Raw genomic sequence first — 68,770 nt, 5'->3', positions numbered from 1 at the left:
TTTCTGTTTGTCTGTGATTTAACTGTCATTATTGACAGCAATAAAGATGAACAAAGATGAACAAAGATTATGAGCGAGCCTTTCGTCCTGTAGTCAAAGTAAATATTGGAGCCATTCTTCAACAAGCCACGTATCTCCAGAACATTCTGACACTAATTCAATTATTCAAATATAACTTTTCATCCATCCACACGACGTTCACTACACGTTAAAACGAGGCCACGCCCCTTTAGGAGACAGGAAGTGTGTCTTTAGTTTAGACGATCTTTGCTTTTACATCTTTAATTACAATTATCAAAGTGTTGTCAATCTTTCGTTTCTCAATATGCAACCACACAACCCTGCAGCAGAAAACACCGTAAAAACATTTGCCGATCAATCAATCGATAAAGCTACTATTCCATCATTTCCTTAATGAAATAATATATCAATGTATTCATTCTGTTACTGATATTTTAATTAGATATCTGATTCTAGCAGTGTTACAGCTGTAACTGTATTTATTCAAACACAGAATAGCTTAAATGTTATTTAAGTGTAAGGTATTTTAATGTGTTACCTCTCAGCTGAAGGTTAACCCTTGTGTTGTCCTCCTTCTGTTTGGTCTGTAAAGTATAAATGATCACCCCATTCTGTGTTACATCTTCTTAGCCAACTTCATTCCAACCTATTACCACTAGTGTTACACTTATTTCTGGAATTCATGGTCAATAAACCTCATTAATATTAACTTATACCTACTTTCTGAGTTAAAAAAGCACAAATTATGAATTATTTTGACTAACAATTAAAATCAGAGGATGTGGAGTGGATCACAGACTGGTATATGTCAACATTTTAGTTTTGAAACCATTTCAATTTCTTTTCAAATGCTATAAAGTTGAATACAACCCCCACAATTTAATGAGAGTAATGATCCCATCCTTCATTTTACTTGCAGAAAGCGTTGTATGGAACCATCCATGTTATTTTTGAGGCAATTTGGTTTTAAGTAACCTATATTTCTGACACAGAAACTTTGAAAACGAGTCAAATTTGACCCAAGGACAACAGGAGGGTTAAGAGGAAGTTACAGTTAACCATAGTGCTTTTATTGTGAAGGGAAAAAGAGGAAGTGGATAAAGTGTTGTATTGACTGTATTGTGGTTGAATGAAGTGAGACGTGCAGTGCCGTCTTGGTTCCGGCCGTGTTTCTTTATTTTATAGTCAAACCTGAGTCTAGGCAACAGAAGAAACCCTCGGTTACATTAGTAAACAAACATGTATCCGGAAGTTGTTGGTACGACCCGTAATACCGTCCGTCCCCGGAACTAACGTTAACTGTTTGTGTGTCACATCGGTATGAAGACGGCAGAGTAAAACGCGCCAGTGTTTAGTTTCTTAAGAAGAAAGAAAAGCCACAAACTGCTGGATGTGGTTTAAAAAGTTTTTGAAACAAAAAAAAAACTTTTCACTGACAAAGTGTGATTCTTGTGTTAAAAATATTTTCAGCCTCACCTATGTCTTCGTCTTGCTCAAATTACTGTTGCCATTTCACCAGCGGCATAAAGGTCTATGAGGAAACTCGACTGCGGCTGGTTTAGACCTGCTTTTAAGAGGCGGAGAATTTCCCCCGCAGAATAGAGGCGCGCTCTTACTGACAGTCTTTGTAAATACCACGGAATATATAATTAGGTGCACTTTGCGCTTATCCTCCCACCTTTTTGGGTGGAACTCCCACTTTCCCCACGACCTCCCACGAACGCATATTGAAAGCGCAACTTGTCTCTTCTCGCTCATGTGGCAGACAATCTGCGATTTTACCTAAGTGCGCCCTGTTTGTAAATAGCCCGCATCGGTTACGTCCGTCTTTGCGACCAATTAGCGCCTGGAAACAGGCGCAAACGGCTTGATAAATCTAGCCCTGAGTGTTACTGAACAGCCTCCAACTGAGCTTGTAGAGCAGGTTTGTTTTCTTTTTTAATGTCACAGGGAGTCGGTGCTAAAGCTAAGGTTAGCCGCAGCTAGCTCCTGCTAACGTGTTGTTGTTGTATTTCCTCAAACAGGTCGCAGAGCCGCGAGGAACTTCAATGCCGCGTTCTATTTACCTCGGAACTCGGAAGCCGGAACTGGGAATGACGTCATACCCGAGTTGAATGCGTTCTATTTAATGGCGCGTTCTATTTGTTTACAAATCACGACTTGCAGCTCGAGAGTGACGTCACATCCGTGTTGAAAAACAAATAACCGTGGTTTGTTGCATTCTGTTTGGCACACAATACCACGAGTCGGAGAAAAGATGGATGCCTCCAATAAAAGGAAAGTCACTCTTGCGCCATTCTTAAAGAATACAGAGAGCTACAATCCAAGTGTGTGCGTGTGTGTGTGTGGTTCATCAGCTAAATCTGGAAGAAGATGATAGAAAGCGGAGAATGTAAGTTCATGTTTCAGCTTATTTGATAGTAGTCTATGAAATGTTTTAATCAAACATTCCGTTGCTAACGTTACAGCCCGGTAAACAATTGCATTTAACGTTAAAGTCACTGTTAGATGTTATTATTTGCCTAAAGGCTTTATTTATGTGTAACATAGGTTTTTAGATGTACCTAAGATGTTGAAAGAGATTAGTGGAACTTTATTCTGAACAAAGGTTTTCTAAGCAGAAGGCTGTACTAGGATACGTTCTCCTGTAACAAAGAAAGGGGCCCCAGTCTGCTTTCTTTGTTAGATGCACTGATAGTGCAGCCTCTACTGGATGATGTATGGAATATCCCTTTTTTTTAATATATGATTTATTTATTGAGTTTTCAACAAAAAGAACAGACAAAGACCCTTATATACATCTGAGTGAGTAAGATACAACAGACAATTGAATGAGGTGAGGTAAGTAAGGGATAATGTAGAGCGAGGCGGTTGTTATAGCGAATACAACCCCGACAGGGTGATCAGGAACCTCAGGTCTTGAATCAGCCTGAAGGGGTTGTATTCGCTATAACAACTGCCTCGCTCTACATTATCCCGCTTATTACATGGATACTTACCAAATAAATCAATAATTTGACTAATAACTTGACAAAATATTGATTTAAATGGGAGTTTATTGATTTAAATACGATTGTATTGCTTCCACTAGAGAAAATAGTCCGTTCCGTCTCTACGGTTGGAATTCTGCGTCCATGGCAACGTAAACTCTGTAGCTTTTTAATGCAACCCTTCGTCTATTAGCTACTCAACACCACCTTAGGAGCTGTGGTAGTAACCATATATTTTATGGGGTGCTGCCGTGGTGGACAAATGACCCAGTTGCTGTTTTAATCACTGCAGGAATTGACACAACATTAGCTGAAGCGTTGTAGTGAGCTAGCGGGCTATCGGCTGCTCTACTTCACATTAAACTGAACATTTCTGTTGACGGTGAAGTGAGACACGGTGAATGGCTTCTTCGGGAATATTTATATGGACGTTATGTATGTATCTCGTTTTCTTTGGAAGAATGAAGTGCAAATGGAGGCGTCTACGTGACCTACAGAACAGCCGCATTGACTCTGTGGTCATGATCATTATAGCTGCTTGTTTCTTACACAACATGTGTATTGCTGCTTCAGACGTATGTGCAGAACACCCACATGGCTGCCCAATGCAGGAAGATGACAATGACTAGACTCATTTTCAGGGTTGAAAGCTTCTAAATACATTTACTCTTACTATTTACATTTACTCTTTTCTATTGTAATTGATGTATCATTTTTATATTCGGTGTACTAATAAAAATGGTTTCCCTAAATTGAATGCTTCCCCTTTTTGTAGCCCACAGTATGGTTTTGAGTTTTTGTTTTGAATAAATGAAGTGAAGGCTTGGGTAACATGCAAGTAAATATTTATTAGCAATAAAGAATACTAAATGAGAAACATGGAATAAAAAATTGAATAAAAATATATACAGTACATACAACTTAAACTACAGAAATAGAATAGAAAATAAAATGTATACAACTTAACTTAAACTATAAAGAAATTGAATAAAAAAATATATATACAACTTAACAAACTAAAGAAATAGAGGGAGGATGACAATTTTGTCAAAATGAGAGTCAAAATTTCTCCAGCATTCGTGTCAGCAGGTTCTCCAAGCGCTGCTGGGAAGACCTCATCTGTGCCATGGTCTCCTGGTGGCGCTGCTGGCTGGCCATTTCCGTTTCCCAGAGGAAAGTCAGGAGATCATCATCATCATCATCCCTAAGACACCATCCTTGGTGTCTGTTGTGGTGTGGAGTTGGATGATGTGCTGGTTGTTGGGCTGCTGGGTGTCGATGTGTGGGAGGTGGTGGCAGTGACAGTGGTGCGGGAGGTGGTGGCAACGGATGTGGAGGCAGTGGCAGTTTCACTGCGAACCACTGCTTCCTGTCTTCGGACATCCAGCCCCTCTGTTGTTCCCACAACAGGGAACACCACATCATGTTGGGCCCCAAGCAGATCATCCATTTCTGGAAAGAATTGGAAACGCATGGGGCCCTTCCCTGTGCTGGCGTTATTGTCTTTAACTTTTTTGTATCCCTGCACTAAGGTGCACCACTTCCTGGACACCTTGTCAGGGCAGAATGTTTCCTTGAGCTGTTCTGTTAGTTTAGCTGCCATATCTGCCCACAGGTCTTTTTTGTTTCTCCGGCCAAGCTTGAGTCTGCTGTTGAGGTCCTTCATCGACTTTGGGAGACCCTCTCCCTCCCTCTCCTGGTGTAGCCTCATTAAGTCCAGTATAAAGAGCGTGTGCTCCTTGGTGAAGACATCATGCTTCCGCATGGGCAGATGTGTGGGTGGTGCCTCAGGGCAGCTGCCTATAACACATAAAAAGCAATATGTCGTTAAGCATACGATTATTAACATTCTTACTAATGTTATTCTTATGATAATACTATGCTGATTATTTTCATTATCTTACCAGCTCCAACAACGTTGACCTCAATCCAGGGCTGGACTGGCCATCTGGCATACCGGGCATTTTCCCGGTGGGCCGACGGAGTTTTGGGCCGAACCGCCGATATAAATAGGCCTTTTTTTAAATTTTTTGGCCGGGCCGGCCCATAAAGAACTCACTGCAGCCCATTGGTTAATTTTCTTTATTGGCACTGGCCTGACCCAATCAAATCCAGGATCCCCCTTCCCCATTCCGGGCCGCAAATTTATGAATCCCACTATGGCCACGCCTCCCGGCCCTGAGACACGAGCTGTAGTTATGCTGGAAGTTTAGCATCCACGTTAAAATGGACAAACGACCACCAAAGTGCAAGGGAGGGCAGAGAAATCACGGGAGAAAAAGATTAAGAATCTACAGGCGGATTCCTGAAATATTTCGGACATGTTTGGGGCTGTAGTAGCTTCTTCAACATCAGCATTACCTGAAGTAGAGGAAGGAGGAGGAGGAGGAGGAGGAGAGCTGGCTGGCTATACTGATGCAGAAACAAATCATGACAGGGAAGAAGCCGAGTGACCATGACAGGGCCATGGGAGCGAGTGAGGAAAAGATGGAAGAGAGAGTAGATGACGATGTGGTAAGGAGTAGGCAAATTAACAGGGACTTTCAGGAAGGGAGGGAGACTGTGTGTGTGTGTGTGTGTGTGTGTGTGTGTGTGTGTGTGTGTGTGTGTGTTCGTGCGTGCGTGCGCACGCACGCGTGCCACGTCATAACGATAACAAGCAGTTTGGCTGTAACATTAAAGTTAGTGGCTGTCAGGTAACCTATCTGTTTAAGCTTACATTGAAAATGCTAGTGGTTAGCCTGTTGGCTAGCTGAAAAGTCTGTGTGATCTATAAAGTCAGTGTTGATATAAGCATCAGTGTTCCTTGAATAGCTTAATTAGCTTCTCTTGTATTGGTGCTCTTTTCCAGGGCATATACTGTACTACTCTCAGCTTTATTGTAGCTTTTGGGAAGGGTTATAGTTATGGTTATATTATTTAGCAGACACTTATGTCCAAAGTGACAAAATATGAATCTTACAATAGTTAAAAATAGTTAAAAATTAACAGTAAACTGTTTTTAAAGTTGCTAAGCCAATATTAAGCAAAATAGTAATAATATCAATAATGACAATACAATATCAATAATAAAAACTAATAAAAATACCATAAATATACAAATCATAACTCTAAGAATGAATGAATTATTTAAGTGTAAGACCAACAGATAAGTCTTGACACCCCTCTTGAAGGATCCAAAACGATCACATGAACGCTGAACACTAGGCAACTCATATCATAGCATGCACGCATATTTTAAGAGGACTGTCTGCAGGGAATGTGTCAGACCAATCACGGTGGGTGTGGGCCGCCTGGGCCAAAAATGCCAGGGCCAATTTTTTGTCCCAGTCCAGCCCTGCCTCAATCGATAGGTCCCCATCAGCATAGTATGCTGTGGGGTCAGCTTCATGCTGGTAGAGAGGACTAGGGTACGGCAGGGTCCTCTGTGGGTTCAGGAACAGGTCTGTGTTATCTAAATACACTAAAACACACACATACACATTACTTACATTATAGCCATGATTTAGCTAATGTTCCTTGACCTATGTTTTCAGGTCTCAACTAATTATCACCCATGGGTGATTCTCCAACTACAGGCACTTTTGTGTCCTTGGCCTTTTTTCCACCACTACACAGTTTTTAAGAAAAAAATAAGAATAACCAATGATGTGGATCTAAATGTATTTTAAATCAAGTATTACTAGTTCATTACTTACAATATCTAAGATTGTTTGAAGTGAATTTTCCATAAGCTCACAGTGCCAAAAGTGCTCTTAGTTGTAGAATCACCCACATATAACAACCCTGAGAAAAATGATTGCCTTTGGAATGGGTTATATTTGGTTTCCTTTGTGTTCAGGGTGGGGGAAGTGTCTAACCAGGTAGCCAGGTCAACACATTTTGTAACATTTTTAGTAAAATTTAGGATTCTATTCACCCAGTTATTGACATATTACACAAATATATTTCACAGTTGATACCTGAATATTCTGTTTTGATTAACGTTAGACTACTGCTCTGCTTTCTGCTCAAGACTGGCTTAGCCATTGTTGTCATAGCATAGCAACATGTAGCGTCTCTAGCCAATTTCAGCTGCACAAGCTACAAAATAACTAATTAGGCGGTATTTAACTCATAAGACTGTAGCGACATGCCTACAGGTAACAGTATACAGCGCTATGTGTACGACTTCTTCATTTGGTTACAACAAAGACAAAAGTGCTTAAAATTGTAGAAAACCACAATGTTTACTTATGTGTGATGCACGGAGTAGCCATCTTTGAAACTGAACTCGGGGTCCTCAACAGAGGAGAACAAAGACAAACTCAACACATGGAAACAGAAGCTGGTGGAGAGGACTGTGGAGGACCAGAACCAGCCAGGAACTCCCATCCACTTTTACAATCAGAGACTGAAGACCAGACTGGAGACTCTTCTGAACCTGAGGCTGGTGACAGTGCTGATTGGAAGGAGACCTTAGAACCCCAGTCAGCTTTAAACTCTCTGAAACATGATTCAACATGTAACAAAACATTCAGCTGCTCTGAGTGTGGGAAAAGATTTGGCCAAAGGGCACATCTGAAGAGACCCATGATCACTCACACAGGAGAGAAACCTTTTAGCTGCTCAGTCTGTAAGAAATCTTTTACACAGAGGGCCCTATTTTAACGATCTGAAACGCAAGTATGAAACGCCGAACGCAAGTAGCTTTGTGGGCGGATCTCGGGCGCTGTTGCTATTATACCGGCGGGATAAATGACTCTTGCGCCCGACGCAAATCTTAAATGGGTTGGTCTGAAGTAGCTAGGTGTGGTTTGGGCGTAACGTGAAAATAACCAATCAGAGCATCATCTCACATTCCCTTTAAGAGCAGGCATATTGTTCCATGACGGATTGCTATTATGACGGTGGATTTGCCTGGCGCACGGCAGCGGGAGCTGTTCGGGATGCGGCAAAGTAATAAATGCCCGTCTTGGCCGGGTGGCGATGTTTTTAGTTTAAAGATTTGTCTGCAAGACACATCTGATGAAACAATAAGATAAGCATTATCTGAATGTACACCTTAGAGTTCACACAGGAGACAAACCTTTCAGCTGCTTTGAGTGTGGTGAAGCTTTCACTGAAAATGGACACTTGAAGACACACATGAGAACTCATACTGCAGTGTTTGTGACCAAAGATTCAACTGGTGCACCAGACTCAAAACCCATCAGTGTATAGGTCATCAATCCTCACAGCTTCATCAAAGACAAACTCAACACATGGAAACAGAAGCTGATGGAGAGGACTGGAGGATTGAATCAGCATTGATAAAGTTAATCATGAACTTACTTAACTAAGTTCCTGTGGCTTTCAAGGTTCAGTTATTAAATGGTTACATGAGTACTTAAGTAATCGTAAACCCAATCAAAAGTCATCTTTTCATAAAGCAAACATTTTGTGTGGGGTCCCACTGGGGTCAATCATAGGCCCTTTTTATATAAATGACCTAGTTTGCTTTTATTTTCTTTTTGCAAAGGATATGATAAGTGAGCAGCTCAGTAGTGTGTGTGAGAGCATTTCACTTGTGTGTAAGGTAATTTGGAATAATGTCCCCGATGGTGCCTCATACAAACTCAGTCATTTCCACCAGCTGTGTTTGTAACATAGAAACAAAATGGATTCAGGATCTTTTTTTTAATAGCTTGCAGCTGACTTCTCTATTGGCTGTTGAAACTGGAGACGTCTCTTATTTTCTAAAACCAGCCTCTGGAGACTTGACCAGCTGACTTCTCTATTGCCGGTGGTGAAACTGGAGACGTCTCTTATTTTCTAAAACCAGCCTCTGGAGACTTGACCAGCTGACTTCTCTATTGGCTGTTGAAACTGGAGACGTCTCTTATGTTCTAAAACCAGCCTCTGGAGACTCCACCAGCTCAGTCGCAGCGACACTGGGCTTTATTTTATTGCACTCTGAGTTGTTGTTTTTTCACAGCTGTTATTGCACGTGTGGGGTGCCAATGATGTTCTTAATTGATTCGATTTCAATTCACAAGGTCCAGATTTGATTACAATCAGGTTAGGGAAATTTCAGTTCCAATACCAGTTTAGCTTGTATATAAGAGAGATTTTCAGAGAACTTCTGCTGTAAATTATACAAGCAAGAAGCAACCCTCAGATATGTTTTATATTAACCCTCAGATATGTTTTATATTGCACCAGGTTCATGTTTACATTAAGAACTGAGCCCCCAACAGTTTGTTTTAAAGCACTTCTACGTCCATGGTGAAAATTCAAATATTAAAAGATTAATTTTTCTGGATTTTATTGATTAATATCAGCTGTGGTTTGCCGGCATTAGCTAGTTCTATTAATTGACTCAGCCCCGGGGTGTGAAGGACCAAACCTGGAAAGAAAACCTCCTCCGTTTTGTTTGTGTATCCATGGAAGTCACATATCACCACCGCTAATATATTTAATGTTTTGTATGTTGTATTTCAACTTATCTGCTATTTCAGAGATTCTCATTTTTACTATGATTTGTTTTCTACACATTTAATAATGTTGGAGAGAGCCTGAGTTTTGAACTGCCAGCGACTGCTTCTTTGTGTTTTTGTGCACATGATGCAAATCAAATGAATGAATAAATTGAGAGAGAAAATAAATCTTAAAAGGTGGTCTGATTTGATATGATAATAATCGGTCTAATATAAACATTAACTTCACCTTTAGACAAACAACAAAAACAGTTGACATCTTACATTTAAAGATTAAACCTTCTGTCTTCTGTTTGACACTTTAAAAGAAAATGGGAAACAAACTACCATCAGCTTTAATTTGGTTCTTTGTTTTCTAAGAGCTCTGAAAATGCATTTAACCCTCATGCCCTCTTCGGCCATTTTTGTACATTTTTCTCAAGTTTTTTTTTTTCATTTTGTGATCATTTTTGCTGTGTTACTGCTTATGGCATGACATTTTGTAGGAACCTTTCTTTTTAGTCAATTAACAAAGTTAAATCCAGGGTTTTTTTACTCTTACATGTTTTTTATACTTAAATGATTCATTTTGTACCCTCTGGACACCTTCGAGGCAAAAATGTCCACGCACACAAAAACTGTTATTAAATCATCAAATATCAATATTTCTTTCTGCTTTTTTTCATAAATCACTTAAACAACTTCTACCTTAATCAAAACCACCAAACATTCAATCATTTTCAGGATTTTAACCCTTTAAATGCCAGTTTATTTATTTGAAGTATGTCATTATTTATTACAAAAAACAAAAAAGGATTTTTTTTTTTTTTCCATATAATGAATATGTAGATGGGGCTTTGGTGGGGATTAGAGGCTTGGATATGTCAAAGATTATGAATAAAACTAATTTGATTGCATTAGTATTTTTTATGTAGTTCCAGATACTCCCTCTGGACACCTCTGTGGACAAAAATGCCTCATTGACTTCCATTATAACCACATTTGCCCTTGTAGGCCAATGCATGAAATCATTGTATTTTTTCCAGTTATATTATGGACCTGTGTGTGTGTGTGTGTGTGTGTCTGTGTGTGAGAGAGAGTTTGTGTAAATCTGTAAACAAACGATAATTTTAGGAGTGAAAAAAGCGCAACTTACTTTTGCCAGTTATATTATAGAGCCGTGTGTGGCAGGTGTGTACCGGTCCAAAGGGGAATCCACCCGGAGCCTGTGGGATGTCCATAGTGGGAGACCAGTCTTCAGGGCCACCATGTCCCACAAACCATTTGAAATGATAAGCGCCAGTTTACAGCACATGCAGGAGACAGTGTTTTTATTCAAGCACGTCTCCAAAGACACATGAAATGCATCCTTCAAAGATGCCTTTTTCACACTAAATGTGTTCTCATCACTAAAATGATCAGATTCATTCACACACACACACACACACACACACACGGTTTTATACTGTAAAGGCAGTGAGATAAAAAAAAAAGTGGTTATAATGGAAGTCAATGAGGCATTTTTGTCCACAAAAGGTGTCCAGAGGGAGTATCTGGAACTACAAAAAAATACTGATGCAATCAAATCAGTTTTGTTGCTCATCTTTGACATATCCAAGCCTCTAATCACCACCAAAGCCCCATTTACATATTATTCATTATATGGAAAAATATTTGTAATACATAATGAAATACTTCAAATAAACTGGCATATAAAGGGTTAAAATGAAAATGAATGTTTGGTAGTTTTGATTAAGTTAGAAGTTGTTTAAGTGATTTATGGAAAAAAAAAAAAAGCAGAAAAACATATTGATATATGATGATTTAATAGCAGTTTTTGTGTGCGTGGACATTTTTGCCTCAAAGGTGTCCAGTGTCATTTTTTTTTTGGAGAAGGGCATGAGGGTTAAATGTTTGTCTTTCTTCAAACGTGTGTTTTAATCACTTATATTCCTGCGTGTTTTCCAGAGGAAGTCTGTCACTATTTTAGATCATTTATCTTCCGGTTTGTTTTTCAAATTTGCCTCAAACACTTCCGGACTTTTATTTTGAAGCTCAGCAACTAATCTGCACCGGAAGCTGTTGTATTTACTGCTGCTAACTTCCCACTTTGAGCAAGATGGCGTCTAGCAGAAATGTGTGTTAGCAGAGTATCCTTGTTGTGTTGAGAAAGAGGTAAAATGTGTAAAGTCCAGATGCTGAGAGCGTTGGTGGAGCAGCGACTAACTGCGGCTGCTGAAGAGATATTTGGGCTGTTTGAAAGAACGATAGCAGAGTACGAGGAGGAACTTTGTCGTTCAAAAGAGGAGAACGAGCGACAACGGGAGCTACTGGACGCGGTTTTCAACCCTCAGCTTCGGTTACACAGAGCAGGTTTGGTCATTAAACCTTCAGTTGATCTTTCTCTCCTTCCTGTGATCTCTTCTCTCAGCAACGATATGACGGCAGGACGTATGTAAATAAGAGTTTGTTCATAAGCGCTGTTTGAATATTTAGCTCTGTAATAGGCCATCGCCAAACCCACCAGACTCCATGTAAATAATCAGTACTTTTATCATTGTAAAACACACTGCATTCAAAGTGGACAAACAAAATAAAACTATCCAAAGCAGTCTTGGTTTGTCTTTCCACTTGGCAAGGTGAGTGGCCTATGACTAAACTAAAAATGTCCGACAACCCCACTTGGGATAGGCCCAAGACCTTTTAAAGCACACAATCAGTTTATCAAAATCAGGGGTCAGAGACAATGAAGTAATTATAGAAAAAAATATACAATTTTATTTAATTAGATATGTTAAAATAGCAATATTTTGTTAAAAATGGATAAGTACTGGATATTAGAAAAAGTAATAAACAACACAATTCAAATGAACAATCGAGCATGCATAATAAGAAAACCGCAAATCAACCAAAATAAAAAGAACAAAGAAAAACCCACATGCAATACACACACACACACACACACACACACACACACACACACACACACACACACACACACACACACACACACACAGTTAATACAGTACCTACAGAGCCAATTTTGTACCAGTATCCAGACCAGTTTTACCAGAATCCAGAACAGCATCAGTGAGTTGAAGAACGCGCCGGGGAGTACTGGCCCTTTTAATTAGTTGTGGCACCATGATAGCCCCACAGCAGCATGTATGAGGCTGCAGCCCAGTCCAGCTTTGTTGTGAAACGCAGCATTAAAACAGAACACCCACTCCGCACACATGCAGTGGCCCACACTATAACAAATAAGACATGTCAGATCTTGATAACGCCAAATGGGTCGAAACAGGGAGGCACGCACCTTACCGAGACACCCAACGCAAGCAGCACAGGTAGGCACCACACCGGGACATCCCCAGCCAAGACAGGGTCGGCTCACACGCCCAAACGGACGACCTAGGGCAAAAAAAAGTGTACAGCACGCCAGCCCCGACACGCCTCCACACCCAACAGGAGAAGACAGGGGAAAAAAAGAACGAGTCTACACACACACATGCTTAAATAGAGCCCCCACCTGCTCCCACTCAAAGGGGATGAGCCCCAGGTGTGCTGGTGCGCACTCCCATGCACAGGTAAGAGGGAGGGGCAAACCTCATCCTGTCACACACTGTTCCAACAATCACCACTCTGGTTTGGTTGAAATAAACCCATAATTCACCGATTTACATGTGGAAATATGCTGTCTCTATACATGCTAGAAGTACTGATTATTTACATGGAGTCTGGTGATAGGGATTTCGGGGATGTTATCTAGATAAACAACAGTAACGTTTCTTTTTATTTGCAATCGGTTATCAAAAGCATCATATGTCTTCCATTACAAGCCAGGATATGTTAGTGTCTCTTCTCTGTCCTCTCTCTTTAATGATTAAATAAGGTAGTGTCTCCAAACTTACCTCAATTATAGATTGTCTCCAGCTAGTTGTACTACAGCACTAATTTTTCAAATATACGCATATGCATAATTTTGGGGAATATTCTTTTTACTAAAAAAATGTATGTCACATTAACAAAGTCATTTGTCCAAAACTACTCTACACATAGAAGCACCCCTGCTGGTTGCACTACAACATGTAGTTTTCAAAAATAATATATGCATAATTTTGGGGAATATTTTCTGCTAAAAACATTTAATACTTTAATAATTACCAAGCAAAGTGTTTCCATTCTTGCCTCACTATAACTGCTCACCTAATGGTTGAACTATAACGATTACTTTTCAAAAAGTAAACATGCATCATTTTTGGGTATATTTATCTCAAGAAATATGTTATAATTACTATATATATATATATATATATATATATAGTTGCCTTAAAACATGATTTGAGACTGAACATTTAGTAAGTAAAAATGTTAAGTAAAATTTTACTTAACATTTTTACCTGCCATCGGTGGCAGAACAAACTTAAATATCAATATCCCACATTCATTCATAATGAACACATCCACAATGTTAATCTTCACATAGAAAATAATTTCAGATCTGTACTAATGTGAATGATGGAAAAACACAAATTAAATACGAATTTTCTAGCTTGTGTTTACTTTTCTGGGTGGGGTTAATGTTCCCTTTATGCAGTTTGTGTACAATTACCATCGTGGCAGTAGTTGAAATTTTGGAGCCTTTAGTTATCCAGACCTAAACCCCAAACTCCCCTACAGCGTCTTTAGCTAGGGCTGTTACACAACAAACAATCCCAAGGGGGATTTTTGCTTGGTATTGGTGCTGCTGTCATTCCAAGGCACTGCGTGTGAAACCATCTTGTGCAAGTTTCACACTGAATCCACACATGGATAAAAATAAGAAAATGTAAACATTAGAAAACCAGTTATGTATACAATTAGACATTATTTGATTACTTTAATGTTATCTCAAGAATTTTACTCCAGATTAGTCAGTATTCAGACTATTTATTGATGTTTTAAGTCTCACCCAAATATCATCTACAGCTGGTTTGGGCAGGTCCTTATTTCCACAGGAGGAACAGAACTCATCCTTTGAAACTAATAAAGAATAATAAGAATACAAGTGTATATAAAGTATATTACTGTTAAATTTGTAGGACGTGTTTAACATATTAAATATTCTGAAAGATATCTGATGCTCTGAGAATTTCTTCTGCCATGAGTCTTCTTTGATTTTTAAGAGTTTTGATGAGTCAATCTGAAACAACTGTGGCATCTTTGGAAATGCTTAATTCTGAAAACTACGTGTTGTAGTACAACCAGCAGGGGGCTTTCAGTGAGTCAGCATGCACAATACCAGGACCTCTCCTAAGTGGAATGCAGCCATCATTAATTGTTTAATACCAGGGTCTCTCCTAAGTGGAATGCAGCCATCAGTATTATTTTTTTTTTTTTTTTTTTAAAGAAAAAAAATATTTTTTTTTTTTTTTTTCTATGTTTTTTTTTAAAAAAAAAAAAAATATGTATAATAAAAAAAAAGAAAGAAAAAAACACTTTTTTTTTTTTTAAAATATTAAAATTTTTTTTATAAAAAAAATTTCAAAAAATTATATTTATATTTTTTTTTTTCAAACATTTTTTTTTTTTTTTTTTTTTTTTAATTTTTTTTTATTTTTTTAAAAAAAATAGTTTTATTTTTTTTTTTTTTCCAAAACAACATATTTTTGTTAATTTTTTTTTTTTTTTTTTTTTTTTTTTTTATTTACTAATTTTTATTTTTTTTATTTTTTTTCTTTTTTTTTTTTTTTTTTTTATTTTTTTTTTTTTTTTTTTTTATTTTTTTTTTATTTTTTTTTTTTTTTTTTTTTTAATTTTTTTTTTTTTTTTTTTTTTTTTTTTTTTTTTTTTTTTTTTTTTTTTTTTTTTTTTTTTTTTTTTTTTTTAAAAATCTTTTTTTTGTTGTACTAATTTAGCTACAGCTCTCTCTCACTGCTGCAGATCCTCTTTTCACCTGGTTTCTGTTTTAGCTACAGAGTGAGACCTCTTTTCTTCTTCTTCTTCTTTTCTTTACTATCTTTGATTGCACTTTCGCAGTAGCTCAGTTGTAGATCATGCAGCTAGCTAACTCTAGAGACAGTAAAAGAAAGGCTGTTTCTCCAACTTTGGTCAGTTACAAGGCAGGATCAGCTCGGAGACTTCTAAATGAGGGCGCACATGGAAGTAGTTCTTTTGTAGATTATGGTGAACTTGTGTGTGTTGTAGCAGTGCTTTGCTACTGAGAATGAGGTAGCATTAGCATGCTAACGCTACGAGCTAACGGTTGCGTTTAGCCAGGTCGTTTCGGATTGTGACGTCATAATACGGGCCGATTTTGAACAGCTCACCAGGAGACTGAAGGCAGGACACATTCAGAAACCGTATCTCACTCAAAACACCATGGATGGATTTTTGTCAAAGTTTGTATGTGTGTGGAAGCACCAGAGACACAAAATAACACCCCAAATCCCAGGAAAAAAAAAATATTTCATAATATGGGCACTTTAAAAGAAAGTGCTGTAGAACAACTAGCAGGACACAAGTTATAATTAAGGTAAGTTGAGCCTGGGTCTGTCTGAGCATTCTGTCTGTTTTTAAAGGAAGATTTTTCTCGCCACTGTTGCACCAAATGCTTGCTCTTGGGGGGAATTGTTGGATCTTTTTAAATTATAGAGTGTGGTCTAGACCTACTCTATAATTTATATTATTAAGATGACATAAATAGCTCTATTTGGAAATCAATCATTCTCAACTACTGGGGTGATTTTGTAAGAGTGCATCTACATAGAAAAATAAAAATGAAGTTCATTTTCTAATGAGAACCATTCTTTGTTGAACTTTAATATAGGGCTGAGCGATATGGAGAAAATCAAATATCACGCTATTTTTGACCAAATACCTCAATATCAATACCACAACGATATTGTAGTGTTGACTGTTAGTGCTTTAACAAAATATTTACACAATGAGATTTTTGATAAATAATCCCCAGTAATGTGGATATAATGACGAATGAAGTGGGTAAATGCAAATAGAACAGTTACAACAGTCTGGTAAATTCAGAAAAAGACATCACTTTACTGTAATCCAGCCTTTACAACAGGAAAAGACACTTATGCCATATTACGATATCACAATATCCATAATCTAAGACGATATCTAGTCTCATATCACAATATCGATATAATATCGATATATTGCCCAGCTCTACTTTAATACTTTAAAAAACACCAGAGCAAGAGAGCACTGTGACTAGGGTTGGGTACCGTTTGGATTTTTACGATTCCGATTCCTAACAGATTCCTAAGCCGATTCTTGAAAATAAAAGGCTTTTAAAAAAAAAAAAAAAAAAAACATAGTAAACCTAAGTCACCTAACCCACAACTACAATAATTTAACAAATAACAGTTACACTATTAACAAGTAATGACAAAATAAATGTTGAGTTGGTATGCCAACCAGCTTCTAACTCTAGCAGTTCTTTGGCAGAAAAATGATCATATTTGCCTTCTCTGGCAAGATACTACATCTCTCCTGACTTATGGCATGTCCTGCACAGGAGAAAACTCTCTCAGACGGTTCAAAGAGGTCTGTACACACCCAGGTATGAGTTTGAAAGGGCAGACAATTTGGGGAGGCTGTCTTGTCCTGAACGATAGACTAGCAGAGTAAGTGTAATATGTTTACTAGCGATCACGTGCAGTCAGTGAATGGTTAATATGCTTTCACATCCGTTTTGGTGAGCCCAGAGGGAAAATATGCCATTTTAAAAGTAGCTTATATTTACGGTAGCTAGGTAACGGTAGACTAGAGAGAGAGTTATATTTTTACGTCCGTTTCGGAGCGTGTACAAAAAGGTGTCTATCAGCAGTGATTGTAGAGTGCATGTCGAGGAATAGCGCGGACACGCTCTTCACACCGCGAGCGGGCACGTGCGTCACTCGGCAGAAAAGGGAGAAAGAAAAAAAGAGTCTGCCGCTGTCCGAAGCGACAGAGGGAAAATATTTCAGTCGTAACCGAAATTTCCGTTCTAATCCGGTCCGAATACTACCGTTTGCGTGGGTTTGGGTACCCAACCCTAGCTGTGACTACTCTTCTGAGGTGGTTTTGGAGAGGGACATTAGGTAGTTAAATACGCTGGTTGACTGACATGACACCATTGTATTCATATAATACGATCAGTCCAGACTTAATATGATTTCAATAACGTATGCATGTTGCTTCCTCTAAATTTCAGCTTGTGGTCGACTAGCAGGGCCTGCTTTGGTTGTTAAATCAATTTATCAACATTGATTGTGATTGGTGGTTGGCTGTGCATGCAGAGCCAGCATGTCAGAAACCGACTTCTGTTGTAGATCAGTGTTACGTTTCCAGCGTCGCGGCTCCGAACCGTAATGTTAGTTGGACGCATTGTTTCTTTAGGCTAACTATATTAGCTTTAGCCTGGCTGGTAGCAGCTTTCTGCAGAGAAAAATGGCCGGGAGATGTCGTGATTACGTTGCATTAATCAGGTGATTTAGTTCGTCTTTGTAGCGAACATAAAACACTGACTACTGTAGCTTAACTACCCATGGAAAAGCATGCGCATCACTGTGTCAGTGGTACTTTTCTACCCACGGAGAGCCTCACTTCCCCTAACAAACCCTGTCGGACTTACGTTACGTCATATACACACGCTGCCCACATGGCCACCTGTCTTAAAGGTACAATATGTAACATTTCTGCATTAAAATGTCTAAAAATGACCATACCTATGTTATTTATTTTTATTTATATATATATATATATATATATATATATATATATATATATATATATATATAGAGCGAGAGAGTTGTGTTCTTATACTATCCCAAATGTTTCCACCAAATTTCAAACCCAGAGAAATCTGTTATTTTATTTTTTGACACAGGATGTTTCCTTTAGTCGCCTGTCAGTGGCGTCATGTAACCTTTCATCCTCTAGTTACTTGTACTGACCTTGCAATGAGTTGCTTCGTCAAAGCTCAACAGTTAGCTAACAGTGTAACATTCTCCAAAAAACACAATACAGAACTTTTCTTGGGGTTCGACGAAGAAACTTCACTTATTGTTTTATACTGTAAAACTGTAACGAAAAGCAAAAGACAAACAGAAATGAGATGAAACCAATACAAATACCCAAAGTATAGTGCAAACCCACAACTTACAGCAACAGAAAATGCTGAGTCATAACTAATAGCCATGCTAACTATCAATTTAGTGATTTCACATTAGAAAACTCCAATAAACCAAAGTACAATAATAATGAGTACAAGTCATTACAAGTAAATTGTTTAGTAATATATATACAGTACTTAGGGACAAATAGTATCCAAGGCCCTCTGCTCTGCAGCACAATCCATTGACTTCTTATTAGAGATGCACCGATTGACCGGCTGGTGACCGGAATTGGCCTTTTTTTTACGTGACTGGCCATGACCAGTGACTGGCCGGTCAGTCTGACATATGCGGATTTTATTCCAGTCAAATGCTCTAAATAAATAACATTGTAAAGGCTACCATACACAATGCATAGGAATTATATATAGGCTAGCAAATAACAATAAATCCACAATTAATTACATTATCTTAATGCATTGCAACTACTGTAGCATGTAAATAATGCACATAAAATACAAACGTGAGCAAGGGCGTTCAACAATCCCCGTTATATTGAATCAGCTGCCACGTGCAACTTAGCTAGCAGGTGAAGAACACAAACAACAAAATCACCAGCTAACAATGAACTGACAACATAACTTATATGACTTACAGTTGTCACGCGACCTCCACTGGCTAGTTATCCCTCAGAGAGTCTTTTTTTCTTTTTCACACTTTTCCGCCGGGTGGAACGCATGCCCATGCTATTCTCCGACATGCACTCTAACAATCACTGTGTATAGATGGCCTTTTGTACAAATGCATTACCTGTTTTCCCTGTTTTCATACAGAAGTTCAGTTTGCTAAATTTATAAAAAAATGTAAGTTGGATATTGGATGTGAAAAGAAGGAATTGGTTCTTCTATAACATCACACTTTAGATGTGTGAATTTCCCACACCAGGAGTAATTAATATAGTTCTATTTTATAGCGATAGATTATCTGTTAAACAAATCTATTCTATGCAAAATGTAAAATGTTCTATTAAAGCAAAGATAGAAAATAAATATTTGTGTGTGCTGTAAAGTGGTTGGCCTAGAAAATTATAATATGTGCATCTCTAAGTCTGATGGAAATTTACAACTGAAAGTGAAATTTAAAGGTCCCATGGCATGAAAATTTCACTTTTATGAGTTTTTTTAACATTAATATAAGTTCCCCCAGCCTGTCTATGGTCCCCCAGTGGCTAGAAATGGCGATAGGTGTAAACCGAGCCCTGGGTGTCCTGCTCTGCCTTTGAGAAAATGAAAGCTCAGATGAGCCGTTTTGGAATCTGCTTGTTATGAGGTCATAACAAGCAAGGTTACCTCCCCTTTCTCTGCTTTGCCCGCCCAGAGAATTTGGCCAACCCATGAGAGAGAGACATCATGGCTTTCAAACGAGAAAAGTGGCAGTTGGTCAAGGCCGCACCCCCACCCTCCACCTTGCCACTCCCACTCTCCTCCTTAATAGCTTCAGACACAGAAATCGCACATCCTAAAGAAAGCTCATTGTAGGACTGGCTCTAGTGGCTGTAGTTCTGCACCAAGGCTGAATTTTGGGAAAGAGACTTCAGATACAGTATTAGGGGACCATTAAGGTCTATAGAAAAGAGACTTCAGATACAGTATTAGGGGACCACTAAGGTCTATATAAAAGAGACTTCAGATACAGTATTAGGGGACCACTAAGGTCTATATAAAAGAGACTTCACACTAAAAAATACTGGGCTGAAAATAACCCAAATTGGGTTATTCCCAACCCAGTACCTGGTTCAATATAGGACAGAACACATGCTGGGTTGTTTTGACTTTTTGAGTTGGGTTGAAATTTTAACCCAGTATATGGGTTGCTTCGCCTAACCCAAAATCTGGGTCATTCTGACACCAATGTTGGGTTAATGCAACTCATTACTGGGTCAGGCCCACCAGCCCAAATATTGGGTTAAATTGACCCCCTTGTTGGGTTGATATTTGACCCATTAATTAAGTTATCCTTCTATCTATGAAATTACTATATTTTTAATAATAATAATAATAATAGACAATGCATACACTTCATTAATGCCAATGATTTTATTGAATATTTAATTTATTCATTTAACTTTCTGTTGGTGTGAAAAAGGAAGCAATCAGCAGGCGTGTTCCTGTAACAGCAGTTCTTTGTTAGTTCTTCAGCAAATGTTCAAAAGGTTTAAAATCTGTAAAAAAACTGCTGCTGCATTTTACACAATCATCATGAAGTCACAACAATAACTAAAGACGCTGGCCGTCTCTTCAGACTTGTCGCTGTGCCAACATGACATCACGACTTCGCTCATTCATCAAGCTGTAGGCTAAACACAACTAAGCCCAACAATAAACATTTAATATTTAATTTACTCATTTAACTTAAAAACTGGAAAAACAATAACAAGCCCAATAACAATAACAATTATTAACAATAAAGAGAGAGAGAGAGGGGGAGGCAGAGAGAGAGACAGAGAGAGGCAGAGAGAGAGACAGAGAGAGGCAGAGAGAGAGAGAGAGAGAGAGAGAGAGAGAGAGAGAGAGAGAGAGAGGGAGGCAGAGAGAGAGAGAGAGGGAGGCAGAGAGAAGAGAGAGAGAGAGAGAGAGACAGAGAGAGGGAGGCAGGCAGAGAGAGAGAGAGAGGGAGGCAGAGAGACAGAGACAGAGAGAGAGAGGGAGGCAGAGAGAGAGAGAGAGGCAGAGACAGAGAGGGAGGCAGAGAGAGGGAGAGAGAGAGAGAGAGAGGCAGAGACAGAGAGAGGGAGGGAGAGAGACAGAGAGAGGGAGGCAGAGAGAGAGAGAGAGAGGCAGAGAGAGACAGAGAGAGAGAGGGAGGCAGAGAGACAGTGAGAGACAGAGAGACAGAGAGAGAGAGAGGGAGGCAGGCAGAGAGAGAGAGAGAGAGGGAGGCAGAGAGAGAGAGAGAGGCAGAGACAGAGAGAGGGAGGCAGGCAGGCAGAGAGAGAGAGAGAGAGGGAGGCAGAGAGAGGGAGGCAGGCAGAGAGAGACAGAGAGAGAGAGAGAGAGAGAGAGGAGGCAGAGAGAGACAGACAGAGAGAGAGGGAGGCAGAGAGAGAGAGAGGGAGGCAGAGGCAGAGAGAGGGAGGCAGGCAGAGAGAGGCAGAGAGAGACAGAGAGAGAGAGATTCCCTTATTGCATGAGTGTTTCCAAAAAACGAACACATGGGGCCACATTACCCCCCCCCCCATTCCATAGACAGCCTCCTGGAGGAACTGCCAAGCAGAGGAACACTGCTTTGGGAATTTGATGTCGAACACATAAAAACATTTGAAACAAACATCCACAGCTTGGACAATGCTGTCGTGCTCCAGGGCCTGCCCACTGAGAATGGTGAATGCCTGTGAGCAGTGCTCATCGCCTCCCAACACCAGGGTGTAGGGGTATGGCCTGGTCTGCTCTGCTGCCTGAAGGTACTCCACCATGTTTGTTCCAACCTGCAAATAATAATAATATTCCATAAATAAAGTACTTGAATGACAAAGACTGTGACCAGCTGACAGCTAAGGTTTTCTAACAGATTTTACATTAAAAGACCTGCATCACTAGATGTAAGGGGCTGTGTGAGTCTAGGACTACTCACAGGCTTAAGATCAATGAAAGCCTTCATGGCGTCAGACACTGTAGTCCTCAATGTCTTTCGGCCCATCCTGAAGACTGCAGGAGGCATCAGGCTTGGCAGAACCCTCAGGGCAACGTAGTCTTTGGAGCCTGTAAAGAAAGAAAATAGTTTGACATAAGTATTATCATAGTTTATTTATCTATTATCATAGAGTAGCGTATGGCTCGAAAAATGCACAAATCCAAATATACAAATCTAAGGGTTATGTTGGTGTTATAGTTTCTACCTTGAGACAAAGACTTTGTCTGCATGTGAAGCTTCCCCTCCCGTTGGGCCACATACAGAATCTTCTCGCTGAACCTCCTCCAGCTCACAAACATTTTGTTTGATGCCTCTTTATAAAGGACTTCGAAGTCCTGCGCAATCTGAGAGGGGGGAGATGTAGAATAATTACATCATATATTATCAAAACAAAAATAATAAGATCAGAGAGAGAGAGAGAGAGAGAGAGTGTGTGTGTCTGTGTTTGTGAGAGACAGTGAGAGAGAAGAAGATCAAGTGATAGAGAGAGAATGAATTTAAGTGTGAGTTTTGTGTTTCTGCCCCAGTCTGACCCATACAAATTGTAAGACTGACAAAAAAGATTTGAGGGGCACTGAGGTACATACCATGCCTGGACACAGGAGTCGGGGGAACTCTTGGAGAACCTCAGCAATTGATTTGCCTGTGTTCTTGTGTAGCCAGTCGGCACGGTAAACAGCGGTCGCCTCCATGTAGTTTTCTAACTGGTTGCTCGGCGCCGAGTTATGCCTCAGCCATTCAGTCATCTCCTCCGCTCTCTCCTGGGATATGGGTGAGGCTGCAAAGAATCAAGACCAGATCAAAGAATTATATGAAAATGAAAAAAGAGCCCAGCACTTTGTTTTTTAAAGTTATTTTTTTGTTTGTTTTTGCCTTTAATCAGATAGGACAGTAGAGAATGATAGGAAGCAAGTGAGTGGAGAAAGGTTCCGGAAAGGAGCACGGGTTAGGATCTGTGTTAACGGAGTGGTGGTGGTGTGGAGCTGGTGCCCTAACCACTAGGCCAGCTAGGGCCCCCAGCACATTTTTTAATAAGAAAATTACATTTAAAGTATTGCTGTGCTGTGGCTCAGTGGTTAGCACTTCTGCCTCACAGCAAGAAGGTTCTGGGTTCGAACCCATGTCCCGGGCCTTTCTGTGTGGAGTTTGCATGTTCTCCCCGTGCTTGCGTGGGTTTCCTCCGGGTGCTCCGGTTTCTTCCCACCATAAAGACATGCATGCAACTAGGACTACAGTTGAAAATTATCCGACTGGCTAACACTGGCGCATTTAAAGAAATGTTGATTAATGTGCATTGTCCTAATATAAATAAATAAATCTTCTCACAATGGTAGACAGAAGTGTAGTGGTAAAATAAGAGGTAGCTAAACTAAAAATTCTGTGGCCATGGTATGGTTATTCTCATTGTTCCAATCACTCCACTCACCAAATATAGCTAGTCAAAAAATAGTCTACCAGCAACACAGTTAAGTCAAACAATGAGAGGGTGTGTTTTTTTTTTTGTTGGGGGAAAAAGGGAAAAGAGGGTGTTTGTTTTTGTTTAAGTTGGAATTGAAGTAGGGCGTGAAGTTGTAGAGGTTGTTATTGAATCGAAGTAAGACGGAGTCCTCTCCTACTTGTTGAGGACGATTCGTGGCCCTTAACCTTTTCCGTATGTTGCGCAGCCTTTCCTCCAAGAAGCCAGTTGATGGCATTGCCTTCCTGCCCTTGGCAAACCATGAGCTCTTCACAAGGAAAAAATAAAACATAATTAGCCTCTTAATTGTTAATGAGCTCAGCTATCACATACCTATGAACAGGGTTGGAACAGATTACTGGTTACAATGATCATTATTTACAGCTATTTTTAACATATACGTCATAGGGTCCTTGTTGAACTTATTTATTAGTTTAGATCTTGGATCTCAAACTTAACACTGACCCAAAATATAACAAAATAAAAGTAAGATCCTCACCCTGCCAGTGTCAGAGGAATCCCTGAGACATGGGAATGTCTGGATCAAGGAATTAGCAAGGGCAATCTTTGTGTTGGTTGAGGGTCTGTTAAAAATAAATGTTACGAGTCGTTATAATACTTATAACACAAAACAACACATCTGAAAAGGTTTGAAAAGGGGAAAGCAAATGTTCATCTTCTTACAATATGAATTGCTAAATGTCAAGTTGAAAATGAGGTATTAAAGAACATCATTGACATAAATGTACTTACGTTTCCCCAAATTTCTCCATTAGGTGAGAAACTAAAATTCTCACCAGGCATCTTCTCTCCTTATAGAACAATTGACCATTATGGTCTAAGTTGACAAGAATTCCTGTGCCCTCTGAGGTGGCTGCCATTATCGGTCTAATGTCCTTGGAAATAGAGAATTCACAGAAAATACATTACATTCATAAGGGCAAAAAATAGTATTTAGTTAGTCATTCCATATACCACCTAAAAGAGATTTTCAATTTACTTTTAAAATCAGCAGGTGTATGGTTGTGGATAGACAGGGGTGGCGGTTTTCTGGTCAGCAAGGTCAGTGGGGGCATGGTTGTGTGGGGCCTTGTCAGGAGTATTTTAACTTGGACTCAGGAGGCCACTGGAAGCCAGTGTGGTTGCATGTGCTAAGGTTTTATATGGCTAGTAGATTTGGAACTTGTTACAGTATAACTAGCAACCAATATGTTAGCATGTGACTTACAAACACAGGAATGACTTCAAAAACAAGTGGAAGGGAATTCACAGTTTCCTCATTGGCTGTCTCCTGTGGTAGGTCAGCTACAGAAATTTGTGGCTCTTCTGTCAGTGGTCCGAGGGCTGCTGTTAGCAGGGCACTATCAGTCTGGAAAGATGATAAAGAAGTAAACATCAATGACATTTATTTGCTTATGGTAAATCCTGGTGATATAGTAGACTTCTACTTGTGTACCACTATTTACCTCTACTTACCTGTACATGCTGTGTTGTCTTGTGAATTTGTACCTAGGGGTGTGGAGGAGAGCCATTTGTAACCCAGAACAGAAGAAAAAAAAAGTAGAACCAATAGAACTAAATACACCAGCAATGGCAATTTTGGCAACTTTAAAAGATTCTGTAGCGGAGAGAAATGAACAGTCTGTCATCATTCTCTCTGTACGACTTGACAGCATGCAGTGGGTGGTGATCAAGTAAGTCCTCAATGTTTGTAGGTATTAAGCTTGAGGTGGGGACAACAGAGTATGCAAAGAAGTGCCTCTCAAAACCTGTTGTCTGCCATTTTTGAATGACCAGCTTAATTATGGGTGATTTTGTAGTTTCATTGAGCACCAGCACAGTTGTAATCAACCCAAACTGTGGATCACCTTCAGAGTCACAGGAGAGGAGTACCATCATCCCTGATCTGTACTCAGTGCCCTTATATTTTACCCATGCTGGGAGATAGGCCTCACTGAAAAGAGGGACATCTAAGGCACCCTGGATGTCTTTTATGCCCTCAATGGTGGCAAGAAATGAGCTATGTCCTGGCCCAATCTCTGGAATGTGTGACAACACAGAGTTCGACATGAAGTGGTAACATTGCATAATTTGATGCCGGAACGCCATGGTTTTGGCAATGTTTCTGAAATTGCATGTTACATGGCTGATACGCTTAAAAAACCCATGTTTGGCCTCAAATCGCATTGCCCAATACTGCCTTAATGGCCCCAACTGTTTAATGGCCATGGGATAGTGAAGCATGAAGTGATGCTTTGGCCTCCAGTGGAAGTCAGGGAAAAGCTCAAGGAAGAGGCTGTGGTGTTCCTGTATGATCTTCTCAAGAAACATTATCCCCGGTGAGGTAATGGATGGTGAGAAAATGAATTCCATGCAATTGAGGAGTATCAGCAGAAGCTCCCACTGTTGATTGCCCTCTGGTATTAAATCCCCAATTACTAAAGGTAACAATCTGAGTAAGCACCAGGTTTGTGCTGCTGACTGCCGCATGGCTTTATCAGCGTTTTTAAGATCATGTCTACTCAGCAGGGAAGGCTTGTTCACCCTGTCTGAAAAACCGTAATCAAAGCTGGTGAGTCTATAATTAAGCTGATCTAGACTCAGAACTTTTTGATCAATCAGTGCATTCAAGACCAGCTTGATTTCATACGGTCCAACACCCTCCAAAATGTCATGCATTATATCGGGTGCAATATTGTGAGTGACATGATAAAATGACAATTGGTTCAGTACACTGTCCCTCTTGAGTCCTGTCATGGATGGATTTGCCAGATCTAAGTCTCTCTGATGGGTAATGACAGTGCGTGTTAGCTCAGGTTCCAAAACAGTCTGAACTCGCTGTGTCTCTCTGTGCACTTTGCACCACCTGCACACATGGTTGCCGGAAAAGCTCTCGTTGTACCGTAGCATAGCATGGAGTCCTAGATTATCCCCCAACATCTGAACAACCGTGAACTTCACCACGCCCCTATAATCATCTGTGTTCAGCACAATTCCTTTTTGCTCTAAATGTTGGATCTCATCGACAATGGGCCGCAATACAGCATCAATCCCGTACTGTTTTGCGTCAGATGATTTGTAAACTGCCAATAGAAATAGTGACCGCAAATTAGACAGTAGGTCACTTGGCAGGCTTTTGATTGCGAAGTATATAAATCCTAATTTATGTGTGCCTGTTTTTGAACCTAATGGATTGACAGTTTCACAGTTGTCGGCATATAGTATAAGAGGGATGGAAAACTCTCTTGAGAAGAGAGGATGACTTCTACAGTAATCTCCATCGTATAGATCCTGGAGGACATCCCTCTTTTGATGCTGCCAATCAATTATAGAATTCATAATTCCAGGTATTCCAAGCAACTTTGTTAGAAGGGGCTCGAGAGGGACACGTTGGAATGTGTCCTTCACAGCCACCTGTCTTACAGTACCTGTTTCACCGTCTGTCCTCTGAACATAAGACTGTCCCTGAAATTCCTCCTCAATCGGCTCAATAAAATGGCCTAACTTTGTGAAATATTGGATCTGTTTAAAATCACTTTCAAGCCCTTTGAAGGGCTGACGGGACATTAAAAAGTCCTGATTGAGGGCTTCAATTTCAGGGTCCTGCCCATGGCCAAACTTGGCAAAAAGGGCCATGGTTTTGGCTTGTAATGTTTTAACAATGTCATCAATTAACTCTGAGGTGTGGTGTACGACGTTGTTCACTGATGACAGTGTGTTAGCAGACGATTTGAGGTTTGCCAGAAACAAGGCTACTCTGTCTTGCAACCCCTTACTGTCAATGGTGTCTTCTACACCCCCCTCTGCTGAACCCTGTGTTGCTGTTTCAGCCTCATGATGGCTGACATCCATCAGTTGGACATCACCATCATTTTCTTTAGGGCATTCGTCAATCTGGTCATTGCCACTGTGGCTAAGGAGATGTCTCCTATAGGACCTTATGTAGGAAAATGTCCGGCCACAGCCATTTTCACAGCACTGAAAGTACTTTGACGATGCATTGACATTATGGACTGCCCTAAGATGCCTAAAGATGCCCTCCACTCTAGCCTTACATTTAAAACAAATATAGGCCATTTTCAGTACTTACAACAAATTCTCTGAATTTTTTTTAAACTTGAGCCTCAAGCCAACCCTAGGTACAAGGGCTACAATCGTTGCCTCGTCTAACAGTAGGAAACTCTCCTGATCAATAGCCTCATCTGAAAAGAAAACAGAAAATATACATTTAGTGTTTTTTACAAAGATAACAAACTTCATCACACAGACAGGGTGGTAGTGGGGGGAGGTTGGGGCACTCTGGCAGGACTTTGTAATGTCATGTAAGCCCTTTCAGGGGCTTGAGAGTGACTTTAAACAGATGCAGTACTTCACAAAGCCATTTTATTTAACCAGTATAGGAGCAATCTCAACTCAATGCCATTCTGAGAAAACATTGTGCACCCGTCTTGCCATGAATCTGAAAATTATTAGTTACATATGTATTTCCTGTCTGCTATGAAAGCTCATTTGTCAATTATTTGAAATATTCGCATCTCCTGGATGTTGAATGTAACTGCATGTTTAACACAACACTTTGCAGACTGAGGCCTCTGATTGGACTGTTACTCCTTTTGGGTTCATGCATTTGGATTACTGTGACAAGTCCAGATCGTATACATGGAAATCAGTGCTGACTGCCTCCCCAGAGGATAAATGCATTTTATTAGAGATATCTAACGGCCTAATGGCCCAGTCAACGTTGGTGACTTTAGATAACCTCATGCCAATTGTTTGCCTTCTATAGTGGCGGAATTTCTGTCACTATCAAAATGGTATTTCAGGACCTACAATGGTGACCACAGGTGATGAGTAATCACAATTGTATTCTGTTTAGGGAGGCATGGTCTTCAGTGGCACACAAAGTGTTAGATTCTTTTACATAATGCTCTTACATGTCAAGATGTTGTACATCTAAACAAAAAAATGGGGATGCATGAGGATAGGGTAACTCATTTTTTAATGTAGACATATTCAACAATATTAATAAGAGGCCTATAGTACAACAATATAACATATTCACCTGCAAAAGTGTCAATCAGCTCTGTAAGATGCCATTCTGTTAACTTCAGCCTAACAAATTCATCCATATCCAATCACTGTAGGGAAGAAGAAAAATATCTGTTAATGTTCAATCAATGTATGGAAGTGTATTTTGCAGTCTCTCTCTCTCTCTCTCTCTCTCTCCTCTCTCTCTCTCTCTCTCTCTCTCTCATGTGAAAAAAACCGAAGTTGCTACTAGTGCCATCTACTAGCTACTGGTTTTTCATAATCAGTTAAATAACAATGTAGTGGTATTTCTACAATCAAAGTGTGTAAACTACACTAAACACAATTTACTTTGTAAACCGAATGCGTGCAATGCACCTTCAATGCTTCGCTATTAGCTGTACTACTAGCTAGCTTACAGCATGAGTCAGCAATTAGCTAGCTAGCGCTAGCTAGCGGTTAGCATTGGCGATCTTTTTAAAACGTTATAATACCTCATAACTTGGTGAATTTGTTTCATGATTTGCCCCAGACACACAAAAATAGGTATGAAAGCACGGTTTATGTGTCACTCCCTCAGATAATTAGAAATATTCTCCAGTTAAATCATAGGTATCATGCTACATTAGTCGACTAGCTAGCATTAGCTCAATTATATACTTGAACTTGCGCTAGCCTTATAGCATGCATGAATCATAGTTAGCTAGAAATCATTGTTGCTAACTGGATTATCAGAGCTAAAATGCTCCTCCTATCCGGCAAAGCTGACTAGCTAAGTATGGATATTACAACCCTATGTGTAGACCACCATGAATCAAGATCAAGTAAGTAACCACTAACCAGAGCTAAAGTCTGCTGTTTGACTGCAAGCACTGTTGTAGTAAGCATATAGGCTCCTTGCTAGCTGCTTGCTTAATTAGCATCAGAGGTAGCCGTTAGAGGGTGCAGAAACGGTTGCTTTCGGTAAAGTAAAGTTCTACAGGCTGTCCCGTTATGAAAATAATGATTATTATTATAACTAACAACTAGCAAGCTCATGTTTCTGTCGAAGACAGAGGTAGTTTTCTAAAAAATGAGAAATTACAAACCTTGAACGTTGACAAAAGTGTTCTCCCGCCTCGGAGGAAAAGAAAAAGACCGTTGGAGGAGGATCCCAAACTTGAATGTAACCAAACCACTGGGTTAAAATGACCATTGGTTGGGTTATTCAGATCAAGGCACAGTCCAAAACCATTAACCCAACCACTGGGTTACTGAAAGTAACCCAATATGGGTTGAATATACATAATACAGGGTTAAACAGCCTCAACCCAGTGGTTGGGTTAATAAAATAACCCAGTATTTTTAAGAGTGTTCAGATACAGTATTAGGGAACCACTAAGGTCTATATAAAAGAGACTTCAGATACAGTATTAGGGGACCACTAAGGTCTATATAAAAGAGACTTCAGATACAGTATTAGGGGACCACTAAGGTCTATATAAAAGCATCCAAAGAGCACAATGTCATGGGACCTTTAAACTAAAGCTTCTGCTGCTGGTTAGCCAAAAGGGGGCACTGCTGCACACACAAGTATGTTAAAAACCCAAACTCTCTTAATTTACTTCACAGAGGTCAGAACAGTAACTTCCGTCAGAACACGGGCATACCCGTAACCGTAATACTGCTTTTTTTGCCCACAGCATCATTTTGGGATTAATTACATGACCCTTTGCAACACAGTAATACAACAGAGACCTTATTTATTGATACATTTCAATATCGATCCAGCTTAACATTACTACAATGTGCTGGTTGACAAGTAGCTAACGTTAATGCTAATGCTTGGTGGGTAACATTATGAGGTTACTTCATCGTTCAACACGCTCATAAAGTTATATTTAGTATGATTGCTTTGACCACGGTTAACAGCACTGGGCAACCCACGAATAAGTTCACTAGTAACATTAACGTTAGCTGTATAGATAGACCATTAATCTAAAGCTAATTTAGCCAGCTAGCACACCCCGGTCGGCTGACTTCAGCCCCGGGACATATAGCTAGCTAGTTATTTTTTTATTTTATTTATTTATTTATTTTATCGCGAACAATCAACAATGTATAAAATAAAACACGAACAATCAGAATCGAACAACAAAAAAGAAAATATAAAAAGGATTAGTTTGAGAAGGAGCAGGCAGAAGCAAATGGCTTATTTGGTCCTGCCCCTTATTTCCCAAAATCATATTATACAAAGTAAAATAGATATGCAAATACAGCATACATTCTTTCGGTCTTACAATAATTATCAACAATACAATAATACACAACAATACCTTTTTTAAATTATAAATTCCAATCCTATGTTTCAGTTTATTCTTTTCTGTATAGATCAAGTAATGATGTCTTTAATCTATTTTTGAACTGAATGATATTATGGCTCTGCTTGATATCATTGTTCATTCCATAAGGTGACCCCACAAACTGAAACACACATGCTTTTAACAGTAGTTCACACAAGAGGTTGCTTAAACATATATTGACCTCTTAGATGATATCCCCCATTTCTTTCATTAAACATTGCACGTGTTACATGGTAAATTTTCTTTAACGTTAAACATCAATTGTGCAGTTTTAAATGTAACAATGTCCATAAATTTCAGCAAATGTGAATTAAAGAACAGATGATTAGTGTGTTCATAATACCCGATGTGATTTATTATCCTAATTGCTCTTTTTTGCAATGCGCACATTTTTTTCAAGTTGCTTTTGTAAGTATTTCCCCAAACTTCCACACAATACAACATATACGGTACAATAAGTGTGCAGTACAGAGTATGCCCCCAGTCAGCTAGCAGACAGCCACTACCATTACAGCAATCCAAACCCGGCCAGCACTTAACTCCAGTGCCTGGTGCTAACGACGCTAACGGCAGTTTAATGAAGCGTCTGGAAACGGTCACAACAGCAGCCATCCCCCCCCCCCCTCCCCTCCCGGGAATCCATACCAACACCCGTCTCTCAGCCTCCTTGAGTAACATTACAACAAATCCCGTCCGCCCCCGTGTTGAAAACATCCAAAAGGTGACATTGATATGTGAAATACATTGTGATAGTGTGGTTTTAGCTTGCTGGCTAATGTTAGTTTGCTGGCTCACTAGCTAACTGGTCAGCTACCAATACAAATCGAATCAAGAAAAACGTAATTATCTTGAGGAAAATGCAGCTATATTATTAGAATGACATGAATAAATGTTAGTAAACGTAACGTGAATAACCTTGAATGGGTAAACTCGTCCGTGAACAGATGCATTCTATTCGGGGATGGTGTTTAACAATAAAAACTTTAACTCCCATGATTCCATGCAACTTCCCAACGTCATCAAAAGTCTGTGTTTACCATCCATTGTTTTGATTGAGAGACCCCTAGTGGCAGAAAGTTACATATTGTACGTTTGTAAAGGGGAAGGCTTGGCTGCTCACAATCATGTAAAAGGAGAACGGTGAAAGTTTACTTTTCTATCAAGCAGCAAAAAGTTTTAGCATCAACATTGCAACATCCTGTGATGTGACTATCGCGCATGCGCACATCGCGATGTAGATGATGAAACAAAATATTGTGCAGCCCTACTCTAGAGTCACTACTCACTGTGAAGATAATCACCATCACTCTGTAACTCTCTACCACACACGCATACACACACACGCCGGCCCTGCTATTCTCTTGAAGAGATCAACGCACACACCAACGCACAAGTATAAACTTCAGGCCATTTACGTAGGTTGGAAATTTTTTTCCTTGCCTCACACTGATGCAAAAATACATGTGCCAGTGATTATCTAAACTGCATAGCCTATTACTCCATTGATGAAATAAATCCATGTCATAGCCATTTTAAGTTTTATGTCAAGTACTTAAGTAAAAATACTGAATCTCCAAAGTTCTGTTAAAAAACATCTTTAGAATAATATGCAAATTAATCATTAGATTAATCAATGACAAAAATAATCGTTCGGGACAGCCCTAAATGGTTCAATTTTGTAGCTGGTTTTAGCATGCTGACCTTAACAAGCTATGCTATGCTACTGTGTATCAGTTTGTAAATTTGTAAGTACAATACAAACTACCTCTTATTATTGGTTTGAATTTAGTTTGAGTGGTAGTCAGTAATGTGTCTGTTCTTCATTCTGTTTCCTACAGATGTTGAGCAACTGTCGGCGGTTATTCCTGAGACTGATGATGGTGCTGATTGGAAGGAGACCAGAGAACCTCAGTCAGCTTTAAACTCTCTGAAACAACATGATTCAAGATGTAAGAAAACATTCAGCTGCTCTGAGTGTGGGAAAAGATTTGGCACCAGGCGACATCTGAATGATCACATGAGAATCCACCCAGGAGAGGAGAAATACAGCTGCAGTGTTTGTAACAAGAGATTTATCTGGCGTCAACAGGTCAGAAGACATAAATGCGTCGACCTTCAGTCGTCACAGCTTCCTCAGAGTCAACCGGAGGAGAACAGAGAGTCAGAGCCTCCAGCCAGCAGAGAAAGTCAACACATGGAAACAGAAGCTGATGGAGAGGACTGTGGAGGACCAGAACCAGCCAGGAACTCACATCCACTTTTACAACCAGAGACTGAAGACCAGACCGGAGACTGCAGAGTTCCTATCAGTGATTTGAGATGTAGTTCTGTTAAAAAACCTTTTATCTGCCCTGACTGTGGGAAAGGATATGTCCGTGATCGACATCTGAAGGAACACATGAGAACTCATACCGGAGAGAAGCCTTTTAGCTGCTCTCAGTGTGACAAAAGATTTGGCCGTGAGCAACATTTAAAGGAACACATTAAAATTCATACAGGGGATAAGCCTTTCAGCTGCTCTGAGTGTGGGAAAAGATTTGGCCACAAGGAAACTCTGAAGACACACTTGAGAACTCACACAGGTGAAAAACCTTTCCGCTGCTCAGTCTGCACGAAATCTTTTACACAGAGAGGAAATTTACGGTCACACATGGCAGCGCACACAGGAGAAAAACCTTTCAGCTGCTCGGTCTGTAAGAAATCTTTTACAGAGAGAGGAAGCGTAAAGGCACACATGAGAATCCACACAGAGGAGACGGCATTTAGCTGCTCAGAGTGTGGAAAAAGATTTTGCTACAAGTCCCTTTTGAAGATACACATGAGAAGCCACACAGGAGAGAAACCTTTTATTTGCTCTGAGTGTGGGAGAAGATTTAAGAACAACTCAAATCTGAGGAAACACTTCAGAACTCACACAGGAGAGAAACCTTTCAGCTGCTCAGTCTGTGATCAAAGATTTGGTCGCAAGACAAACTTGAATAGACACATGATAACTCACACAGGAGAGAAAGCCTTCAGCTGCTCAGTCTGTAAGACATCTTTTACACAGAGTGGAAGTTTAAAAAAACACATGAAACAACACACAGGAGAGGAACCATCTACTTCCTGTGTTAGTGATATGAGAAAGCAGCAGGAGTGGAGCTCCAGTGTGGACCAGGAGCAGCCAGAGAATAGGCTCGTTGGAGGTGAACCGCGCCTCGCCTGTAAAGTGGACGAGAGCAGGCGGCGGCAGGACCAGGGCGCGGTGACAAAAAGCCGCCGTCAAGTCGGACAGTTTCCAGCCGTTTCCAGCAGGCTTCACAGGAAGTGACAGAAACACCGTGGTCCGATTTCGATCTGATGAAATGTTATCGGACACATATCAGCTTGTACAGAGTAGTTGTCAAAATGCTCTACATGCGGTCTGTTGCTGATGTTAATTAACAGACCAGACGATCCGTAATCTGAACAGATTTAGTCTCTCTGACTTCTAAACGTCACTATCAGACACACAACAAATGTGTTCCGTACAGAATAAGCCTTTACATCTGACAAATAGCAGTTATCTATTCCTTCCGATTCAAAAACTATAAAATGTTTATATAAAACGTCGTCCTGTTGAGTCGATTCTGAACCAATCAGTTGTTAGATCAGCTGAGCGCCGGGCGTTTCCCAGCATGCTCTGGGTCCGCCTGGGTCTTGGAGTCCGTGAAAAGAAACTGCGCTGCCTGCGTCTCAAACCTGCGGCCGCCTTGATCTCGTGAGGTTATCGTTGCCCACGTGTGCATGACGTCAGAGCAAGTCGGACACAAATCAAACCGGCGTGCAACGGGTGGCGATCGCCGGTGATAGATTCTGCGCAGAACTGGCTCATCTCGAACGAGCCTAATCTTAGCCAGGTTGGAACTCTGTGAACCATAGAAATAAATGGATAAAAATGCCACTTCCATCAAAATCAACGTAGCATAATGGTCAGAGAGGGAACCATTTTGATGTGTACCATTGCCATGGTAACGCATAAACTTCAGCATAAGCTGACTTTCGGCGAGTCGCGGAGCTGAGGCTAAATGAGTCCAATTAACTTCATGCTTCATCCACACAAAGCACACTGCCATCGCCACGAGTAAGCGCTTTATTTGGCTCGTTTTCTGTGAACGATGTATCGAGTTGGTGACGTTAAGGCGGAGTTGGCAAGCTAATCTTAGCCAAATAACAAGTTGTTCTCCGGCTGGCTGGTTCCGCCGTGCTGTCATTCTGCATCGGTTACAGAGAATGAGCTGAACAGCGGGCCGGGTCCAGTGACGGACTGGTATCAAAAAAACGGCCCTGGCATTTGCAACACACCGGCCCAATTTTCAAACCACACCAACCTCACCCAAACAAGCCCCAAAAAACATACAGAGAATGCAGAAATGTAGAACACACACTGAAAGGGCATGCATTACAAACGCTACAGTCGGTGACGTATGCCAACAACAATTTAACATCTAAGACTGTCGGCAGATCTACGACATGATATGCTCCGCTAAAGGCACATTCAGCATTAATGCAACAGCTTGACGTTTAAGCACAGCAAATAATACAACAGCTCCTCAAAAACATGGAAAGAGCAATGCTCATCCTCTGGGTAGTACACGCATGGAGTGTCAATAACATAGCTTTGAAATTAGTAACTGCGTACAGAGAGAGAGCCTGCCACGCAGCTCGCTGCACTCCAAGCTTGAATATTTTTGGCTGCATGCATAAAATAAACCAAAGACAGATTATTGTTATTATCAGTAGTGGCCCATAGAGGGCGGCCCTTCTGGCATTTGCCCAAATTCCAGATGGCCAGTCTGTAACTGGGTGGGTCTAACGTTAGCGGTCCGCTGGCCCGTTGTCACTGGGTCTAACTGTCCCTCCTCACTCTCTGCAACTCCGAGAACATCTCCCGAACTGCGTTGGGTAGCTCTCCTCCAAGCAGCGGCACAATTTACGGCCACACTGGTGCGTATTGTCACCATGACAACTTGCAACAATTGCCATTTTGTTGTGTATCAATCAAATGACCACGGGAAACCGTTCAATGGCCTTTCTATCCATTTTAGTCTATGCTCTGTACGCTGTAATCTGTAAACTGTGGACGCTGATCTCTACTTAGATGTTGTTTGAATTTTGTCTAAGGGGAATTTATGTAGTGTATCAGTACAAACTCAACACATGGAAACCGAAGGACTGTGGAGGACCAGAACCAGCCAGAAACTCACATCCACTTTTACAATCGGAGACTGAAGACCAGACTGGAGACTCTTCTGAACCTGAGACTGATGACAGTGTTGATTGGAAGGAAACCAGACAACCTCAGTTCAATTGCAAGTCAAATCTGAACAGACACTTTAGGGGCCCTATTTTAACGATCTAAGTGCACTTGGGGCGAAAAAAGGTGTTTTGGGCGTAACCTGCAATAAACCAATCAGAGGGTCACCTCTCATTCCCTTTAAAAGCCAGGCACGTTTGTACCTTGGCGCATTGCTATTATGATGGTGGATTTTCACCATCATATTTTTATTTTTAATCTTCTACGTTTTTGTGTGCTGCTGCGCGTCCATGTGTGTGTAACAAGCATAGTGTGCGCACGCTGTGCACGAGCCTAGGAGCATTTTACTAATGCGCTGTTAAAATAACAATGAAATGCTGAGTTATTGACTTGAGACCAGGTTTTTGTTGGTCAATGGCGCAATCACTCTCCGCAGCCTCAAGATAGCAATACGCCCAGAATGCACCTGAACACACCTCCCTGTAAGACCAGCACGCCAATGGGCGCACAGATGGGCGCAAGTGCATTTGCAATTTACACAACGTGGCTGCTGGATGGGAAATTGACAACTGCATTGGTCTTAAAATGATAGGTGCAAGATAGGGCCCTAGAACGAAGAAACGAGAGAAAACCTCAAAGCCATTGTTTCCAAGGAAACATGCCCCCAGGTAATAAGATGTAGTTCAAAGGGGTGGTTCAGAATTTTGGACATAGGACCTCATTTCCAAGTTAGCCAGTGTGTTATTTATTAGTGGAGACCGTTTAACACGTTTCATCCAGTCCTTCTAGTTGCAGAGTTCACTGTTGCTAGCCTAGCACAAGTCAACGGTATCTGCTAGCCTGCCATTAAAAACAGTCTTACCCACTCCACAGTACACCCGAGGCAAATAAATTATAACGCCAGACTATCGATTTAAATGTCTGTGTGGATAGAATAATGTTACAAATAAAACTATCCTTGCATCGCAATCCAATAGTTATACTTTGTTCCCTGTAGTTGGTAGTAGGCTACGGCAGCGGCAGACTGATATTACCTAGACTACCGAGGAAGCCGGTTTCCATGCCAATCACACAAGGTTATTTACCTGACGCTGTCACTCATTGCTAAAGAAGCAGAGTACATTGCATGAAGGAATCAACAAGATAGTACTATGGCCACGTTTGAAAGCCATGCCGATGTTTTCTAATTCCACTCTGCCAGGCTATAACACACATAACATTACCACTACATGAAAGCACCTGGGCTTGCAATTTGCATGTAAACTTTCCGAGCTTACATGACTTTTCTGCCAGCAATTACCTAAAGTTAACGGTTAGCCCAGCCAGGTATCTACCAAAAGTATCTACCTAGCTACAGTGTTAATGCTTTCACTCTCCACAATGCATTGAACTGTAACGTTATCTCCACTAACGTTGTCAGTCTCAATCTATCAGTAGCAGCTAGGCTAACGTTTTGAAAGGGGCTAGCTTTATTAGCTAGAGTAGCCTACCAAAAGTTATTACCTGTTCATCAGTAGCTCTTGGTGCATCTGGAAAGATGGATGGAACCGCATTCGTTGTCAGTGACTTGTGGTCCTTTAGATAGCGGGTTTGGTCTAAAATGATCACTACACATTCGCCACTTGAGTAGAGTCAGTCCAAGCCAGCAGCAAGAAGCCACAGTTGGTTCCTTTCTGGATCTCGCAATGGAAATTTGTGGAAACTTTGTGGTGCCCGCAGTGCGTTTCTCTGTTTACTTTTCGGCACAGTACTACTAACCGGAGCAAAGTAAAAATGTAATGCAATTATTGAGATGCAAGGATAGTTTTATTTCTAACATTATTCTATCAACACAGACATTTACATCGATAGTCTGGCGTTATAATTTATTTGCCTCGGGTGTACTGTGGAGTGGGTAAGACTAGCCTAGCACCAGCGAACTCTGCAACTAGAAGGACTGGATGAAACGTGTTAAACGGTCTCCACTGATAAATAACACACTGGCTAACTTGGAAATTAAAATTCTGAACCACCTTTTAACAAAATTTCACTATAACCTCTCTGTGTTTCCTGTTTCCTGCAAACTAAAAGTACTGACTATCAATAATCTGGTGCTCCTGTTGTATGGTGATTTATTGTATTAGCCTGTTGTGTATTTTTTGTTCCTGTATCTCCAGCTACTCTGGCCTGTAAAATTCCAGATGTGAAATCTCTGGTTAACCTACATTACACTGTAGGGCCCTGTAGCTAATAAGTAGGCCTAGCAACAGTTATGTTTGGACTAGCCTACTTAATCCCATTTTATTTTTTTACAGTAAAGGATGTCACCTGTTTTAATTTGTGCAGCCTTATTGCCGTGAGAGGAAGTGGATTTTATAGTAGGCTACTGCTTAACTAATCAAATAAAAATGATCGATCTCAGCAAGCACTGTGTAGTGTGTTGTAACCTAACGCCACCGAAACAGCGACCCTCTGTAAACGTTGCCAGGTTTTAATGTTGTGTTAAGCTGTTCTTGTCTTTACTAAAAGCAAAACTAAATCACGAGGGAGCGATTTCACTTTTTGCTAACATAATAGACGTGCTGTTATTGCTGTTGCTGAACCGCCTTTAGCATACGTTACATTCATTACATATTTAACTTTAAGTTAAACGTGTGTTGAAACTTCACCTGGGGAAACTGACTTCACCTTCAGAGGCTCGGAGGCAGCTCAGTCGCTCCAGTCTTTGCCGGGATGCAGGGCCACCGCACCGCAGCAGACTCACTGTACGAATGCCACTCTGCATGTTTGATGCAGGGATGTAGCTAAGTATTTGAGGATCAGGGGGCTAAGATTACAGTTACAATTATTATTTATTATAAATGTATTGTTTGTTTCAATGTTTTGAGAGGCTAGTGGACATAGTGGCAGTTTGTTTTTATAAGTACAGTTTCATTTGCCCCCCTTTTGATCAGTCCCTGCAACTTGGGTTGAATTCCCTGTTGCAGCGGCAGCTATCCTGAGGTCGGGGGCTTGCTCTGCTCTGTGTTTTCCTGCTGTTTGCTAACTTTATTTAATGTTAAAGTGCCCATATTATGAAAAAATCACTTTTTCTGGGATTTGGGGTGTTCTTTTGTGTCTCTGGTGCTTCCACACACATACAAACTTTGAAAAAAATCCATCCATGCTGTTTTGAGTGAGATACGGTTTCTGAATGTGTCCTGCCTTCAGTCTCCTAGTGAGCTGTTCAAAATCGGCTCGGACTGTGACGTCACAGTCCGAAATGAGCTGTCTAACCACAACCGTTAGCTCGTAGCTAACGGTTAGCATGCTAACGCTAGCATGCTACGTCGTTCTCAATAGCAAAGCACTGCTACAAAAGAACTACTTACATGTGCGCCCTCAATTAGAAGTCTCCCAGCTAATCCTGCCTTGTAACTGACCAAAGTTGGAGAAACAGCCTTTCTTTTACTGTCTCTAGAGTTAGCTAGCTGACATGCTCTACATCTGAGCTACTGAGCATGTGCGAGTGCAATCAAAGATAGTACAGAAGAAGAAGATGGTAGAGGTCTCACTCTGTAGCTAAAACAGAAACCAGGTGAAAAGAGGATCTGCAGCAGTGAGAGAGAGCTGTGCAGTACAACAAAAATATGGTGTTTTTAGAAAATTAAACCATGTAAAGCTATTCTGGTACAACCTTAAAATACAGTTATGAACCTGAAAATGAGCATAATATGGGCGCTTTAAAAATTGCATCAGTGAGTTATCCCACCACATAAAAAACATGAAATCAAGGAAAGGGTTAACTTGTCTTGCTACAGATTTCCCACCGTGGTCAGAAAGAATAGGGGAGACACTTTGTTTCTCTTACTATGACTTCAGAGTCACTACTCGCTCCCGACCAAGCGCAAGACTTTTAGCGTCAATAACAAACGCCAAAGACACCTGACCAAGCGTCTGTATTTGACGCAATGGGAGTGAGAATGTGTTATAGTATATTGCAGCGGATGCTGTCTGCGTGGCGTTTTGAAAAGCGTAACCACACTTGGCTTTATTGGCATTTACATGACTCTCTACGACTTGAACAAGCTGCAGAGGCGACTAAGTTTGCTCCACAGCTGTGTGTGTGTGTGTGTGTGTGTGTGTGTGTGTGTGTGTGTGTGTGTGTGTGTGTGTGTGTGTGTCGTCAGAGCTGAGCCCCGCTATCTGTGAAATATGCAGAGAGGAATAAGGAGATTGCGCTTACGTATGAGCTCTCGGGTACCAAGATTTGACACAGATTGATTTTACCTGAACTGTTCCCCGGTAGTACTGGCCTAATCTGGTTGGTACCCTACAAAGTACAGAGTTTCGGTGCCCAACCCCACCCTAAACTAAACCTGTTTCAGTCGTGATTCACTCGGATCTTTAACCCGAGTCTTTAAATTGACTCACGAATCGCGAGTCTCTAGTATCATTAACCCGGTTCAGTTGAGTCCTACTACAATTAAATCTAAAATGATAACAGCGCTGCACACAAACCTCTTGTAACATTAGTTACTACTATTCCTAGCCATCTTAGCTGCCAAAAGCTGTATAACTTACAATTTCGTAGGCAACAACAACTCCACAAGTCAATTCAAGCGACTGAGAGAGCAGAGAGACAGTTCCCGATCCGCAGCCTCAAAGCCGGAAGCTCGCAGACCATGGGATTCACTCGAGAACTCATGTTGATGACTCGTGAGTTGTCGGTGATTCATTAGTTGTTGGAGTTCTCGTGTGAGTCAGTCAATCGTGCGAATCAGCTGGCTGAGTGGATCTGATTCAGACGAGCGAGTGCAGCCTCTCCTCGAGCTCAGGGTAAAGCAAATCAACAAGAAAAGCCATTCTTTCACTTCTGAAATAACATACAATTAGGGCTGAAACGATTCCTCGAATAACTCGAATAATTTCGATTACAAAAAATCCTCGATGCAAAATGACTGCCTCGAAGCTTCGTTAAATCAATGTTACCAATGTTGTATCGCTGACGGACGGGGTTTCCGCACGGAGCATTATTACTGTCGCACAGACGCGGCTCAGTCTGCTGCTGGCGACACATGCTAGAGCGTAAATAGCGAGGGGCTAAGAGAAGAGACAGGCTGGAGAAAACGACAAAGTGTCCAAAGTTTGGAATCCGTTCAAACGTAATTAAAACTCTGTACAGTATGTCTACGGCAAAATCAAACTAGCTTACCACGATAACACGACGTCTAACTTAATCATCCATTCCACAAAGAGGACCGACTAAAGTAAATCACAGAGTCTTATGGACGATGAAACTACACCAAACACAACGATTACCAAAAACTAAGACAAGAAAATACGTAGTGGTGACGACGATCCTATGAGCCGATGCGTTGACTATCCCTTCGGAAAAACAGCTGATTGTTGTGCATCTCTCTCTCTCTCTCTCTCTCTCTCTCTCTCTCTCTCTCTCTCTCTCTCTCTCTTAACAGCTGATCAACGATCTAATAGCATAAGTGTAACAGAGCTGTGTGACATTATAATCAAATATATAAATGAAAATAGGTTGAGTATAACTAATATTTACATATAGGCCTACTGTATATACAGATCAGTCTCAGGTTGAAACTTGTAGTTCTGAAAGTTAAGTTGCACAATCTTAATGTAATGTTTGTGTATGTTTAATGTATGCCTTAGTTTGAGGTTGATATCATTTGAAAAAAAATCTTTAAAAACAATGTAATATGGCACTTAAATGCACTTAATATGTTTAGTTTTTTGAGAGATGATATTATAAGCAATGTAGGCAATACAAATGTTGCTTTTTCCAAAAATATTGCTTTTTTCCCTAGTTTGGGTTGTTTAAAAACGCAAAAAAAAAAAATCTGATTAATCGATCGAAAAGAATCGATAGCTGCAGCCCTACATACAATGTTCTGCACGTAGCCTAGCTAGGCCTACTGTAGGTTTGGTGTATAAATGTAGTATATTTAAATGCAATTAGCTCGAGCAGACAGTCCGAAACATTGCAAGCTCTCCTCGGCTCGGCTCGCCAAAAATTCATGAGTTTTTTTGTTTGTTTTTTTGTCTTCAAAAAACTTCATTATTCAAGTACAGATACACATACACATTGAAAACATTAAATGCATAAATACATGAAAAAGGGGTGCATGAAATTTACATTAAAGAGGTTGTAAGGCATTGTAAATGTTCAGATTCCGGCTGGCTTTCTTATTTGTCCTTTTTAAAGTTTCAAAATATAATTTCATGTCATTTTTAAATGACTATTCGGTTTTCTTTCAGACATTTACATTTATTGATATAACATTTTCCAAATAAAATTGAAATATTCTAAATGAAAACATGGCATTTATCCAAATCAAAAGCTTGCCTCAGATGTAGCATTCAATACTGACTCAAGAGACTCAAGTGACTCGCACAACCCGGATCAATTTAGTGAGTGACTCCGAATAACCCGAATCCTAAAAAGGAATTGAGTTTGCCAGGCCTACCCTAAACCCAACAGTAACTGTTGGTGTTGCCTTGATGAGGATATTTCTCAAATCTTAACCAAGGTCTCATTTACACGCAACACTTTTGTTAACACCATTCCACATACTGTATATGAGTCCATGTCACAAAATTTGATTGCAGCCAGTCAGTTTTCTTGAGCTACATGCTAATCAGAGTCAGTACTACTCCAGTCCAGAGGGTGGTGGTAATGCACCGGAAGCTTTAAATGCCAAAAAGAGGCACAAGAGAAATAACTTGTGAATTTTAGGTTTAGTGCATGAACAACCTGTCGGTACACGATCCGTTCTGCCTGAACGATCCGTTCTGCTTGAACGATCCGTTCTGCGCATGCACAAGATAATACTGTTTTACCGAGGATACGACCTGCACGATCTGTTCCACGCTAGCCTATGGCTAGCCTCCACCGGGAAGCTAACGTTAGTTTAGCTAACAGCTAATTCGGATAACCGCTAGCTGACAACTAGATTCAGTCTAAAATAACGTTAAGTCAAACTTAATGGGAAAAGCAGGCTACAGCTAAATTAAGACTTTACAATAATAACAATAAAGACAAATATCGAGTGATTGTAGTTTAAATTAGCACAAGTAAAGTAGAACTGACTTTTAAAGTTATTACATGCTGTCTCAGCTAGCGGTTAGCTGAATTAGCTGTTAGCTAAACTAACGTTAGCTTGCCTGTGAGTGGAGGCTGGCGACCGGAAGCGTGGAACAGATCGTGCAGTGTCGTAAATCCTCGTACAACAGTGCATGCGCAAACATTTTGTGCATGTGCAGAACAGATCATGCAGGTAGAACGGATCGTGTACCGACACAACCCTTCAGCTAAACAGCCATTAACGCACACAGATGCTTAAACTAATACACATGGAAGACTTGCAAAGATGGACTACGAGTGTTATTGTCCAAATCTGTAATCATTGTCCAAAATGTAAAAGGGTTTGGGGGTCAAATTTTTAAAAATGTTATGTCATGTAATATAATCCGGTGTTTTAAAGGTCCAATATATAATATGTACTGTAATAAATCCAAAAGTGACACCAATGCCTCATCAGATATTACGGAAACATGTTAAGCTGAAATACTATCTTTTCTGACAAAAAAAATGTCAATATTTTTTCTTTTTGAAATTTACATTCCGTGACGGAATTTCTGTTTATGTTTTGATCTGTGTGTTGTTATCAACGGCCCAGTTTGACAGCCAGCCCGGGTTGCCAGATATACCTGTAAAAACATAAACCCAGCACGCTACAGATGTAAAGCCAGTACAGCCATGAAAGCAGCACACAAACGAACGGGATCAACGGAGATAGATTCTACCCGACCTAAAACATAAAAACAGTAATAACAGTTGCGTGACCAGAGACGTAACAACCCCCTGGTAAATATTGGAAATGTATTTGGAAGACGGAGACAGCTTAGAGCTCAAAAGGACGCAGAGTTGGCTTATTTCCTCCTGAACAGATAAGCATTAGCTTCAGGCTAATTTATCACAGCCACTAGGGACGGGCATTTTATGTCATTTCAACATTTGTGTTCTCACATTGAATTATATAGCTAGAGTACCCGAGTTGGTTACTCGCAAAAACAATTGCGACACAGCCAGTAAAGTGATGACGACTGGTCCTGGCTAATGCCGCCATGCTAACCCTGCTAACTGCTAACGTTACCAGGAAGACCAGGCAAGCAGCCCATGGCTGTTTACAAAGTGTAGTTCAGCGCCCGGAGCCGACAACGGTGAGTAAGCCACGAGAGGGGGGGCTGTAAATCGGGAAGAGAGGACTGTGAGTTTGCAGTGCGTTTAGTGATTGTTGCCGTAATTCAACGTCTGTCAGTTGGGTACAGAGCTCCGCGTGAGCATGGGTTTTTATGACTGTCAATATAGACAACATTTAATGTTAGCTACTCCGCTGTGCCGTGAAGTAACGTCTGGCTATGTGAGACAATCATCTAGCAACGTTGTTGTGGATGTGGCGGTCTCAGCCTGGCAACCTCCGTGAACTTCGAGTCTGGGGAGGAGGGGACGGGGGAGACGACTCTCTCCAGTATTTTGAATTTGTACTGCAGTAACTTTTTTAAACGCTAGCTGTCAGTATTACATATTGGACCTTTAAAGACAAAATCAGCATTCTGTCTCTGGGGCAGTCAGTTGAGAAAATAAAATAAATGGCCAACTGTGTATGAACATACTTGCTGTACTCACTCAAGATGGACAGCAAGGCCCCATCAACAATAACTAACAGTATACAGCACAAATACAAGATTTAATACATGAAAAATTCATGAAGGGAACATATTAAACATTATTTACTAGTTTACTAGGGAACTTAGAGGACTCAAAATCACGACTCAGTGGCAAAGGTAAGGGGTAATGAAGTTTATAGTACAAAGTACAATCTAAGGCGAAGGCATCAAAAACAGGAGGCAAAAGATGTATCATAAAACGGGCTATAGGTCTAGAAAACACTGGGATTTGGTACCCGGTAGTACCGGCCTAATCTGGATGGTACTATTAAAAAGTACAAAGTTTTGCTACGCAACCCCATCCTAAACCCAACAAGGGTGGAAAGTGTTTCAGAGGTACTGCAGTGACTCTGGGAGGCTTTTATCTCCTGATATTGGCTAGACAAACCCTGTGAGGAATTACGAATTGTGAAATCTTGATTCCCCGTTGATTTTTATAATGTCATGTGTAAGACTTAGATAATATAATAAAAAGTACATTTTTTATGTTATTATATGTAATAAAGTATTTGTCTTTCTTCCGAAGTGTATTTTAATCATTAATCTTCTTTGTGTGTATTTCGGAGGAAGTCTTGAACACTTCTGGACTTTTATTTTGAAGCTCAGCAACTGATCTACACTGGAAGCTATAGTCTTCACTGCGGCTAACTTCACACTTATGGCATCTAGCAGAAAGGTGTGTTAGCTGAATGTCTTTGTTGTGTTGAGAAAGAGTTAAAATGTGTAAAGTCCAGATGCTGAGAGCGTTGCTGGAGCAGCGACTAACTGCGGCTGCTCAAGAGATATTTGGGCTGTTTGAACAACCCAGTCTCACGTCAGTTCGTGATGGCATTACGAAATTAAATCTATTAGAACGTGATACCCTCACGTTATTTTGAAGATTTACGTGTTGGGGTCACGTTTTTTATACTAATGTATTTCAATGAGAAGCATCTTACGTAATCACAGCACGAAACTTTCTGCCAGTCGGGCTGCAGCAGAGAAGCTGGATACAGCTTTGATATTATTGGTATTTTTAGCCCAATAACCACTGTTTTAATCAACATTTATTCACCAGATCTTATCATGGTTTATATGTATTTCTTTTAATGTTATTATTTCGGTCTATTTCGGCCAGGGAAGCTGGATTGCTTTGTTGTTTATTGATATTTTTAAAACTATAACACTCAATTCAATTCAATTCAATTTTATTTATAGTATCAAATCATAACAAAAGTTATCTCGAGACACTTTCCAAAACCCCAACAATTACAGTAATTCCATCAAGAGCAAGCATTAGCAGTGGCTATCGCGACAGTGGCAAGGAAAAACTCCCTTTTAGGAAGAAACCTCGGCAGACCCAGACTCTTGGTAGGCGGTCTGACGGGCCGGTTGGGGGTGTGATGAACAGTGGCGATAATAGTCACATTAAAGGTCACAGTGACGTCGAAGGTTATCGTGGAAGTTCATGTCATAGCAGGGCACATCGTGTCATACTGAGTAGTGCAGTCTCCTATACCGGATCCAGACTACTCTGTGCATAGGAACATCACAGCAGGGCGTTGCGGGATGTAACGTGGCGCTGCAGAGCATGGGTGGATGCGGCGGATGCAGCAGGATGCAGCAGGATGCGGCCGGGATTTGCAGAGAATCACAGAGCATAGCTCTGCGAAGAAGAAACATAAGGACTCCGGGGAGTAAACTCCCCAGAGCTAGATTAGTAACAAGCAATTCAACACTACATCTTTCAAGATGTATTTAGCTGTTATGGTATGCATTTCTTTATTTTAATAATATTATTTCGGTCTTATTACCGGTGAAATATTACAGTAAATAAGACAGAACAGTAGGCTACGATATGAGCCGAGCTGGGCGCATTCAAAGCCGATGCAATGCGGGCATTCATTCACAGAATCAGACAGCGATCAGCGGGTCTATAACGCCAGTATCGCTTTAATGTACTTAAGGGATCATGTAGAGCGTTGTTATAGCGACTACAACAACGACGGGGTGATCAGGACCCCAACGCCAATCTTCTTTCAGCGGATCGATTGATAGCTCTCCTCCAGAGGGAACAGAACTGCGTCCATGGCAACGCTCTGCTATGCATGGCAACGGTGTGTTATACTTAGCAACGGTCTGTTATCAAGAAAATAACAGACCGTATTCTACATTAGAATTCAAGCAAGCCATGTAATAAATATAATATATATAATCAGTGGTTTTGTCACCAGCAACAACATGTTGCTCAGTTATTTTAGTAAGTTATGCACCGTTTAAAAAATCAGCTGAAGACCGAAGTGACGTCGTAATTACCGCTCGGCGGGTAGGAAAGATACAAATACATAATATTCTTAATATTGATGTTTTTGTCTAACGTTGTATTTGAGGAGTTAAACAATAAACATAACAATAATAATAAAATACAGTTTCATGTATTTGTCTCATGTACTGTGTTCTCAGCCGGCCGGCGGGCGGCATCAATCTGAAATGGAACGAAGCCGAACACGTCCTCCCACCCACCCCGGAAGAACTACAAGTGAACCAGCTTTGTAACAGATTCTGGGCCGCGTCTATAGTGGGAGTTGTAGTTTTTAAATATATTGGTATATTTCTCATATGAAGAAGTTGGTAGTGTAGAATTTTGGATACACCCTGGAGTTTTTTTGGGATGGGGAACACACTGGTGTCATCAGATTTTAAAAATCGTATCATTAAATAGGTGAAAATAGCTTATTACCATATTTGACAGTGCTTACAGTGGGTAAACTTTGGTGACCATATCTACATGATAGCTAAGGTCCAGAGCTTTTTTATGTGTGTTGCACCTTCTGTTGCTAAATGACATCAGCTGAAGACTCCGGAAGTGACGTAGTAATTACCGCTCGGCGGATAGAAAAGATTGCTGCACGTAAAAAAATAAAACAAATTGCTGCACGTTAATGCGGAGAATTTATACAATAAAAATACCAATAATGAAAAAATTGTGTTTTATGCTAAGCACTTTGATTTGCCTTGTCGCAGAAAAATACTAAGCCTATATAAACAAACTACAGTTGAGTGTTTAGAACTACAGCCTAATGGCTTGGTGGACTAATGGGCATTTGTTTTGACTTGTAGGCTACTGTTGTGAAAAACAAAAAATAAACTACTTACAAAGAGAAGCATTTTTCATTTTATTTTCCATGCATAGTTATTTAAAAACGCAATTTTCTAAATTTGCAGTTGATGAATGTTAATAGCAAAGACTAAAGGGGAAAAAAAACATAAGGATATTTATGTGTGGTACTTAATTTGATTTAAATCACACTGCATTATTAGTTGTTTTAAATAACTGACTTTTTTAAAATAACAATTTATGGTAGGCCTATCATTAATTATTATATTCAGAAGATGATCCTGATATCAATCAGCATGGTTACAGTACAGCTTGTAGCTATAACCTCTGTAGCCTTTACTGAGACTACCTTTTCAAAATTAAGAAGGGGCTAGTTTTAGGAAGCATTTTAAGCAGATTTTTGCTGAGGTTTTTGTTCACAGAGATGTATATAGCTTTGTATGGGTATGTGTACACAAACGTGTTTTGGCATTTTTGGCACACTTCTACCTCAGCCTACTGCACACAGACACAAGTACTTTTGCATATTCTGCTAAAATAGAGACCAGAATGTGGTGCCAAACCAACAATCTCATTCAACCATTTCACAAAATGAGGAGTTGGTCGTGACATGGGTCAGAGGGTATCAGAGGTCATAAATGATGAACCAATCAATGGGCTCTGCTCCTACAGGCACCGTGTGTATATGGACAACACCTTTGGCGGGAAGGCCCGTGTTGAAAGTGTGTCTTATCATTTAGAGCAGACACTCACAGTGAATCAGATGGTTTATGTTATGCAAGGCTGCATTACAGAGCATTTTAATATGTCAGCAATATCTAAAAACATCTCATTTAAAGCTTACTTGTCAGGGGAGCACAGAGAATATGGTGTGATCAATCTTTATTCTCCATGCCAAGTAGCTCTATCCTCTGACAGAAGAAATGGGTACCCTAATGTAAACTAAATAATTCTAAACTATAGCCCTAATTTGGACCTACCTCAATTAAAACTTAAAATAATGTTGCTTGAGGCTGCAGGGAAATAGCTTCATGATATGATGCATATGGTTGTGTGTTGCTCACTGTTTGTGAAAGATGAGCAATAGATTGTGGCTGTGTGATGTGCTTCAATCTGACTCCATATCACTTTGTTTATGTTTTTTATCGTAAGTATGTCATCTGTATGATGCAAATATCCCTCTGGGGATAATAAAGTATTGCTTGCAAAATGGTCCCTATGATATGTGAAAATTAAAACCTTGTCGTAGGACTATAGCAAACACATCGTTGGAAAGGTCTCAACCTGGAGAGTAACATATGTCAGTCTGAAGAGGATACATTACTCTGCTTTGAAATATTGACCTCTGAACCTTGAACCCAGCACATCTTTGAAGGCTTGTCATTTAGCAACAGAAGGTGCTACACATAAGACCAGCTGTTCTAGAAAGCTCTGGACCTTAGCTATCATGTAGAGATGGTCACCAAATTTTACCCACTGTAAGCACTGTCAAATATGGTAATAAGCTATTTTCACCTATTTAACGATTCGATTTTTAAAATCTGATGACACCAGTGTGTTCCCCATCCCAAAAAACAGGGTGTATCCAAAATTCTACACTACCAACTTCTACATATGAGAAATATACCAATATATTTAAAAACTACAACTCCCACTATAGACGCGGCCCAGAATCTGTTACAAAGCTGGTTCACTTGTAGTTCTTCCGGGGTGGGTGGGAGGACGTGTTCGGCTTCGTTCCATTTCAGATTGATGCCGCCCGCCGGCCGGCTGAGAACACAGTACATGAGACAAATACATGAAACTGTATTTTATTATTATTGCTATGTTTATTGTTTAACTCCTCAAATACAACGTTAGACAAAAACATCAATATTACGAATATTAGGTATTTGTATCTTTTCTACCCGCCGAGCGGTAATTACGACGTCACTTCCGGAGTCTTCAGCTGATTTTTTTAAACGGTGCATAACTTACTGGAACATAACTGAGCAACATGTTGTTGCTGGTGACAAAACCACTGATTATATATATTATATTTATAAGAGCTATCAATCGATCCGCTGAAAGAAGATTGGCGTCGGGGTCCTGATCACCCCATCGTTGTTGTAGTCGCTATAACAACGCTCTACATGATCCCTAACGTAGCTACATTGAAGCGATACTGGCGTTATAGACCCGCTGATCGCTGTCTGATTCTGTGAATGAATGCCCGCATTGCATCGTGGGACATCGGCTTTGAATGCGCCCAGCTCGGCTCATATCGTAGCCTACTGTTCTGTCTTATTTACTGTAATATTTCACCGGTAATAAGACCGAAATAATATTATTAAAATAAAGAAATGCATACCATGATAACAGCTAAATACATGTTGAAAGATGTAGTGTTATAGTTTTAAAAATATCAATAAACAACAAAGCAATCCAGCTTCCCTGGCCGAAATAGACCGAAATAATAACATTAAAAGAAATGCATATAAACCGTGATAAGATCTGGTGAATAAATGTTGATTAAAACAGTGGTTATTGGGCTAAAAATACCAATAATATCAAAGCTGTATCCAGCTTCTCTGCTGCAGCCCGACTGGCAGAAAGTTTCGTGCTGTGATTACGTAAGATGCTTCTCATTGAAATACATTAGTATAAAAAACGTGACCCCAACACGTAAATAACGTGAGGGTATCACGTTCTAATAGATTTAATTTCGTAATGCCATCACGAACTGACGTGAGACTGGGTTGTTTTGAAAGAACGATAGCAGAGTACGAGGAGGAACTTTGTCGTTCAAAAGAGGAGAACGAGCGACAACGGGAACTACTGGACGCTGTTTTCAACCCTCAGCTTCGGCTACACAGAGCAGGTTTGGTCCCTTTACTTCTACAAACTCAGGATGTTTGTATTTGAATTCATTGGTTCGTTGATTAAACATTGTAAAGAACTGATGGGTAGATTTGGTACTATATTAATGTGTGTCCTCCAGTCTGTTGTTCAGTTAACCATCATGGCTAATTTCAAAACCTGAAGTTGATCTCTGCACGCTGAACAACTTTTTATTACTGCTTGTTTATTACTGCTTGTTACTGTTTTGCATGGTCGAACAGTGCAAGGTAGAAGATGGCTCGGGTCTGTGTTGCTTGGCTGTGTTTTGATGTTACTGTGGTGAAGTTAGTTTGATGTTGGATATTCGACAGATAGCTGATGAACCTGAAATGAACAAGACTGTATGGCTGCAGCCTGGAGCGTCCCATGTCATGCCGTCCCGTCTCATGCGATCCCGCCTGGTGCCGTCCGGAATAAAATACTTTAAAAAATACTTTTAAAAATATCTCTTACTTTTCTAAGTAAAAGCTTCACCGAGCTTCTACTTTTCTTGCATCGACTATCATGCTAATGAATAAAATACTTAAAAATATATTTGGTGTTTAGCTGAATCGTGACTTTATGAATCTGCTGAACACAGTCAGCTCCCTAAACGTGAATATGTTTATCAGTGGCCCTATACCACCACTCAGAAGAGGAGCTGAGAGATTCAGCAGACTGTTGGCACTGAACAAATGGCTTTCAACTGCATGTACCGTCCATTCTCTGCAGTTCATTGACAACTTAAACATTTTCTGCAGACATCTTTTTAAAGCAGATGGACTTTTCCTTAACAAGCCAGGAGTAAAGCTGTTCACCTCTAACCTACTTTACTTTCTGCACTACACATCTGCTCCCTTGGCCAAGGACACGAGACAAGAGGAATCTAAACAAGAGGAAGACATAACAAAGTGCAGCAGTGATCCACCACAGCCCCCACCTGAGCAAAGATTTGACCATGGGAGACCACAGAGCGGAGACGAGAAATCTTAACCCCCCTTTTCATCCGTCCAACACTCCTCAAACCCCCTTACCAACCCCGACGCCTTTGAGGATTCGTCGCTCTCTCCACTCTCTCTTTCCCCCATCCCCATGTTGGAGTTCACTGACCAGATGAAGCAGCTGGTGGATGCTGGAACCAAGTATGCCCCCCTTCCTTCTCCCATCGTTTGCCCCCGGCCAAAAGTAAAACGCCAGGCACCTCTGCCAGGATGGCAGCTAACTCCTTCTCCCCAGACTGATAAGGATGCTTGTGTACAAAATGCAGCAAGCATGTGCCGGGTCCAGGCTGCACGCCTAATGGCACTCATGACTCTTTCCAAGACAAGCCTGGGCCCTGTGTATTAAATTCTTCCTCAATTTATGTTATGATAGGTAATAGAAAAAGAATGGCGAATAAGCACTTAACTGCAAACTTAGCAAATTTAGCATCCATTCCTCGTCAGCCACAGCCTGTCCCAAAAAATGAAAACACAATAACACTCGCCTTACTAAACGTCAGGTCATTGGTGGGAAAATCATTTTTAATCAATGATTTTATTATTAATCACAATCTGGATTTTATGTTTTTAACTGAAACCTGGTTGGACCATAATAACAGTGCTGCTGTTCTCATTGAGTCAGCTCCCCCCAATTTCAGTTTTATAAGTGAGAATAGAGTGAATAAGAAAGGAGGTGGAGTTGCCATTTTGTTCAATGACTCATTCCAATGTACTTAAATATCTTATGGAAACGTTGCTTCTTTTGAATATGTGGCTCTTCAGCTAAGGTCCTCCTCTCAAGCTATATTTCTAAATATCTACAGGCCACCTAAATACTGTGCAACCTTCTTTGACGACTTTACTGAACTGCTGTCTATAGTCTGTATTAACTTTGACTGTGTAATTATTGCTGGTGATTTTAACATTCATGTTGATAACCCCCAGGACAGAGGGACCAAAGAACTGTGTTGTGTTTTTGAGAACTATGGACTGACTCAGCATGTGACATACTTAAAATACTTTATATATTTGGTGTTTTTTTTTAACTAAACAGTAATGGCAATCATACAAATGAATAAAATACTTCAAAAAAAATATGTCTACAAGATAAATGCAGATTATCATACTGATGAATAAAATACTTAAAAATATATGTCAGTCTATAAAATAAATGCAGATTATATAGTCAAACTAAAAAATTCATTCTGGCTGCAACCTGGAGCCTCCCGTTTCTCATGCCCTGTTGCCTTGCTGATAAACAATTGTATTTGCAGCAATGTCTGTCCCAGTGAAGTGTGAAAACAATATAGAATATAAAAATAAAAAGCAGTCTTGGAAAGAGTGTAACATGTTTATTTTTGTATTCTTGTGTGTGCAGATCCTTGTTATCCCTCCTCAGGAAATCCTGCTGTTAGTTGGCAGAAATGGCTGCAGAATCCAGGGTGGGGATCCTCAGAATATATCCCCCGCAGCTCACCCCGCCTTCCTCTTCCAACGTAACCTGTCTTCTATCTATCTTAGAACCGCAAGAGTCAACACCACATTCCTTACAGAGCGTACGCACCGCGTCCACCTGTGTAGGTCAAGGGAAAGAATAATACAGTAAACGTGGGTTGACGATGTGTTATATTATCCCCACTAACATTTAGGCCTATTGTTGTGACTTCAATCTATTCAACTGCATCAAAAAGCCACTTTGCTTCCATACAACTGTCCTGCAGTTTGTAGGCCTATAACAGACAAAGATTCCATGAGAGTCCTTTGTGAAAAGAACAAAATAAAGGGTGATACAAACTATGTGGAGGATACCTTCAAATTCATCAATTCATTTGAGAGTCTGTCTTCAGTAATATTGATGTCATCTGCCTCTGCTGAGTTTCTTGGACCTACATAGCTGTTAAAGATATGTTGCTGAAAAAAAAGGACAAAGTATATTTGGCAACTTTGCACGGCTTACTTTGCAGGGAGGGTTGTCCAGGTTAGGACTGAATGTAAACCCTTCAGTAAAAGTCTGTAAGTTGAAGGTTTTTTTGTAGGGGTGCACTGATCCGATATTAGGATCGGATATCGGCCCCAATATTGACAAAATAGCTGGATTGGGATCGGCAAAATAAACAGATTCACGGGCCGATCCAGTTTTATATATATTTTTTTCCTCCGTCACAGCACCGGGACCCCTGTTAACTGCGTAGCCTTCTCACTCATGGTAGTAACTTTATAACACAACAATTAATAAACCACAACTAACTCTCTTTAAAAGGATAAAACACCATAGCATATAACAATTTGTGACTTAAACAGTTTCTTACACTAATAATGTTACATTTACAAATGTTCACTGCCCAACGGCATGCTGGGTAACATTACAGCTGCTAGCCTAGCTAGCCAGGTAGCATAACAGTCTGTTAAGCTGGGAGAGACTCCGGTCGCTACTGCACATTCAAGAACTGAGAAGAAAGTCAGCTAGAGGATGAAGAAAGACCGGAGATACACCAGAACAACGTGTGCTCAAGAGAGGAGCCGTCTGTCGTTCCCAAGTTTTTTGTTTATATAAAAATCGGACATAATTTAGCCACTGTTGTTGCCCGTCGCTGTAACGTTACTTGGCCCTGCTAACCTTACCGTGCTAACGTTACTGTGCTAACGTTAAAGACGTGTCACTTCAAGCATGCAGCGGAGCAACATTATGAACGCAATCCACCTACGGTCCCTACAGACCGTTGAGAAAGACGGGTTCAGAGCAATGATTAAAACTCTGGATTTAAGATGTCTTGCCTCGCTGAAATACGTCCGCCAACCTGCTAACATTATTCAAACAGCGAAGGAGGCTGACAGCCGAGCTATGTTCAGTCTTCCACTACAACCACACTACAACAACATAACTTAGGTAGTGTTTATACAACTAGCTAGCTTCCAACTATTTAGTTTTGAAAGGGAAACAATGTTAAAGTTGTTTGTATGTGTAGGCTATTCATTCAATTTGAGTTTATTTTACTACTTTGCAGTTTGCACAATAAAAATAGTTTAGCTTCTGTAACTGTTTCATATAAAGTTATTGTATAATGTCATGGAGCCAAAACCTTTAGTAATCAAAGCTTTTAGTAAACCGTTACGAGTGGAACAGAACGGACGCAGAGCTCGCAACAAAAGGTTTATTAATGATAAAGGGAAAGGAAAGGGGTAGTGGGGAGGCAGACGCCAGGAATGGGGGAGCAGCTGAGGGGAGGCTAGAGGAACTGGATGGTGGAGATATCCAGGGGAGCTGTGACCGGGGAGCCGTGGGAGAGACACTGGGGCTGAAGACTCAGGGGAGCACGGTGAAGCCGGAGCCGAGAAGTCGAGGGAGAGAGGCTGGGACTGGAGAGCAGAGGGAACGAGGAGAGGCTGGAGCACGGTGCCGAGGGAAGGGGTCCGTGTGGTGAAGCCAGCTGACTGGAGATCACGGGAGAAGATGGAGATGGTGACTGGGGAAGAGAGAGACACAACAGGTAAGTGAGCATTCAGATAACAGACAGGAAAAAAAGGAAACAACGAGGATCTCAGAGAGTTTTAGCTTTGTGTTTCACCAGCGTGACTGGAACAACGATCAAGCGGAGATGGTCTGTTGAGCCGGGATAGAAATACTGGTCTTGATTGTAGATGGGAGGCAGGTGTGTGCAGCGGGAGGCGGTGATGATGGGATGGTAACCAGGTGCGCTCAATCAGCTGGCAGCAGCAGTGGGAGGGGGAGAGCAGAGTAGGCACAGAGAGAGAGAGGCAGGCAAACAGGAAAACACAGGAGAGGAGAAAACCAACCGAGGAACAAACCAGAGAATAGTAAACAAAACAGAAAACTCACAGCCAGCCGACCCCAACCATCACAGTACCCCCCCCCCCCCCCGTCAACGGACGCCTCCAGGCGGACCGCCAGGCTTGTCCGGGTGGTCCCTGTAGAAGTCTTGCAGGAGGGATTTATCCAGGATCTGGCTGACGGGGATCCAGGAGCGTTCCTCCGGGCCGTAACCGGCCCAGTCCACTGGGTACCGGTAACCCTGACCTCTACGCCGCACATCCAAAAGGCGGCGTACCGGATAGGCCAGGTGGCCATCGATTATCCGTGGAGGAGGCACTGCCCCTGGGGCGGAGAGAGGACTGGTGGAGACCGGCTTGATTTGAGAGACGTGGAAGACCGGGTGGATCTTGAGATGCGAGGGGAGCTTGAGTCTGACGGCGGTGGGGTTCAGGACCGCCTCGATGGGGTATGGGCCCACAAACCGGTGAGCAAGCTTCTTGGAGGAGGTCTGAAGCGGGAGGTCCTGGGAGGAGAGCCACACCCTCTGGCCCGGTTGGTAAACGGGAGCGGGTCTCCTATGTCGGTCAGCCAAGCGTTTTTTCCGGGAGGCCGTGCGCTGAAGAGCTGCCCTGGCCTCCCTCCACACTCGTCTGCACCGCCGAAGGTGGGACTGGACCGACGGAACCGCCACCTCCTCCTCCAGATCGGGAAAAAGTGGTGGCTGAAAACCCATGGCGCACATGAATGGGGACATTCTGGTGGCAGCGCTGATGAGGGTGTTGTGCAGACCGCTAACAAAGTCCAGGGCGATGTGCGACCAGGGCCAGCCAGGGACTGGAAGGGGACGGAGCAGACCGGCAGGCGGCCGGTGGGAAGGCTTGGCGCGGGCGCACACCTCACAAGCTGCCACAAAGTCCCTGCAGTCCTTCTCGGCGGTGGGCCACCAGAACCGTTGGCGAAGCAGGAACAGGGTTCTTGCCACACCCGGGTGGCAAGAACTCCAGGAGAGAGACCACATTTGGAACTCTCTGGGAAACACTTAAAGCATTTCTGAGGGGCCATATTATCAGTTTTGCTGCCCACAATAAAAAATGTTGTTTAAGTACGCTATCTGATCTATCAGACAAAATCAAGCATCTAGACATCCAACATGCCACATCTCCCTCTCCGGACTTATATCAGAGAAGGCTAAAATTGCAAAACATGTTTGACCTGGCATCTACTGTAGAGGCAAAGCAACAGCTACTTAGAGCACGCCACCTAGTTTATGAGCAGGGCGACAAGGTCGGAAAATTACTGGCCCATCAAATTCGCCAGTCTTATGCTTCACGACATATATCAAAAATTAAGGACCTGTCTGGGAACTTTACCACTGAACAAAAGAAGATTAATGCCACATTTGTTCATTATTATAGTAACCTCTATACTTCCGAATGCAACCCAAATCTTGAGAGTATAGCAGCGTTTTTCCAAAACCTAGACTTTCCAGGATCAAGAAGCCTTATCTACAAAGAACAAAAAAGGAGGGGGGGATGGCCTTACCGAACCTTCTACAGTACTATTGGGCATGCAATATACAGAAAATCCTAGGATGGAGGGCACACAGTCAGGGAGACAGGGCACCAAGCTGGGTTAGGATGGAAAACAATTTCACACCCGAACTCTGCTAAAAAGATGAAGATTAACAATCCAGTTGTAATTCATTCTCTCAGGATTTGGGCTCAATTTAGGAAACATTTTAACTTACACGGCATATCTCTGGGGCCCCAAAAAAATTTTTTAAAAAATTTAAAAAAAAATTAATTTATTTTTTAATGTTTTCCTTTTTAAATGGTTTTTTTAAAAAAAACTTTTTTTGGGGGGTTTTTTTTTTTTTGTTCAGTTTTGGGGCAAAAAATTTAACCTTAAGGTCTCCGACCATTTCCGCTATCTTCAGATTGTTCAGCATAATTAACAAGCTTTTCCCCATTTGGCAACCCCAACACCACTGGATGAATTACTGGCCCTAGCAATGCCACATAGAGGCGCCATCTCCCTCATTTACACCTTCATAAGCGGCATAAACCCACAGACAGTAGCTAACATAAGAGCATTTTGGGAGGAGGACCTGTAGACATGGCTTGCTACAATTTAAAATTGTTCACAGATTGAATTTCTCCAGGGTGAAACTGGCAAAACTGTTCCCCTCACTAGATCCGTTATGCGAAAAATGTCAAAGTGTTCCAGCTAGCTTAATACACATCTACTGGGCCTACCCTCGCTTACAAACATTCACTTAAAGTTAGAAAAATTAAATTAAATAGTCACTCAGAGGAAACGTGAGAGAATTCTATTCTACCTGGGGATCTTTCATGGACTATTTTGATGAGTTTTCTGCAGTGGACTGGGAAGAGGTGTAGTGCTACCTTGTGGTTAACTAAATGACTGAGGTATTTAATTATCTATTTTTTTTATTTTTTATCTTTTTCATTTTGCATAGGTTTTATTAAATTTTTTTTCCTTTCTCTTCTTATGCTTCTTTATGTGGCATGTTGTCTGTATGTAGGATGTACCCTACCTTGTCTTTTTGCTTGTGGGCGGCAAAATGTAGGCTCATTTTACTCCAAATGTATACTTGTACGGATAGATTATGAGGATGCATGGGGAATGGGGAGGGTGTAGGTAATGTATACTGTGCCATATATTTGTGTATTTATGTACATGGCAGCACTGTTGCGCTATGTACAATTGTATAGAAAACGTGTGAAAATAAAATTTAAAAAAAGCCACAAACTGCTTTCTGGAGGACATCCAACAGACCAGTGGGCGCTCATTAGTGCTCTAGTTAGTGCTGTCCACTGCCTTTCTGGATAGCGGCGCTCTTGTTGCACTTGCTGATATGGACCAGCAGCAACATTTTCTGGCTCTGTGCTTTTCACTGGATCCTCACAGCCTGCTGAGTACTCATTCAAGAAATCATTGTCATCCCTTCTGCTTGGTGAATATGAAGCTTTAGATGCACGCAGGTGATCCACATGCACCTTGAAGAGGTCCTCTTCGTTGCAGAATCGTCCCTGGAATCCACAGCTTCTTTGGATGTCTGAAATCCCGAACTAACACCCACTCTCCCAGTTTAAATGTCCGGAGTGGCTTTGCTCGCTTGTCATGAGCCTTTTTCTGCTGTAGCTGATGCTTGAGCACTACTTCCGACATGTCCGGCTTCAATGATGACAGGCGAGTGCGTGTTTGTCTCTTTAGAAACATTCAGCCAGGGTGCGCTCGGTGACTGTGTGGGAAGTGTGTCTGTATGTGAACAGGAACCGAGCAAGCTGTTGCTGGGGTGACACAGACTGTGCTTCCAGTCAAGTCCAGGCTTTCTTGAATGTCTGCACAGCTCACACAACAGCTCCATTGGACGCAGGATGGTAGTGTGGTGATAGAAAATGGCAGACTGTCTGACACCAACACCTTTGGCAGGCTATATGATGCAAATAGGTTTCTGAGAAGATGTGAGAACAGTCTTCTCAGCTGTTGTCTGCTGTAGGCAGGACTTCTAGCCACTTTGAATTATGGCTGCACAATTAATCGCAATTGTATCGAAATTGCAATATGGACTAGTGCAATATCCAAATCGCAGGGGGGGCGCAATATTTGTTAATGGCAAAATATGTGTCAAACTATTCAGAATGAAGTATTGTGGTGCTGCAGAGACAAAATCGTACAAATCGTATCCTACACACAAAAGAAAACATCTTTGTTTGTTAAAGATCCTCGCAAAAATCACACTATAATCATTTTAATTTCTTTCAATGTTAATAATTTTCAATGAAAATGAGAATAATGATACAAAAACAATCATTCCCTCCAATATCGTGAATCATAACGCAATCGCCATATCAGTCAAAATAATCGCAATTAGATATTTTCCTTTTATTGTGCAGCCCTACTTTGAATAGACATCTACTACCAGCAAGTAGTGTTGCTTATTGATCCCAGCGAAATCAACATGTATTCTTTCCCACAGTGATGTAGCCCATGACCAAGGATCGAGGGGTGCTACTGCAGACCTGTTCAGTGTGATCTCACATGCTGCACACTGACCTACAAAGTTCTCTATCTCTTGATCTAGTCCAGGCCACCACAGGAAACCTTGGGCTAATCAATCAATCAATCAATCAAAATTTATTTATATAGCACTTTACAAAAACCAGCAGGTATCCAAAGTGCTTAACATCAGAAACACATGTCATACAATAGAAAGAATGAACATAGAAAACAGTAAAATCAGAAAAAGTTACACAGAAACAAAAGAATGAAATTGTCACACCACTGCTACGTATTAAAGGCCAGACGGAACAGATACGTTTTGAGTTTGGACCTAAAAAGAGCTACATCTGTGATAGTGCGAATATCAGGAGGTAACTTGGGCTAATGCCTTCATTCGTGTTATTCCAGGATGTCCATCATGTACATCAGACAACAGTCTCCATCTGAACTTTGGTGGTATAACTACCCTTGACCCCCCCCCAGAGAATACATCCCTGGTCTGTAGACAACTGGTGCTTTCTCATATAGAATGGTTTAAGATCTGGATTTGGCACAAACTTTGGCCATCATGACAATGTCAGATCAAGAACTTTTGGAAAGGATTGGGTCATGTCTTGTCTCTTCTGCAATGTCTTTTGCTGAAACAGGCAGATCATCAACCTATGAGACACAGAGTTCAGTCCTGTGTTTAAAGGTGAACCATTAGAAGTTGAGGGCAAAAGGTGGTGAATTTTTATCTCTAATTGTTATAATTTTATCATTAAAGAAGCTCATGAATTCGTCACAACTCAGAGCTATAGGAATAGATGGCTCAGTAGAGCTGTGACTATCTGTCAGCCTGTCTACAGTGCTGAAAAGAAACCTTGGGTTGTTCTTATTTTCTTCTATTAATGATGAGTAATAGTCTGATCTGGCATTTCTGAGGGCCTTCCTATAGGTTTTCAAACTGTCTTGCCAATCTAAACGAGATTCTTCCAGTTTGGTGGAACGCCATTTACTTTCAAGTTTTCCCGAGATTTGTTTTAATTTGCGAGTTTGGGAGTTATACCAAGGTGCTAGTTTTTTTTGCTTCATCGTTTGTTTTTTTGAGGGGAGCAACAGAGTCTAAAGTCATACATAACAAGGCCATATCACCGTCTACAAAATTATCAATTTGGGAGGGACTAAAGTTAACATAAAGGTCCTCTGTTATATTAAGGCACGACATTGAGTTAAATGCTGTTGGACTATCTTCTTTAAATTTAGCTATAGCACTGTCAGATAGGCATCTAGTGTAGAAGCTTTTATCTAATTTTGTATAGTCGGGTAATAAAAATTCTAAAGTTATTAAGAAATGGTCTGATAATAAAGGATTCTGCGGAAATACTGTTAAATCTTCAATTTCGATGCCATATGCCAGCACAAGGTTGAGGGTGTGGTAACAGTGAGTGGCCTTATGCGTGCTTTTGCACATATGCACAGCGCAATGTCGATGCTGAAGCCATGTATCAGCCCTAGAACACACACACTGTCACACCCCTAGTTAGCATGAAGTCACAGTTTTCCTCAATGTGTTTCCTGTTTCCTGCAGATGTTCAGCAGCTGTTGGTGGTTAAAGAAGAGGTTCCCCCTGAGCAGCAGGAGTGTAGCTCCAGTGTGGACCAGCAGGAGCCAGAGCCCCCCCACACACACACACACACACATTAAAGAGGAACAGGAGAAACTGTGGAGCAGTCAGAAGGGAGAGCAGCTTCAAGGGCTGGAGGAGGCTGATATCACCAAGTTCCCATTCACTCCTGTCCCTGTGAAGAGTGAAGATGATGAAGAGGAAGCTCAGTCCTCACAGCTTCATCAAAGACAAACTCAACACATGGAAACAGAAGCTGATGGAGAGGACTGTGGAGGACCAGAACCAGTCAGGAACTCACATCCACTTTTACAACCAGAGACTGAAGACCAGACTGGAGACTCTTCTGATCCTGAGACTGATGACAGTGCTGATTGGAAGGAGATCAGAGAACCTCAGTCAGCTTTAAACTCTCTGAAACATGATTCAAGACATAATAAAACATTCAGGTGCTCTGAGTGTGGGAGAAGATTTAACCATGAGTCAAATCTGAAGAGACACATGAGAACTCACACAGGAGAAAAACCTTTCAGCTGCTCTGAGTTTGGGAGAAGATTTGGCACCAGGGGAGATCTGAATGATCACATGAGAATCCACCCAGGAGCGAAAAAATACAGCTGCAGTGTTTGTAACAAGAGATTTATCTGGCGTCAACAGGTCAGAAGACATAAATGCATCGACCTTCAGTCGTCACAGCTTCATCAGAGTAAAACGGAGGAGACCAGAGAACCTCACTCAGCTTTAAACTCTCTGAAATATGATTTAAGACGTAGGAAAACATTCAGTTGCTCTGAGTGTGGGAGAAGATTTGGCTTCAAGTCACATCTGAAGAAACATATGAGAACTCACACAGGAGAAAAATCTTTTAGCTGCTCAGTTTGTAATAAATATTTTACACAGAGAGAAAGTTTACAGAAACACATTACAATCCACACAGGAGAAAAATGTTTCAGCTCTCAGTTAGTAAGATATCTTTTACACAGAGAGGAAGATTACAGTCACACATGGCTGTAGTCCACACAGGAGAGAAAAGATTCAGCTGCAGTGTTTGTAACTAAAGATTTGCCTGGCGTTCTGATGTCAAAACACATAAATGTGTTGGTCCGACAAAAGCTGATGGAGAGGACTGTGGAGGACTAGAACCAGCAAGGAACTCATATCCACATCCACTTTTACAACCAGAGACTGAAGACCAGACTGGAGACTCCTCTGAACCTGTGACTGGTGACATGGAATAACATTTGTGCCTTTAAGTCCAAGCAAAACATCTCAAGCATCAAACAAAAATCTTTATGTATCAACATCTAGATAGAAGACATTACCGTATTTTCCGGACTTTAAGTCGCTCCGGAGTATAAGTCGCATCAGTCAAAAAATGCGTCATGAAGAGGAAAAAAACATATATAAGTCGCACCGGACTATAAGTCGCATTTATTTAGAATAAATAAATCCATCTGTCAACTACACAATAGCACACAGAACAACAGGCTGAATACGGTAGGTGTCCGGTATGTTAACGTAACACATTAACAGTTATTGAACTATACAATAGCACACAGAACAACTACCTACCAGGGCGTGGAGCATGGATTTATTAAAAGGCGTGGAGACGTAACTGCACCGTTGACGAGCCCCTCCCGACTCGTTCCTCCAGCTCTGGCCGTCTTGCTTTCAGCCCGCGATTAGCCGATTAGCTTTCTTTGTTTTCTTCATTGCAGTAAGAGTCACCTTTTCGCCAGTCTCCCTCACAAGTTTCTCCCTCATTTCAAACTTTCTTTCTGCTGCTCGATTACCGTTTTCGGGCTGCATATTTTACTACCTGCAGTTTGTAATCTCTTTTCTTTCTCAGTTGTCTTTAGCAGCAGCATTCTAGTTGTCACAAGCCAGGAGCGCCCTCTCGCGGCTGTAGACGGTAATGTTTTCAGTATGAATTAACATTTAAAAACATGTTCAATTATATATATTTTGATATATAAGTCGCACCTGACTATAAGTCGCAGGACCAGCCAAAGTAGGAAAAAAAGTGTGACTTATAGTCCGGAAAATACAGTATATTGTGTGGCAGGAAAAAGTACACTCTTATTTTAAAATTTTTATTAGATGTTGTTTTGTCTTGTAATGTCTGTCATATAATCAATTATAATCAAGAAATCAGACAATTGTAACCACCCGATATTTTGTAGGGCCCACACATATATTCACTTCTTTCCAAGTAACGTACGTTTAGCAAGATTCACTATTAATCGTGTATCAATATGGGAGTTTATTCAATACACATTGGGTTCATGTTTTAAATTTTTTGTTTAAGCACAATTTAGGCCCAACTGTATCGGAGAGGAGACTTTTTCTCTCTGTGTCAGGGAGACAGAAGTGCAGGTTGAAAGCTATATTTAGTTTTAAAAAAGGGAGTTTTGAGGGAGTTAGCATAGGGAAGTTAGCCTAGCAAGGTGTTTCCTGTCAGGGAGCGGAGGAGTTTTCTCTTTGAAGCAAATCTGAGATGGACATATTATGATCTTTATAAAACTATATAAACTCACTTGTGCATTGCTATGTTCCAAGCTAATATGATCAGTGACACCAAAATGATTAAGGTCTTTTGACATGTATAGTGTCTCCTCTGCCACTAATTAGAACATGTTAAAGCTAAAAAAGTAAAGAAATATAATCCTTTGATGTGACCGATGTGGTACACCAGGACATGCTGAGTACCTTCCAGGATGAAATAAAGTGAAATCATTTGAAGTAAACCATCTGTGAGAACTAGCATGTACGTTAGTAGTTATTGTCTGGGTCACAACGACCTAGGTGTAGTTAAAGGGGTGATAGAATGATTATATAGGGTATTTTACACTGTTCCTTAAGGTCTCCTAATGGGGTATGTAACATTGGTTGGGCTGAAAATTGCCCGAATGATATTTTATTAGGCCCTTAACTACCCTGTGAATATGGCTCTATTTGGAACAAGAGCTTTTCTTCCAAATATGGTATGCTGATGAATATTCAGAATGAGCTACGCGCTGATTGGTTTGAGCAAACTACATAGAAACACATGGGAGACTCTCATATTTCAGACACTGCAAAGTTATACATTGTTTATCGGGCTATTTCGTTATTAAATTCACTTCTGATACTTTTTTAAGCGAGAAATCAACTATATAAAGCTCAAAATGGGCCGTTTTACGAAAATTGATGGCTAATTGCAAATTTGGTAAGAATGTGTGTCGGAGTTCAGCCGCCGGTGCTGCCTCTTCGCCCGGCCTGCCTTCCTTCACAGACCCCGGCCTGCTATGAGTGCTTGGAGCTCGGTCACGGCTGCAGCCCACAGCAGGGACTACCAACACCGCTGCCCTGACAGAGCTCCAGGGCCTTCAACTCCCCTCTTCCTGCTAGCTAAATGGCCCGTTGTGTGAGAGTGAGAGCGCCGTCAGCGAGCTTGTTACACCAGCAATCTGTTACCACATGTTACACACATGTCACGCCACTTATACAAAATCGAATTAAAAGGTCTTATAAAGCTAACAACGGTGTCCGATTTCAAGTTAATGAATATTTGTGAAGACAAAGTGTTTTGTTAGCTGTGACTGTCCCTTCAATCCTAGCTATGTGTAGCTACAAACCACGGATAGTTAGCTTCCTTTTCGCCTTAATTCGATTATATTTACAGTTTGAATTTCGTCACGCCACTTACACAACATCTAACTATATGTCTTATAAACCTAACAACGGTGTCCGATTTCAATTTAATGAATATTTGTGAAAACTAGGCGTTTCGTTAGCTGCGACTGTCCCTTCAATCCTAGCTATGTGTAGCTACAAACCACGGATAGTTAGCTTCCTTTTCGCCTTATTTCGATTATATTTAGAGTTTGAATTTCGTCACGCCACTTACACAACATCTAAATATATGTCTTATAAACCTAACAACGGTGTCCGATTTCAATTTAATGAATATTTGTGAAAACTAGGTGTTTCGGTAGCTACGACTGTCCCTTCAATCCTAGCTATGTGTAGCTACAAACCACGGATAGTTAGCTTCCTTTTCGCCTTAATTCGATTATATTTACAGTTTGAATTTCGTCACGCCACTTACACAAAATCTAACTATATGTCTTATAAAGCTAACAACGGTGTCCGATTTCAAGTTAATGAATATTTGTGAAGACAAAGTGTTTCGTTAGCTGCGACTGTCCCTTCAATCCTAGCTATGTGTAGCTACAAACCACGGATAGTTAGCTTCCTTTTCGCCTTAATTCGATTATATTTACAGTTTGAATTTCGTCACGCCACTTACACAACATCTAACTATATGTCTTATAAAGCTAACAACGGTGTCCGATTTCAAGTTAATGAATATTTGTGAAGACTAGGTGTTTCGTTAGCTGTGACTGTCCCTTCAATCCTAGCTACAAATCACGGATAGTTAGCTTCCTTTTCGCCTTAATTTGAGTATATTTACAGTTTGAATTTCGTCACGCCACTTATACAACATCTCCCTAAAGGTTTTATAAAGCCAACAACGGTGTCCGATTTCAAGATAATGAATATTTGTGAATTCCAGAGGAATTCACAGAGGAGGCTAGCTAGCTCTCATTGATAGAGCTACGTCCAGCCGCAGGCTCTATCAATGAGACTCGCGGACAAGCGGCGTTTATTTCCCCAATAGTTTGTTTAAATAACTCAACACATTATAATTACACACATTAAAAGATTAACTGGAACCTGTGGTAACAGATTGCTGGCGTAACAAGCTCGCTGACCGTGCTCTCACTCACACACACCGGCATTTAGCTAGCAGGAAGAAATTTGCAATTAGCCATCCATTTTCGTAAAGTGGCCCATATTTGAGCCTTACATAGTTGATTTCTTGCATAAAAAAGTTTCAGAAGTGAATTTTGTAATGGAATAGCAGAGATATGCGCGACCTAGATTCTGAAGACTACCTGATCTCAGGTCAGTTGTCTAGCCTATGTAAATGTTGGGGCGTGACCGTTCTCTTAATACACCCATGGGCTGACAAAGGTTCCGGTTTTGGGAGGTTGACGTCAACTTCCAGCTTTGTTGGGATTTGCCCGTTTTCAGCGGCAGTTTCAAAATATGAAATTTTCATAGTAAAGGGGTGTCAATGGGACTTTGAGCTTCTATGTATGTCCTATTTACCCACCGAACTGTCGTTATTCAACTATGACAGGGTAAAATCGGTTTTGCATTCCATCACCCCTTTAAGAAAAGGAAGATGAGAGGACTGTTAGAAGTAAAAATATCACCAGTTCAGGTCCCTCTAAAGATGTAACAAACATGAGGTAACTGTCGGCGTGAATGTGTCCAACTGACACCACCGAAAACACTGTATAAGAAGAGAGTCATATGAAACTTAGATTCAGTTGTCTATTCGACCGACTATCGCCGGTGCCGTTTGATGTGTCTGAGGCAGCTCGGTTTGTTTGTTAAAATGTAACAAATAAATCTGTATGGAGTGAATATCAACAGTCTCTGGAGTCTTCATGGTGTACTTGCATAGAAATAAAATGGATAGAAAGGCCATTGGACTGTTTGCCGTGGTCATTTGATGGGTACACAACAAAATGGCGATTGTTATCACGGTGACAATACACGTCAGTGGGGCCACAAACTGTGTCGAAGCTCGCTGGGAGGAGAGCTGCCCGACGCACCTCAGGAGACGTTCTCGGAGAGAATGAGTAGGAACAGTTAGACCTAGCGACAACGGGTCAGCGGACCACTAATGTTAGACCCACCGGCAGTGTGTCAGCGGACCGCTAACATTAGACCCAACGACAGTGGGTCAGCGGACCGCTAATGTTAGACCCAGCGGCAATGGGTCAGCAGACCATTAATGTTAGACCAAGCGGCAGTGGGTCAGTGGACCGCTAACTTTAGACCCAGCGGCAGTGGGTCATCGGACCGCTAACGTTAGACCCAGCAGCAGTGGGTCACCAGACCATTAATGTTAGACCAAGCGGCAGTGGGTCAGCAGACCGCTAACATTAGACCTAGCAGCAGTGAGTCAGCGGACCGCTACCGGGGATTTCCACTAGATGCGGAACGGCTGCGGAACGGCTCTGAAACGGCAGTGGAGTCATTAGGTTTCCATTAAAATCAATGTGTGTATTTCCACTGGCTACATAACGGCTGCGTTCCGACTCCGGAGCAGATACGCACAGAGCTTCTATTTTTGCCGGACGCTGGAGAGCTGCGCAGCAATTCTGCACACGGCAGATAGTGCGCGACAGGAAGTCGAGCACAGTAACGAAATAAACATCCGGTTCAAAATAAAATACACCGTGCTCACGGCGGATCATATTTCCCTGCACTACACCTTGAAAACACAGCACAGAGCTGTTTCCCCTCTACTCCTCTGGATGGAAACTAACTGTTGTTGGTTTTGTGGTTCTATTCTACCTGAATTCGGACCTAGTGGGTATTGACGGACGGCGGAGCACGCAGCAGACACACAGCGGAGCAGGTCCGCAGCCGTTACGCATCTAGTGGAAATTAGACCCAGCGGCAGTGAGTCAGCGGACCGTTAACGTTAGACGCTTTTTTCAGCCCTTTTTTTCCACTCCCACCGGATTCACCACTAAGAACAACTTATTATCACTAGTTTTACACTTATTTTTCGAATTCATAATCAATAAACTTCATTTATATGAAATTATACCTATGTTTTTAGTTAAAAAAGCTGAAATTATGAATTATTTTGACAAATAGTTACGATAATCACAGACTGTCAAAGTTTAGTCAGGATACTGTTTTGAAACCATTTCATGTTTTTCCAAATGCTATAAAAGATTTTAATATAAATTAAAATTCCTGATCCTTAACTTTACTTGCAAAGAGCATGTATGGAACCACCAGTGTTATTTTTGGGCAATTTTCTTGAAAGCCACATATCTCCAGAACATTCTGAAACTAAAATAAATGATTCAAATATAACTTTTCATCCATCCACACGACATTCACTCAGGATGCGAACTACGGGGGAGCTAGGGGGAGCTCGGCTCCCCTTAATAAGACATGAAAATGTGATTTGTGAAATTTTGTGGGGTCTCTCAAAATATTGACAATGTGTCATTTTGACGTGCAATTTCAGTTTTGTGAAATGTGATCATCGTCGATTATTATGTGTAAAATTTCAAAAATATCATTAATTCATGCAGGACGGCGATTTAAACCTAATTCACTTCAATAAAGATAACTATACATGCTATTCTTGTTGTGAGCATAAAGGCATGGCGGTGCAAATTCAACTCATGTTTAGTAGCCTAGGCCTACATGTTAACTCAAAGATTCGTAGAAAAAATATAACCAGAGGCCATTAATAGGTGCGCAAAGTCCTTGAAATCCATTCTGCAGTAAG

At 40.9% G+C, this 68,770-nt stretch overlaps 1 protein-coding gene across 3 annotated transcripts; it reads left to right on the top strand.

Annotated features, from left to right (window-relative positions):
• Positions 1 to 11,541: 11,541 nt before the first annotated feature.
• Positions 11,542 to 54,173, top strand: LOC120559390 (gastrula zinc finger protein XlCGF57.1-like). 3 transcript variants are annotated; one of them, XM_039801082.1, is made up of 3 exons: positions 11,546 to 11,821; positions 32,901 to 33,011; positions 53,370 to 54,173. In XM_039801082.1, exons 1-3 carry the CDS (start codon positions 11,629 to 11,631, stop codon positions 53,489 to 53,491), a joined length of 426 nt encoding a protein of 141 aa, XP_039657016.1. In that variant the 5' UTR covers positions 11,546 to 11,628; the 3' UTR covers positions 53,492 to 54,173. The 3 variants fall into 3 exon arrangements, with proteins under 3 accessions (XP_039657013.1, XP_039657016.1, XP_039657015.1); XM_039801079.1 differs by lacking the exon at positions 53,370 to 54,173 and having other exon boundaries at positions 11,542 to 11,821; positions 32,901 to 34,712; XM_039801081.1 differs by lacking the exons at positions 11,546 to 11,821; positions 53,370 to 54,173 and adding an exon at positions 33,152 to 34,712 and having other exon boundaries at positions 32,904 to 33,011.
• Positions 54,174 to 68,770: the final 14,597 nt, after the last annotated feature.

Source organism: Perca fluviatilis, chromosome 5 (assembly GCF_010015445.1).
Source record: "Perca fluviatilis chromosome 5, GENO_Pfluv_1.0, whole genome shotgun sequence".
In the NCBI taxonomy this organism is placed as follows: Eukaryota; Metazoa; Chordata; class Actinopteri; order Perciformes; family Percidae; genus Perca; species Perca fluviatilis.
Note: the sequence above shows the minus strand (reverse complement) of the source record. Positions and strands in the feature narration are given on the sequence as shown.

Bases quoted from the DNA above. Each gene is read 5' to 3' on its own strand.
- LOC120559390 (XM_039801079.1), top strand. From the start codon at position 11,629: ATGTGTAAAGTCCAGATGCTGAGAGCGTTGGTGGAGCAGCGACTAACT. The intron at 11,822-32,900 runs GTTTGGTCATTA...TGTTTCCTACAG, and splicing joins GCTTCGGTTACACAGAGCAG to ATGTTGAGCAACTGTCGGCG.